Source organism: Cotesia glomerata, linkage group LG3, assembly GCF_020080835.1.
Source record: "Cotesia glomerata isolate CgM1 linkage group LG3, MPM_Cglom_v2.3, whole genome shotgun sequence".
NCBI classification, from domain to species: Eukaryota; Metazoa; Arthropoda; class Insecta; order Hymenoptera; family Braconidae; genus Cotesia; species Cotesia glomerata.
In genome coordinates this window covers 7425597-7497685 of record NC_058160.1, presented here as the reverse complement: position 1 = coordinate 7497685, position 72089 = coordinate 7425597, and the positions used below count along the sequence as shown (strand labels likewise).

Below are 72089 nucleotides of genomic sequence, written 5' to 3'. Positions count from 1 at the left end.
GAATATATATTTATTTTGAAAGATATAATTTGTCAAAGATAAACTGAGGTATAATAAGTTATTTGAGTTTCAATTATATAACTTAAGATATTACACTTCATTTCACTCATATGCAGCGCATAAATCTTATTCATAACTCATAATTGTATGTATATCAAATATAAATAAGATTTTTTTTTATAATTTATTGGACTTATTTTAATGTGTAAATGTTTAATCTACGTGATTAATAATAATGATCATTTAAAATATAAAAATGTTAAAAAAAATTTCAATGTCAAAAATCCAATATTTATTGGATGGAAAATTTACATCGCTATGTATTTTATAATTCACGGATCATCACAATAAATAAACTCTAATCAATCGTTCAAGGTTTCGAAATCAATTTTTTGACTTTAGTTTTATTTTTTACGTTTAGTCACGAAGTCATAATCGATAGATTAATTTTAATTAAAAATTGAAATATTGCTCAATTTCTACAACATTCATATAAGGCTATAGCACTGTCAAATCTACCCAAATAAATAAAACAATTTTCTTCGAGTGAATGGATTACGAATTTTTATCTGTATATAATTAAGACAGTGAAAAAAATTATGTCTCTGGCGCATGAATGTGATAAGATGGGCTTTCCTTAGTTAAATTTAGTATCACTGGGTGTTATCTATGGATGTGTATCATTTTGTTTATTTTTTGGTAATAGTCAATTTTTTATCATAAATTATTGGAAGAGTTTTGAATAGTTTGTTGGTTATATAGTTTGATCCTATCAATAATTTTTTTTATTATTTTTAAAATACCCAAATAATGTTAATTGGAATTAAAAGTATCGAAAAATCATTCATCCTAAGTTCTTTTATTCATAATTCGTCATTCTCGGCAGTCGCTATGTGACTACAGGTTGCTAGTTTTTACTTAAAATAGAAATGAGAAAATTGATAAGTATTACGACATAATATTACATTGAGAAAATATGTACCGTATGACCTAGCCTTGACGAGAGTTTTTAGTAGAATAACTTTTATTAAAGTTTGAGATTGCCGGTCAATTAAAATTCATGTATTCAATATAAATAAACATAATGACCAGGAAAAGTGAGTAACATATACATAATTACTAATATTCATTTAATTAGTATTGATGTTCATAAAAAGTCAGTGAATTTTATTAGTGTTCATCAGTGAGCTAATGGAAGTAATTTTATTTAAAAATAAATATGATAAATTATTGAGCGTAAGGAAGTTAGTAGTGTAGATAGCGACTTTTTTAATAGCATTAAAATGTTATATCTTTGAATTTATATAGTATTCAGAGATATGACATTAAAAAACATTTAGAATTAAAATTTTACGATTCCATGTATTGTAATTTTTAAAATTAATTAAATACAAATTTTAAAAAAATATAAAAAAGTTTTTTTAATCTAGTGATTGTTTTGAAACCATTCAACGGAAAACAAACTTTAGTTTAGGCACCATCCATTATTCACTATCTGTCAAAGATAGTAAATTATGAAGTTTTAACGAATCTATCGCTAATTTTCATTATTAACATAGTGTGATAATAATTATGAGATAAGAATGAAGGTACGACAATGAGACACAAACAAGCAGAGATAAATCTGAGAACTTAATAGGGAGGCTGAAGTAAAATAAGTATGTGTTGATAAAATATTGAAGACAGAGATAAAAGTGACAATTTTATTTATTATACATACATAAAACTAATAAATGATAGATTTTCGTGACATTTATAAAGTTTTGGTGATTTACATCTCAAGCTGTAGCATTATCTTATGTTTAGAAAATTAGAAAAATCATGGAAACGATTGACCCGGTTGGCCATCCCTCAAGCATTTACTGCTTTCAAGTTTAGGACTTACGTACTCAGGGAAAAACCATTTTAAATTTACAACAAAATTTTTTTTAATTTCCGAAAATCATAACCAATCATATCGGTTACTTGGATTTTTTAATTTTTTTATTTTATATCTTTTTGTAAAGAAAAAAACAAATTTTTTTTTTTTAATAGTCTTATGAACGTGGACTTGGCGCGATTTTTTCACAGTGAAACTGTTTTTGTTCAGATTGTAAAGTTCACAAACACATATTGTATAATTTGCTCTATAGTATTCGAATTTTTAAAACTCTTGCTAGTCTTATTTGTTGGATAAAATTTACAATAGTAGATCGTAAAAATTACTAAATGAGAAGTATAGTCCACCGTTACTATTTTATTTACTAAAAATTACAATAGTAAAATAGTAAAAACTCCTTCAATTTTCTTTCCGTGTAGAGGGAGATTTATTTAGTGTTAAGGAAACCCTCGCGGATTTGACTCCATTCTGTAAACACTCTGGAAACAGAGTGGGAATGGGTTTATTCTTTAACCATGTTGATACCAGAGCGTTTCCAGAGTGTGTTAGTTACATTTGTCCACCGCGTTTCCAGACTGTAACCAAAGTGGATATATTCTGATACCAAAATGTATACTAAGTGGATTTATGCTGGAACTATAGTGGATATATAATGAGAACAGAGTTTTTTCAGATTGAATACAAATTGAAACCATATTGTATTTAAAGTGGATGTATACTGAAATCAGAGTATAACTATAATGAATACATGTTGAAAACAGAATGTTTCCAAAATGAGTACATGTTGAAAACAGAGCGTTTTCAAAGTGAATACATGCTGAAAATAGAGTGTTTACAGAGTAAACACATACTGTAACCTATAAGTTTTCAGAGTGGAGGCATACCAAAACCGTAGGATCTCAAAACGTCGAGATCTGATGAAAATTCGATTTTCGAAAAACGGGATAAAACCAATAGATTCCCGATTTTTTTAAATTTTCAATTTTCGTAGCAGGAAGTTAAAAAAGGAGTTTGTTGGCAACTTTTCGACAAAATGGTCCGATTTTGGATTTTTTTTTTTTTAATACTTAGACAAATATTCTGAACATTGGTGTGTAAGTGGGAAGTGTTGTTTTTTTTTTTTTGTATAAAAAATAGCGTTTTATCGTTGAGTTTTAATTAAACTATCTCAGAAACTACGCAAAAGTAGTCGAGACATGCTGCGTATGAAGTTTAGAGAAAATGAAATAAGGAAAAAAATGAGCTAAATCCGATGTCTCTACGACCAATAGTTTACGAGATATTAATTTTTTGATGAAAAAAATGCAGTTCCGCTCAAGCGCTTATAAACAAATAACAGTAACTCCGCGAAAAGTCATTCGATTTACTTTTTTTTTTAAATTATAGCTATTGTTTTCTTCTATGAGCGAAAAAATCAGCTAAGCTCAAAAAAATTTATTTGAATTATTTTCAGTTTTTCGAATTTCTGCATTAGAAAATAGTTAAAATTAGAAAAAAAATATTTTTTTTTCCTGTAAAAATTTTTTTGGCAATAAAAAATCGATATAAAAAAAAAATTTTAAAACAAAATTTTTTTTATGTAAATATACAGTTAACAAGTTTAAAAAAATATGAGCTCTGCGGGGATTCAATGTCCGGATCCGAGGAAGTGCGCGTGCGCCATTCTCCTCAAACCGTTGTCGGAGAATGATGGGGGAAATAATAACAATAGTAAGCGGCCGCTCAGATACTCGGAGTAATTTGTATTTTCATCTTTTTTGTAATTTTTTCTGAGACCGCAACGCTCGGGTTCCGAACCTAGTCCTAACGCTCGCCAGTCTTATACACTATCCGCAATGCTACGCAACCGATTTATATCTGAAGACTTGAGTGAGTTCATATAAACTATACAGTCTAGTCGAAAAGTGAGTTTTCTGCGAAAAATCGTTACAATGCTCTTAAAAATATGGCGATTGGTGCGTTAGATTCAGAATTTAATTCTGAGAAAGTGGTAATTTTTTTTTTTTTTTTTTTTTGTTTAGAGTCGGTTTTAACTGCTGTGGTCATATCGCCACCTGCTGTCGTCATATTTTTGGGTTGTGTAAATCTTAACCTACGCGGCAAGGGCCGAATATCAACCAAGTTGGTTTCCAAGACCAGCTTGGGATTCGAACCCACGCCTGGCCGGTAAGTTAGTCCGAGTTCTCTCTGTATAGGCCATGCGCCTTAGACGACTCGGCTAACGTCACCGGTTGGTAATTTTTAATTTATCCGCCATTAAAAATTTTATTTGTTATAAACAAAAAACGAAGAGACAAAAAGGGAGTCTTCGTTTTGTAGCTATAACTTCAAAAATATTGAAGTTATCTGAAATTTGAAAAAAGATCCTAAAAGAGTAGAAAGTCTCGAAATATTCTATAGAGTCTACTCTATGATTTCCATCAGTTTTTTTCCTTAATCTCCAGTGGACACCGAGGAATGATTTTTGAAACGTCAAATTTCTGTCAATTTAGTCAAAAAACGACTTTTATGGGGCTGTTACTTGGTGTCCATGGGGTGGATCGATCAATTATAGGTCTAGAAATCTTCTTTAGAGTCTCCTTTACGACTCTCATAAGTTTCTTTTCTTAATCTACAGTCCACACCGAGCTTCTAATTTTTTCTCGTCTTTGTATTTTTTTTTGCTTGTTGTTTGTCGATAGAGTCCATGGGATACGTGCGCGCGACAGAGAGGTCCAACCGCTACTCGTCGTTTTTTGCGATATCTCCGAAAATATTCATTTTATCAAAAAATTGATAAGAACATTTTTTATCGGTTTTTTAATTTTAAACATTTTTTTTATAAACATTTTTGGCATGTATTTATTTGGATTATAGTATGTATCCACTCTGGTTACATTCTGGTTCTGATTCACTCAAGTTTTCTTCTGGTTTTAATATGTATTCATTCTGGTTCCAGTATGTATTTACTCAAGGTCAATTCTGGATTTAGAATGATTTTATTGTGGTTTTATTATGTATTCACTCTGGTTTTACTCTGGATTCATGATGGACAAATGTAACAAACACACTCTGGAAACGCTTTGGAATCAGTATGATTACAGGAAGTTTCCTGAATGCTTACATAGTGTTTCCAGAATGAATGTAAGGTCGCGAGGGATTGTTTAAACATGTTTAAACAACAAAAATGTTTAAACATTTTAGAGAGTATATATTTATTTTAATCGTATAGTAGCCGTAATGATATAAAATATGTGGATATAATGGTATCACTAACAAAATCGTATCTTTTACTTTCTATATGAGTAGTTTAAAAATTATCCATAAGCACAGTTTGCCCTTATGTATGCAATGATAATAATCTAGCTATGTCAGCCCGGCAATTTTATAATTTATCAGTTTATGTATTTGCCTCATTTTTTCGGGTCTTAAACGCAGTCATTCATGACATGACATAAGACTTTTTTATTTCCATCGAAAAATTGGCAAATTTCAGAAAAGTAAAGTTATTGATTTGTTATTTTTCTTCTTAATCTTTGTGTTTCAACAGATGTCGACGTTTGATATTCTTGAAAATCATTTTTGACCGTTTCTACAAGTTTACTGAGGCAAACACATATTTATTGTAGTCTTAATGTCAAAAAAATCTATTTATTTATTAAAGGAATAATTATTTTTAACTTTCCGCTAAGAAAATCGAAGATTTTCAAAAATCGGGAAGTTATTGTTTTCACCCCGTTTTGCAAAAATCGAGTTTTCATCAGATCTCGATGTTTTAAGGTCATAGCAAGCTTCCCTGACTATCCCCGCGATGTTGTCACTATGTATGTATGTATGTATGTATACACGCGCGCGCGTGTGTGTGTGTGTATGTGTGTGGATGTATGTAAACCTCTTATAACTTTTGAACGGCTTGACCGATTTGATCGCGGTTGGTGCCATTTGAAAGGGCTTGACCAAACTTAGATTTTGTATATACTTTGAAACGCTTCGGACCGGTAGATTTTGAGAAATCGCAAAAAAACTACAAAAATAAATTTTTTCAAAAGTGGTTTTTTTGGAATTACTTTTAAACAGCTTTACCGATAAATTCCAAAAACTAATCAGCTCTTAACATAAAAAAACCACGTCGATCGCCGCCAGTCCGGTCAAACTCGGTTGATTCGTTCGTGAGTTATCGTTGACGAAAGAAAACCGAAAAAAGTGTTTATTTGCAATTACTCCGAAATTTTTCGTTCTGTCAATTTAAATTTGAAGATTTTTCATGAAGCTTAAAGAACTGCGTTAAATGCCACCAACCGCGTGAAAATCGGTTCATTCATTCAAAAGTTATTGCGATTTAAAAATTTAAAAAATAGTGTTTTATCAAACTTCTATCAAACTTTTGAGCTCAAAGAGCTCAAAAACATACAAAAGCTATTTTTTTGAGCTCGGAGAGCTCAAAATAATATACAAATTGTATTTATGAGCTCGAAGAGCTCTAAAACGTCATAACTGCAATTTCAAGTGTTTAGGTATTGAATTGGCGGGAAGTTGCAGGGATGGCCTTCAGGGTCAACCGTCTTCCTAATTTTTTTTTAATTAAACGACTTATATTTCTTGACTCTTAGGGGTCGGAAAATGTTATAACCACGTTTAACAAAATAAGCAAATATACAAAATAAGTCTGATTGCTTCTGAATGTTTGTCGTAACTGATCTAATATTCGCTACAACAATAAAAAATACGTCAGTTTTTTTACATCAGGAACGAAAGGGTAAAATGAAGTCCTATCCTCACTACACGCAACAGTAGTTAAAAGTGAGCTGTAATCAGAAATAGAATGTGATCAATATAAATTTAAACGAAATAGTAGAAAAAATATACCGGCTGATGCATTGCATTAATTGTTAACTTCCCGCTCAGAAAATTGAAAATTTTCGAAAATCGGGAAGTTATTGGTTTTACCCCGTTTTTCAAAAATCGAGTTTATGGCGGTTTGAGAATTAAAAAAGTTTTTTATCAAACTTCTATCAGTTTTTTGAGCTCTGAGAGCTCAAAAAGACACGAAAATTATATTTTTGAGCTCGAAAAGCTCGAAAACATAATAAGTCTAATTTTGACCGTTTAAGTATGGAATTAGCGGGAAGTTGCAGGGATGGCCTTTAGGGTCAACCGTTTTTCTAATTTTTTTCATTTGTCTTAAATAATCTGAAAGAAACATCAGTTAATTCCGAAATCTAATTAAATAAATCTTTTTAAACCTCAATAAATTTGGTGAGTTGTACGAACTGTATATCACTTGCCATTTAAAGTATATAGACTTTGTTGGTATAACAACCATAAAATGTAAGATTTTTAAAAATAGTTACAAAGAAATAAAAAATTTATAGCCTCAAATATATCTTCTTTTAATAAAATTCAGACCGATTTCTGTAAGTATAAAAATGTTTTTAAATATTCAAAATGTAAACTTTAAAAACTTAAAAAATAGTAAGATTTTTAATTTTGCATGACTTTTGTCTGATTTCTGATCAAAATTTATTTAAACTAAAAGTAACGGTTTTCAACCATTGGTCGATTTGTCACGAAATAATCTATATATCAATCGAATAGATGTATTAGAATCAGATGAAACTTTTAAAAATGTTGGCGATATGAGATAACTACAGTTGACCATGGTTGATCAATTTTACTTGTTGATTCAGAATTGCTTTCTAGGATATTAAAACATCTAAAAATACCGAAAAGTTCATAAAATAATATTATTTGTCAAATTGAAAATAGGAAAATTAATTTTAGTCTTAACCGGTCGTCAAAAAATCAAATTTAATTAAATAAAAAACGTGTATAAGTTAAAATTACATTTTTCAAGGGATATTGAATTATTAAATAATTATATACTGTTTTAATTGACTTTCATGAAGATAGAGTTATCGTAAAAATGTCATTACTTTTTTCTAATAAAAGTTCTAATAAAATTAATAACCCAATCGATTAATCTTTTTTTTACGTATTAATATTTTAGCTCTCGTTATCATGAATCGCTTAATTACAGGATTTGAATAAATTAATTAGAAGATATTCTTTATTGTATGTGTAAAAAATTATATTCATATATTTCTGATATAACTTACAAATGATATAAACTCTTCTTTGTTTTATTTCTACGTGATATGTCATTGCGGTTACTTTATCGCCTACTTAACCGTAAGTACGTAATCGTGCAGCTGAAAGTTCGATCTTGCTGATAAAATCAGTCGACTTTGGCTGCCAATTTTTCTCAAACAAAGCTCTTTTGTCGGCGATAAATAATTTAAGAGCTCTTTTTGTCTCTATTCCGATCGGAAATATTTTATGAAGTTTTGAGATATAATATTGAAATTTTTTAATTGATTGATTTAAATTTTTTTAGTATTATTTTTTCACATCAACGCCCAGATTTTTAAGTGTGATACCAAGCTAAAAAGTTGTGAAAACTATGAAGGGGAAATATAATACACAATGAAATATTAATATATTATTAGAGATATTTATAGGGATGTGGATATTAGGGGAGGGTGGGGCAAGACGGCCCACCTGGGGCAATAAGGCCCACCTCAAAAATTGACCAAAAATTTATTTTTCTAATTTTTTTTTTAATCACCACAAATTCGGGTTATTGATGCATTTTTAGCTCAAAAACGTAATAAGTGCAATTTTAAGCGCTTACATATGGAATTAGCTGGAAGTTGCAGGGATGGCCTTTAGGGTCAACCGTTTTCCTAATTTTTTTGATTTGCACAGATTCCAAATGAGCATTGAAAGTTTAGTTAAAGTCATTGCAAATCTCATAAGTGAAGTTGAAATTTATCTACCTTCAAGTGCGACGAATTTTTCTGTTACTTAAAATTTTCTTAGTAACATTCATTTTTTGTAGAAAACAAATTTAATATGTTTTTTACGAATTCTATTTAAATAAGTAGCCAAATTTATTTTTCACATATCATAAGAACAATTTATCGGTTATGTGATCAGTAGGGCCAGGACTTTCGCAGCAATTCCTGGCCCTAGTGATCAGCAAAAATAACATGTATGTTAAATTCTCAGTCCGGTGACTGAATAACTACATGTATAATGTTAAGTTTTGGAAACCTTACAATGACATTTTACCCGCTGCCAAAGAAACGATTGTTGTAAGGAAATTTTTAGTAAATTTTATTGAAATTTAATAGACATGTCCTAAATTTCATATTTCAAAAAATTCTAATTTATAAACAACAACTTTTTTTCTATTCTACTCATCTCTCTGACACAGCCTGCATATGAAATATATGCATATGAAACTATTGTTTTGAAATAAGAATTGTTCGTTGTTAACGCCCCCACAATTCCTATTGAGGTTGGAATTTAATTAATAAAATCCATTCTTAGTTGAACTTGACACGATTATACACGAAGATTTCTAGCAAATTTGAAGCCTGTAGGAACTATAGCTAGGAAATTTGAAATTTTAATTGTTAATATCTACCCCTGCAATCGTTATTTAGGTCGGGTTGTCGTAAAATCCTTATTTAGATTACTTTTACATCACACATAGAAGACTCCTACCGAATTTTGGAGTCTGTAGGAGCTATAGCTCGGAAATTTACAATTTTCATTGTTAACATCCACCCCCGCTATCCATATTAGGAGTAAATTGTCATAAAATCCGCTTTTAGATCATTTCTCCATCACATACAGAAGATTCTTACCAAATTTAGACCTTATAGGAGCTACAGCTCGGAAATTTTAAATTTTCATTGTTGACATTCACCCCCGCAACCCCCTGTGGGAGTGAGATATATCATTTAGAGTTATTATAAATTAATCCTCACAATATTCACAAATGTAATTATCGATACTGTACTTGGTAATAGGTTTGTATAAAAAATCATTTCACTCAATTTTTTTTCTGTAAAAGTAAGGGAACGATTGGTATTATGTTAACAATAATTTTTCTGAGTAATATAAAAGTGAATGCAGTTGTCCAGGAGAGAAATAAAAATATTTTTGACGTGAAAAACAACTTTGCCATGAAAAAAAAAAATTTTTTTTAGAACTTTGGAAAAATTCCGGTGAATTGAGTCAAAGTTGGACGAGAGTAAATCCACTTGATAGTAGAAAGCCACAAAAAATAAAAACCGGCTTAGGTCGGCCGTCTTGCCCCACCCTCCCCTATGGCGGAATTCCTTCATTAAGTTTTTACTAGCCGTTGTTCACCGCTGTTGTGAGTAAAAATTCAGTTAATAATCGCGTCTTTTCTGATGAAATTTCAAAATTTTCACGGAAAACATGTCAGTCGTATTTATTCAATTTTAAATTAATAGTAGTTAGTTAAATTAGAAATAATAACACCCCGATTATAACGGTCTAATGGGACGAATGATTCAATTAGTTTTATTGAGGTACAGGAATTAAGTGCTTTTTTTTTTCAATCTTAGACTTGTCTAAGACGAAATGTGTTTATAATCACGTCATTACTATAAGAGAAGAAATTCTGTTTGAGGAAACCTGTAATAAAATTGTATGAAATTTAAATTATTTTTTAGAATTGGTATTGTTTAAATTATATTATTATAATTAAGACCGTGAAATTTATTACATTTTTTTCTCTGAAACCTTATTTTTTTCATAAAAACTGCAAGCCGTTACCCATCCGCTTGGCTGGACTCAAATTAAAACTCAGAGATTTTATTCTATTTATTATTAAAATTGTTTTATGACTTAATACCTTTTCGCGTCACTTTTTCTTGTGGAATTTAATGTATATTAGGTTTTTCTTTTACAAAAACATACAAATAGTAATGATAGTATTTAAATGCTATGAAATTGATTGTCAATCAATAAGTATATTCCAATTTATTAAAACTCTTATTTACATCATTACATGTAAGTTATTTTCTCTAAACTTTATTTCAACTAATTTTACGAATTGTAAACGTTGAGGATTTCACATTTGTTTTGAGATGCAAGAGTTTCTTTCATGAAAATTTTTCTTAACGAATGGCTGCAAAAAAAAAAAAACAATCAGTCACAAAAAAAAATGAGCTCAAGAAAATTGCGTTGAATGTTGTGAACCGAATTAAAACCAAATCATTCAAAAGATATTACAGTTTAAAAATGTTGAAAAAAATATTTTGTTTTGAATACTTTCCTGATTTCTAAGTTCGACTCATCGACGACCATCCTGTATGAATCGTGCACAAAAAAAAATAGTATACACACTATGAGCAATAAATAAGAAAGCCTCAAATCACATGTTTATTGACCTCAGCTTCGCCTCGGAAAATAATTAAATGTGATCTGAGACATTTCTTACTTTACTGCTCTAGATGTGTAATATGCTATTTTTGGTTTTCTGCAAAATTTCGACTGATTTATTCGAAATAGACGGAAAATAAACGAATTTGATAGTTAAAAACCCCAAAAAGAAATAACCAACTCAAGGGGGCCATCGTGCCCCACCCTCCTCTGTATTCCATTTATCATGAAAGACAAGTAGAACAATTCAACATCCGCTTGAATACGCCTTTCTAGCCGTAGAATCATTTATTACAGCTCAAAGAAGAAGCACTAACTCCTTCTTGCAAATCATGGCTGGAGTTTCAGTTTTCGCGGTAAGTATAATAAAAAATTACATTGCTCGTAACTCATAAAGTATATATTTTCTGAAACGTTAATTTTTCTGATAACAGATATAAAGATTTACTTTGATTACTTATACTAGAAATATTGATTATAACTTTCAAAAAGTAAATTATTGATGATGAACATGTCAAAAAAAAAAAACCAACAAAGATAGAAGATTTTAAAGTTTCAAATTTAAAATCTCTAAGATATGAAAAAAAGCATATCATTAATCATTACTATCTTGAAAATTGCTATTTTGCCTATGGATTTAGTTTCCTAAAAGAATTGATTTACAGAAGTTTTGTGATAAAAGATAAAACTTATAACAGTCAATTTAATTAAAGTTTTTTAAGACGCTTACAGTTTCAGAGCTTTTCGGATTTGAATTTCATCCAAGCATAACATATCCAAAAGTACTTTATTGGGTTAAAGTTGAATTTCAAATGCATTATATGAAATCTTAAACTCTATGAGTTGTTTCAAAGTTTATAGAGTACCCGAAAACATTATTGCAATTATGTAATTCGACAATATATATAACTTTATGTAAGTTTGCACTGATGTGTCTGAAATATTCGTTACTAATATTAGACCGAAGTAGGGGAAGGGGAGCAAAATGGGATACCCCCAAAATTTCGTTAGAAAATTTTTTTTTTCTTCAAAGCCAAGAAAGAGAATGCAAAAAATTACAAATCTTTTTTTTCGTGCTATTTTTTGAAATTGTGTGAGAACTATAATTCTAAAAAATTTATGACCAGAAGAACCAAAAACTAGAACCTTGTCAAAAGTACTTTTTTTTTTTTTTATTAACTTCGATATTAATTTTTACTTAAGCGAAAACTGTCAAAAATTGTTATAAAATTTTTTAATTTCTTTTACTGCCTTAATTTTTTCTAGGAGTTTATTTTTTCAACTAACAATTTTTCTTCTTTTGGTGATTTGTTCATCTATCTAGGTTTTTCCGTCGACTTGTCGGTAAGAAAATGTTTTTTTTTAATGATTTTTCAATTTGAAATAAATTTTTTTTTTTACTTTTTTAAAGGGTACCTCATTTTGCCCTCAAAAAATAAAAATCATATTTTGGCGGTAGTTGAAAATTTTTGTTCTTTACTATACAAACAACTAAAAAAAATAAGATTCAGCGTATTTTAGTCCCTAAAAACTTAGTATTTCCTTAAGTACACCGTTTTGTCCCTCTCCTCGCTTTTCCTCTGTACTTTGAAATCAGAATATGAGTTCATGTTTTAAGTAATGTATTTACCAAATATATTATGATATTTTAAACTTCAAAAAAATTATTTTATTAAAAAACTTCCATTTACAATAAAAATCATTAAAAACATATTTATATCATAAATATAAGACACCCACTCACGATAAGTGGCACTAACAATGATATACATAGATTTTATTTGTACAATAGATCTACTTATATATTATTTAGCTAAATAGTTTCCAACGGCAACCAGAATACGGTCAACTATTATGTTTTAAGTAACTTTCGGATTTTATATCGATAATGTTATAAAAAAATTTTTTTTTTTCGTAAATTTGGTTTTAGATTGTGCAATAACACGATTAGAATTTAAAAAATTAGAGAAAAGTGTGTTTTTCTATAATATCTATTCAGTGACATTTATAGCAATAAAAATACGCATAAATAGCTTTGAAAAGTGTATAAAAGCATTGAAACAAGAGCAAGATAGCAAATGATAAAACTTTTTATTCTTTTTAAACTATAAACACTATGACTGTATGTACCTACTCTTAAAACTTATGATCTTTGAGCCCTTCGGGGTCGATGAGATAATATTTTTTTGTACAATCACAAGAGAGTAGTATAGATTAGAAACGCATGCGCGTCTCTAAACTTTTTACGTCAAAATAGAATGAGTTCGGTTGCAGAGATCGCAGTACCGCGTGAAACGGCTACTAAACAGTAGGATTTGCTCTTCATGATGATCTTAATTCAGTGCATCGTCCGAAAATTTCGAATCAACGAAAAAGTGAAAGACAAATTTTAATAAAATTTTAGAAAATTTCTTTTAATTAATGCAAAAATAACATTTTTTTCCGCCTCAATATCGAAATTTGAAAATTTTGTTCGATCTAGTGGAGTGAAAATGGTTTTACGGTACACGAATTGTTATTTAATAATATAACTAAAAACTGATAATTTTTATTTTTTTATTAAAATTTGTTGAATAAGTAATGTCAATTTAAATTTAAGTGGATTACTATTTCAAGTGTTAAAAAAATTATTGAACTTGTGCCAAAAGTTCTATTATCGATTGACTTAGGTATTAAAGATACACACTTTAACCGTTTAAACTTAATTACAAAAACACCAAGATGCAAAACATGAAAAGAATAAATGAAAAATTATAAAAACAACTCTCACTTCATTAACAAGATTATTTATAAATAACATTAAGTAAGTTTGTATTAAATTTTCTAATTATACTACGACTATTAAGTTCTTAAAATTTATTGTAGATAGAATTTGGCAGCTGTCGTGGATAATACTCAAAAACACTAACTTAGTTTTTTACATAATAAAGTCAAAACATTATCCAACATCTTTGTATCAAAATTTTTGATTGAAATTAATGTACATATTCATTCATTTATTTGGTTATTTATTTAAGAGTATTACAAAATACATACATAGATATGCACTTTTAGAGATGATAATATCATTTGTACATAGGCCGGGTTAATACAATTTTTTATAATAAAGTATTGCATAGTATCAGTAATCTGTCATCCAAAAAAAAAAAAAAAAAAAAAAAGATATTATTATTTAATATTTTCATCAAGCGGATGAGATTTTAGTAAAAACAATTAGACCAAACAAAAGGAACAAAATAAAAATGATATTTACTCGAGAAAAAATAAAGAATGCTCCATTCTTCAAACATTTGAATTACTTAGTAACTGACTATTTTTCATGCAAACTCACCATAAAAAAAGCTCTACTTCAATAACTATGCGAGAATTAAAATCTATTTAAATTTAAATTCCTTTTAGACTCTTTGAATGTGTTTTCATATAACTTTATGCTTGATAAAAATTAGATTTATGTAATTGTGACATAATTTTAACCGTCGAGGTACTATCTGAATTGATAAGGAATGAAAAGTAATTATCCGTTAACAATATGTTGATAATAAGAATAAAAACTTTGTTTATTTATAATTAAAAAAAAAAAAAAAAAAGAAAACATGATTTTTATACCAAAGCGTAGAATGTACATAAAAATTTAAAAAACATTTTTTTAATTATAAAAATTTTCAAATTAGAAGTAACAGTTGGAACTTTTAGGAGATTTAATACATTTTATAAAAAAGTTTTGAAGTTTAGTAGTTTTTTTCGTCTAGGGAAATTCAATAGCATATTGTGTGACAAGGGATGAAAGAAGAAATTTTAGACAAGGGTAAGACAATGCCTAAAGTCTAGAAATGTCTTGTTTCATCACTCATCGTTTATATTATTTTTTAAATCAAGTATTGATTTTATTGTCAGTTTTTTTTAGAGAACATAAAAAGCACATTTTAATAAAAGTTGCATTTTTTTTTCAGAAAAATATTAAAATACTTGTAAAAAAATAACATAAATTATTTTAAACTGGTAGTTTTATTAATTATCATTTATTAAAAAGCATTAAAATTTAAATTTTTGATTTTTAATTTCTGTATTCAGTCAAACCGAGAAATTCTCAGATCAATAGCGTATATTTCAACTGTCAACTTAGTTTTCTCAAGGCTTAACAGGTGCTATTCTGACGAAACAGGATGGAAATTATAATTCTAATTATATAATTATATAATTATAATTTCTACAGAAATGAAGCGACGGGCAGGGTAGAAACTTGAAACTAGGACATTCCAACCCGTATGTAAAATCTTCTTCATTCAAAAACAACCTAAGTTTTAAATTTCTGTCATTGTTTACGAAAGTTTAGAATATGCAGTAATTTATTAAAGATATCGCACGACGAAAATGACCAAGCGAAAAATTCCAGAGATGGCTTTTAGAGACAACCCGGCTTCATTTTTTTCTTGAGAACAATCTCGTTTGTTGTTGCAACAATATGATTTTTCTTACTGTAACTAAAATAATTTTATTTCGTTGTGTTGGCCAAGATTTTTTTCTTCTCTCTAGCAAATCACTTTTCATTCCTGTCTTTAGTGATAACTTATCACTGATAAGTTATGATAACTAATTTTTTCTGAGAGTAAAATTACAGTGCTTTTGTCATTCCGTAAAAACAGAAAAGGGATGAGAGCTTTTGGTGCTAATGAAGTGATAAATAAATATTTGGGTAATTGTTTAGAATTGAAACTTTACCTCTTTTTTGACTGTAAGAAATCGAAAAAGTAAGTTATCGATCAATTTTTTTTTTTGACCTCTTGAGACTTAAGACCAAGTTACGCATTATTATTAGAAGAAAGCTTACTTTTGCAATAAATTACCAGTAGTTAAATAAAATAGAATAATTTAGGAAGATATTCTTAAAAAAAAAAAACAAAAAAATTTAATTGCGATTTATTTATTGTGCGAAAAAAAATTTTTGGATTGAAAAATTGACTCTTCCAATTTTTTTTCTGAATTCCGTAGATTTTAGACGCGCATATAAAATACTTCACTTTTTATCTGTTAATCGCAGAATGCTGTTACTTTTCATTCCCATTGGAAATAAAACAAATAACTTTTATAAATTGATGATGAAAACGAATGTTTTGATAGGCAATAGTATCAACGTTCCTTATTTAATTTGTAACTTTATACGGACTGAACAGGAATAGATAAAAAAAAGTAATAATCGTCTCAAATACATTAACATATTAGACTCGTTTATGTCCGTCTACATAAACACTTCATGAATGACGAAAGCACTTGTATCCATACGACATTCAAATGTATAACTTTTAATAATAGTTATATTCGTATTTACAATTTCATGTACATTTATATACAAGTACAAACTTGTAACTTACAAAATATTTATTTAAATTCACGTACACATATATAACAAAAGACAATTAAATTGATTGAGTGAGTGAATGACTAAGTCATATTAGTATGAATGCATTATATTATTTTTAAGTTATTTGCCGTTATTTGCATGAAACGTACTTATACATATTTCAAATTACATATTTCTGTTGAGATAAATTTAATCAGTCTCTATGAATGCAACTTCACTATTTTTGTGTTATTACTCTGGAAGTTGATAAGATATTACAAGTAATCATGAACGAATTATATTTATGATAAATACAGTTCACCAGTTATTTGTAACAGAAAATTTAGAATATTTTATTTTATATAAGATCCCGAGTCGAAATTTAAATCGTAGATTCAACGTATTGAACGTTCAAATTGTAGGTTGAGCGTATTAGACGTTGAAAACGTAGGATCAACGTATTGAACGTTGAAATCGTCATTTGAACGTAATGGACGTTAAAAACGTATGTTGAACGTATCCAACTTATTATAAATGTGAAGAGAACCAACAATGAGTGAAAATAAGTAATATTAAAACTACTCAAATAACTACACATGTTGAAACCTAAATAAACAAAAAAAAATTTTTTTTAGTTTTGTTAGGGAGATTTTACATTTCTTAGCTTGAATTTACCATTTTTTTTTTTTGACGGAAATGCTTTATCGAAATTTTTTACCCTCGGAATGGTTTCCAAAATTATGTAAAATTTTATAAAATATCATTCATACGATTTTATACCAAAAATGGCCTCATAAATCTGTATATAAAATGATAACTTTTTATCCAATTTTATAAAATTTTGTACCATTGGATTTTTACAAAAAAAAAAAAAAATAAAATTTTCAACTTCCTGCTAAGAAAATTAAAAATGTGTAGTTATTTGAGTAGTATTAATATTACTATTTTCACCCATTATTGGTTCTCTTCATATTTATAATACGTTGGGTACGTTCAATATACGTTTTTAACGTCCGTTACGTTCAAATGACGATTTCAACGTTCAATACGTTGATCTTACGTTTTCAACGTCTAATACGCTCAACCTACGATTTAAACGTTCAATACGTTGAATCTACGATTTAAATTTCGACCCGGGATATGATTATTATTGTTATTTGATTTTTAATTGGTATAGAAATATATTATTAAGCATAAAGTATATTAAAGGGCTTTCTACCGGCAAAATTTTAAAAGCTTCTTCGTTTATAATAAAAATATTTCCCGTATATCATATTCGATTATCACATAGAATTTATCGATGATAAATAAAAGTGCAGTTTAAAAAAAACGAGAGTGGATTTTTACTCCGGCTTCTATCACTCAGAATTCCAAAGCTTGAGAAAAATCATCCCACACATAAAGTAATAGAGTTTTTTTTTGTAGAATGATTTCAGAGTAAATGTGAATTTTATTTCCACCCTTATCTACTTTAATCACAGTTTTTTAATGCTGGAATCAATTTATATTTAATAGAGATAATTTTTTATGCAGAAATGAATTAATCGTTTATGCTTGTGTATATATTGATAATGTGTTAATTAAATAGAATTTATGTGTTTTAGCTCACATTTTAGTGATTTTCAAAAGGACAGTTGATTGTAATAAAAAATTTATTAGTTCTTGAGTTAACTTGACGAAATTCGACATAGTTTATCGAGTATAGAAAAAATGTGTACAAGGTATTAAATAGAAGGGTTGAAAAATTTTAAAGTCCTACATGGTATTGTATAATGATAAATATAGTTGTTCGTATGTTTATATGGTGGAGAAATATATGATAACATAGGGTTTTGACTTGAGATGGTTTTTTATCCTGAGCTTTCAACTTAATAGAACAATATCACAAATTAGTACATCAGTAAAGTACTAAAAAAGCACTGGAATCTATTAGTTAACTATGCAATTAAAAAACGATAATGAGGTTTATCTTTTCTATCCTATTATTGTAATAAAGTTAGTTCATATTAATTTTCTATTATAGTAAGATCCTATTGATTTACCGTAAGACTCTTAAGCTAGACTTAAGTACAAGCTTTGTAACTTTATATCTTCATTAAGCTTAAAATGCTAATCAATTATTCAGAAAAAATTAACGAGTATTCAAACAAATCGTGATCACAGAAATAAAGTAAAAAATAAATAAAAAAATGTTTTTTTTTCTTTTTCAATAAAAATATTATCAATAATATCCTCTTTATCATTTAAATCATTTCTCTTGAATTTTTATAAATTTACATTGAAATTAAAATATGTATTTATGTGAAAGTTACGATATTCTAAAGTAGAATAATAAAAAAGGTATCAGTTAAACAATACCCGACTCTTAATACTTATTTTATTTGTCTTGTTACTTAAAGTTACTTGATTTTAAATTGTAAATTTTTTTTATTTTAAGAACTGTATTATTTTATATATTTCTGAATTATTTATGAATCAAAAGCTTTGAAAGATTTTACGCATTCATGTCATCATTAAATCTTAATATATTTCTGGGTTTGCATTACTTAGATTCCTCTTCTAACAAGGAGAGTATAAAGTATATTATCTTGGAGCTTCTTTTTCAGCCTTTACGTCTTTTAATCCTAAACTCCCTTGTTGCCGTTGTGCCTAACTTATAATGCTTTGGATTGTTCCGAAACTACCGTAGAAAACCAGAAAACTTCGGTAGATGCTGTTGACATTCTTCTGATACTCTTTGCTCACAGGTGGATTTAAGCTTACTTTTCCCAAGCCAAAGTTCTATTCAATCTTCAGCCCTAACATTACGGGAAAAGTTATTTGTGATTTTAAAATTTCAAAGTACATCTTTCGCAAAGGTAGTAGTCTGGTAACTTATGCCTATTTTCATGACTTCTTTGGAGGGTGGTTTTTTATAGGAAAATAAAAATGAATTATCCTGAATATTTAGAGTGTTCTTATTTACATATTGAAAATATAAAAAAAAATTTAATAGTTTATTACTATTATTATTGTCACTCGAAGTTGGAACCTCAAAAAAAATGCACGTGGGTGGCCCGGGTGATTTTGGCTCTTGATGTTATCTGAAATCAAATATTCTTGATTATTCTTAATCTATAGACATGTCATTCTGGTCGGAACTACTGAAGTTAAATTTCAAGGGTAAATAACAAAATGGCGGACTTTGAAAAAAAAAAGTCCTTTTATTTTAGCAAAGAAAGGGTTGTAAAATAAAAAGTTGGGGGTGAAAAAAATTCTCGTTAGTACCGACGAGAACTATAAGTGTGTATAACAGCCTGTTAAAATTTGAAAGCAATCGGTTCAGTAGAAAAAATGTTAGAACCCGGACCACCCACGTGCATTTTTTTTGAGGTTCCAACTTCGAGTGACAATAATAATAGTAATAAACTATTAAATTTTTTCAAATAAATTTTTTTTATATTTTCAATATGTAAATAAAAACACTCTAAATATTCAAGATAATTCATTTTTATTTTCCTATAAAAAACCACCCTCCAAAGAAGTCATGAAAATAGGCATAAGTTACCAGACTACTACCTTGTTAATAATAACGACATTTAATATATCATAATTAAGTACTTTTTACGAATTATTTTTGAAATCAAAAAAAAATTTTATAAGACGAATTCCTGGCCAACGACCGTTTATAATAGCCTACTTCTACTATCAATACTTGTTTTATAGACTTTCGAATTCTCGTGTCGATAAATTCATAAGTTATAAGTTATAATAGTGGTAGTTTCTAAAGCAGTTACCCTTCTAGATAATATTCGTAGTCAACACTTAACTTTAACGATTATTTAGGCTTTTCAACAGAAAATCTTTCGGATGACATGAAAACCTGAAGTGACATTAATCAAAATATTTTACATATATGTATACACCAGTAAAAAATATTGTGTATTAGTGTCAAAAGCGGGCTATGTTGAAAATTTTTATGTTGAGTTTTTTGTCTGCTATGGTAACACTTTTTTTGTATTACTTAATTTTTAACATAAAAAAATGTTATTTAGTCTTTTTTCATACCCTTTGTGTGTAAGAAAATTTCTTTCAAATTCTAAATAATTACACTACTTATCTCACCAGCTCGACGTTTCTTCATTTTTCTTATTTATTTAAAATTTTTCGTTTCTTATGCATTTGTGGCGATATTTAAATCTAAAATATTTTTTTTTTACGTTAAAAAAATTGAATTGATTTTATACAACATTTTTTACTATATAGATTTTTTAGGTGGATTGAAATAACCTTCAAATTCTTAACTACTGCAATTTCATTATTCTTAGTTATGATTTGTGGTGTCTAAAGTGTCATTTCGGATACTTTATATGTTTGTTTAATTTTATTCACAGAAACCTTGAAATTATTAAATCATGTTATTAGTGTAAAATGGTACTCAAAGTCTTTTCAATTTAATCTCACATACACAATTATGAATAATTAATTAATAGTTAAAACAATTTGACTGCGTATAAATTTTTCAAATTGAAATATTTTAATATGAGATACTACTTCAGATATTTTTGGCTGAGTTGAAAAGAGGAGTAGTAGTAAGTCTTGATTTCCCATACAGGAAAATACGACGGGGCCAGATATGGGCCACGCTTAGCGCAATGCTGTCTATCTCTGGCCCATGCTTGTAAACCCGCTTTGGCCCAGCCTTGGTAGAAGTCTGGAGTGATAACAGGGTGCCAAGCTTGGTTGCCAAGACTGGCCCAAGTATGATAACCAAGACTGGCCCAAGATTGTTAACCGAGACTGGCCCAAGTTTGTTAACTAAGACTGGCCCAAGTTTTTAAGCCAATGCAAGCCCAGACTTATTTACCACTATAGAATTTACTAAAAGAAGTAGATTATAAAATATATTTAGAATCTAATTGTTTAATATTAAACCAAATTAGTATTAAGAACCCAATTTCGAATAAATTAAATTCTCTGAAATAAAATAGTAAAATTCTACGAAACGGTTAAATTATTTTGTATAAAATGAGTAGTTTTTAGTTGAAATGATAAAAAAGGAAATTTTTAATTGTCATTGATTTATTTTAATTTTGATGTAGAGCTAACGCAAGTTTAGACGACTTAACTCTTAATTTAGACCTAACTTTCGCTAATTAGAGAAATAAAGTGAAATTCGCATTTGCCCCAACCGAGATTCGAACCCAAGCCGCGCGCTTGCCAGACCGATAACTAACCCCTATGCCGTACGACCGATAAATTGACATATATCTCATCATTCATATGAACTAAATCTATATGGTGACGGAGTGTGACGGTTTATTATTTATATAATTTATGTTATTTGATATTGTGTTTTGATGAAAATTATCTATTTTTTACAAATGTGTAGTAATTAAAAAAAAGCAAAAGTCAAGTTCTTATATTACTTTAGACTTTGTAAATCATTCTATATATTTTTAATATCATATTATAAATTTTAATGTTTAAAATTATTAATATTAAAAATTCAACTGTAAATTATTATATTTTAATTTTTTTAAGATCATATCAATTTTGACGATACACAATTGTTTTGTTTAAAAAATAAATTTTCAATTTCAGCATTTGCTATCAAATATTGGTTAAGCAATAAATATTTACTGTTCCAAATTCTGTTAGTTAATGATTAATTAAGTTTGGATTTTCTATTAAATGACCAAAGTTAGGTTGCTCAATTCTGGCTCAAGTCTGGGTTTCCATTCGAAAGCCAAGGCTAGGCTTCCCAGTCTTGGCTAACGCTCGGGTGATTATTGCGTCGGCCAAAGATAGGTTTCCCAGTCCTGGCCCAAGTCTGGGTCGCCATATTACAATGTCACGTGAATATAAAGACTTCAAAACCCAAGTTAAGGTGTCTCTAGGTTTGTCCAAAACTGGGTTATTCAGTCGAGGCCCATGTTAGGGTTACTATTCAACGGCCGAGGTTAGGTTATACAATCTTGGCCCAAGTTATGGTTACCATCCAACGGCCAAGGCTAGGTCATTCAGTCTTGGCCCATGTTAGGGTTACCATTCAACAGCCGAGGTTAGGTTACACAAACTTGGCCCAAGTTAGGGTGACTGTAGGCTTGGCCAAGGCTAGGTTATCCAGTCTTGGCCCATGTTAGGGTTACCATCCAACGGCCAAGGTTAGGTTACTCAAACTTGGCCTAAGTTAAGGTGACGCTAGGCTTGGCCAAGGCTAGGTTATTCAGTCTTGGCCCAAACCTGGGTAATGGTCATTGGAATGGCCACGGCTGATTGCCCAGTTATGGCCCGGGCATGGGACAATATAGGTTTGCCAAGATGGGCTTCCCAATAATGTCCCAGGCATGGCCCCGTCGTTCAACTCTGGGGCTTCCTGCATGGGTTGTTGCAATACTATTTCTGTTCACGGATTCGTTTCTCCTGAATATAAAGTATTTTCAGTAACGTGAGCTCTTACATTTTATTTACTTTCGGAGACATTTTTACTAAAATAGTCTCAGACTCCGTAACTTTATTTATAAAAAAAAAAACGGATATTTTTTTGGAATTGAAAATATTTTTGGGTTTTTTCTTAATTCTTTTTGTTCTTCTGTCGTTTATGGCAGTAGTTTTAAAAAAATTTCGCAGTGTAAGGAACGTATAAATTGTTTATTGGAAAACTTTCATAAATTTGAGGTACCTAATTTCTCAATAAAGAGGTGATCAATTCACAACTATTACTATCCCTTTCATAAACTTTTTTACCGTATACATCAGTCATAAATCACGTAGGGGTCAATCAAAGATCGTTAAATGGACTTTCTTGTCTTGTCTCCTTAAAGATTTATCAATCCGTGCTCAACCACTTGTTAATCTTGAATTGATCGGTTAGCAACTATTGAATGATAACTTCATTTTAGATTATGCTTTTTCATTTTACACTTCTTAAAATAATTTAAAGTGACTAAAAAACTTTCACAGATTTAAAATAAGTTAAAGAATAATGAAAGCTTTCGTATGGGAAATGCTCACTGTGATTGTATAAAATTTTATAGTAATGTTAAAATTTTTAGTTTATACGAACCTTTTATTGACAACATTTATAAACTATATGCAATAAAAAAAAACCGCAAGACATGAATTTTATAATTCCTAATTAAAACATTATTTTTTAAAAAAGAAATAACATATAATAATAAATTATATTTTAGATATTTAAGCATGAAGAAGGCACGTCTGTAGTGCTTTCGGTCTTGGGTCGAATGTCTAACTTTCCCATTATCGTCAACGACCGTTGGCGACGATTCATAAACATTCGATCTCGTCTTTGTTGTCAACTTGTCCTCAAACCCATTTTTATGGTTCTCGAGATACGTAGTTCGAATGTAGTGAGGACCTCGAGAGCATTACCCCGCAAACACAGGTTTTCTTGACAGGTTTAAATCTTCTTTCGAGTATTAATTTAGCATACTTGTAGTATGTATGATAATTCCTTTCTTGTTCTTGGCATACGCATCTGGAATATGTTGCCGGTGGAGATTGTTAGGGCCGAAAATTACGAAATGTTTCGTAGTTTGTGCCGTGATTACTTTTTGCACGGTAATGATTAATTAAAATATTAACAGCATTACGTTATTATTATGCTATAAACTAATGTTATATTATTTTATATTAGAACTGCTGAACTTCATCATGATACTGTATTATCATTTACTTTGTATTTACTGTACTTATTATTTTGTACTATTTTGTATTATTTGATGATGGTCCTGAGGGAGCCTAGGCTCCAGGACTAAATAAACATTTATCTATCTATCTATCTATCTTATTTAGTTACCCGTAATAGTATATTACACTATTAGGGCAGAAAGTTTGAGATTTCTGCACTGCGCGCAGTTCAGAGCTCTCAAACTTCTGCCCGTGTAGTGTATACTATTTTTCTTTATAGCTGGTCGAAAGTACATAAAATATTTAATGTACTGCATCGAAAAAAAATTGATGTAAACAAAACATAGTTAGTAACAAATGACTAATGTCAGTCGCGGTAACGAAAGCATTTTATGTTCCCGCTGTTATAGAGGGCGAATGTGTAGCTTTAACAATGCATGAATCTTTAACTTTCTGCCGCGAAATAGGTGCAAAAGATACGTACTTTCGACCGAGGTATAAAGAAAAAAATTTTTCTAATGTGACTCAATATATCATTTATATAACCATATCAGAAAATTTTAAATCGACCACATATATGGTCTCATATAGAAATTGGACTTATGTGACTTGATATGTATTATTATCAATTGATATTGCCATTTCAAGCCTGATACAGCCATATATAATTTTTTTGACCAAAAGTAGTGTTGAAAATTTCCGACGGTGGATACTTAATCGCTGAATCGTCTCTTTACAAGAGAGTTAAGTTTTTAGTGGAATAAAATGGTTGGGAAATAAAGTTACGGAATGAAAAAGTTGGGGAGACTTCACTGTATTTTTATTTTTTTAAGGAAGTTCTCTTTAGGGAGTTATCTTTATTTCGTACATCATTTTATATAATGTAAACATTTTTAGACAAAGTAAAAAATTGAAAAATTATTTTATTAATTTTCATATTTACAGCTTGATATGGCCATATCAGAAATTTTTTCACAGATTTACAAATATGTATGAAAATAACTAAAAAATATCAAAAATCAGATTAGCTTAAAACTGGGTATTCGGAATTTCTTAAATAAACGATTTCGATATTTCACCTAAATCGAAAAAAAAATTCAACATACAGAAAATATTTATTATAAATCACGTAAGTCATACAGCAAAAAAAAAAAAAAAAAAGATTTATTCTTGTAAACCTGTAACTCGATCAATATTTTTTATGATGAGTAGACATGTATTTTCATCCTTTGTGTATAAATCTGTTTTGTGGTTGACATATAGTAATAACACATATTTATCAACAATAACATAATATATTTGACAATTTTTTTTTGTTTTTTCTTTGAAAGCTAACAAGTAATATGATTATTTATTCAGTTGTTAGGTTCTCAGCTGATATACGAAATTTGACAGAAGTATCATATACTATTTATTTTATTTTGTCGGCAGTTTTCATTTGCTCCAATTGTGATTATGATTATTTAATATGGAAGATATTATAAAACATATTTTATTGGGCTTATAAATTTAAAAAATTTCTCAGGTCTGTCGCGTCGCGGTTCTTTTCCATTTGTGGATTTGACATTGATAAAAATATGATAATAGTAATAAATAATATTTTACATTTGCTGGGATTAACTGACATTGGTAGGAAAGGACGTAAATTGTTAAAGTTTATTTTTACCGCAATAAGTTTTTTTTTACATTTAGGTGTAAATACATATGCATTAAGCAACTAAATATTTCAAACTGTGCCATCTGAGCCTCTAATAATCTTTTGAGAAAAAAATTGTATACTTTCAATACAAATTTGTTCACTTAAAAGTTAAAAAGTGAATCTAATAAATCAAGTAAATTACTTAGGACATTTCACTTTATGGCGTTCAGTTAAAAAGAAAAAGAAATGTATTTTTTTTTTATTATAAAAATTATACACGATTGGCAATGAGTAAATTATTGGATAAAACTGAAATTTTATTTATTCATTGAGATTATTCATCAAAAAGCTTTGCTCTTTATAGTCATTTATCTCAAAGTTAGAAGTAGACATTTTAAATATAACTATTATAAGTACACAGTAAAAAATTTTTATTGACGCAATGACGAATAACTTTTTCTTTATATCTCGGTCGAAAGTACGCATCTTTTGCACCTATTTCGTGGCAGAAAGTTAAAGATTCGTGCATTGGTAAAGCTACACATTCGCCTTCTATAACAGCGGGAGCAAATGCTTTCGCTACCGCGACTGACATTAGTCATTTGTTACTAACTATGTTTTGTTTACGCTGATCATTTACGATTGATGGTACAATACAACTTGGTTATATTTCTTTCTTTCTTCTACTTACATGAAATATTTCATATATAGATAGAGATATAGATAAAAATATAACTGTCGTAAGAGTGAGTAGATCATCCGATGTAACTTTATAACCAGGTTGTACTGTACTGAGATTTAGTTTGACAGTGACGTGTGTAAAATAGATCAACTTTATTTAATTAATGAATTATTTAGAAAAATGTATGCAGTAACAACAATTTAATTTGATTTTTATTAATTATTGTTAATTTTCAGATAATAAGCTCGTTTTTTCTATTTTTAACCGAGAATAATCTTTATTATGTTTGTTAAATTTAAGAAATTTCAGTTTTATTTAATCTAAAAATTAAAAAAAAAAAGTTTTTTAATTTTTTTTTATTTGATGCCTGCCCCCCCCCCCCCTGACCAGCAGCACTCGCTTCGCTCGTGCCGCAAATGTCGGGGGCAGGCATCAATTTTTTTTGATACAGTACATGAAATATTTTACGTACTTTCGACCGGCTATAAAGAAAAATAGTATACACTACACGGGCAGAAGTTTGAGAGCTCTGAATGCGCGCCGTGATGCCCTCGGCTACGCCTCGGGCATCATAGCGCGCAGTGCAGAAATCTCAAACTTTCTGCCCTAATAGTGTAATATACTATTTACTATTTAGATTTTATCGTAATTAAAAATTTGTAAAACCACATAAACGAACGAAATAGTTAAATTTCATCAAATATATGGAAAATTTTAATTTTAGAAAACTATACAGGTATGAAAATTGAAGCTTATACCATGAGCTTCCATATGCGTTTTACGTAAATTTTACGAGTTGTTACATGTATAACATCAGTAATATAATGTATATTATTTGAAAAAGAAGTACTGAAAAAATGAATTTTTTAATTTTTGGAAAATTCCAAATTGTTACCGTTTCTAAATAAGCTAATTGATTTATAAATAAAAAAGCTATAGCTCATCTTTGAACTTGACTTTGATAACCATCTGGAGAATATGTATAACGAGGTTCATTCAGATCTGTTAAAAATTGTGGGACCTATTACACTGGTTGCAATATGTTACAACTTATCAGCTGAGTCGGAAAATGACAAAATATTTCCTGAGAATTAATACAATAGTTAAATTTCTCTACAATATCTACTAAAAATGTATCATTTTTTCCTTGGTCACATTTGTGTACACGCTTCGACACACAGTTATTCAATGGCATTCAAAAAACTGTTATAGGAAAATGTAAAAAACACCCTTCGCGAAAATTCAATAAACGTTTCTGACAGTGTGATATTTGATGGTAACGCATTCAAGAGCTTTTATCCAATAATAATATTGTTATTTTCTATAATACCTGAGTGTGAAGTGAGGATTTTCGTATGCTTGAATTTGAGGGAATTTAAGAAGGGAAGTTCAAATGTAAACTTAAAATTATTTTTAATTTATGTACTATTTATTTATATTTCGTGAGTAATCTTATAAGCAGATTTCGAATGTTGAGAATTTACATAAAAAATGAGTACTGTGACATTTACAAAGTATCATTAAGATTGATCGCTTAGTCAAGTGAGATTGTCAGACTTTCTTCAGATAAAAAAAAAATGTCTGTAAAGATAAAAATGTAATCATTTAAATTTAATATTATCTCATTAAAGAAAATATATTTGACTCCCACGTTGTACGGTACTTGATTCCGTAAATACATTGCCTTTGTACAGAAAATGCCATAAATCGATAACCAATACAAATACAATAGTCTACGAGCTTTACGATCAAAAAGTTTCATATTATGAGCCAATTGATGTACATTTATAATATATAAACAATACTTTAAGCTACAAAAAATTTCAAAGCTCACTTTTCAATTTTAAGAGCCAATAAATTTTTTGTTTGTTCCCAAATTGTAACACGATGTTATTGTATTTTATTCTAAACAACTATACCCGTATGAAAAAGCTATATATCCTTCATCATATACAAAAAATTATATTTTACATATATAAAAATATATGTGATTATATAAGGACCCATATGCAAAATTTTGCCGTTTCATATATACAATAATGATATATGTAGTATTATGTATTGATGTTATTTTCATAACATATATTTCAATTATATTTTCAGCTATATATGATTAAATATATCGTACATATTATAATGAACACTATATTATAAATAGTATAAGAAGAATGTATTTTTCAGTATAATTTAAAATATACTTTAAATTATATGTTCAATATAATTTTAATATTGGCATTGGTACCAAAATTACAATAGAATGCTGAGGCCAAATAATTCTCTGAAAAAAAGTTATAAAAAAAAAGAAAATATTTCGTGATGTGTTACTAATTTACTGAAATTCAGATTTTCTTCGACCGTAAACTCGATTGATCAAGTTGCTCTTGAAACTTAAGATATACGACAAACTATTAACTTTTTTTTTTTTATTAATCAGTCTGATAAAAGTTTCAAAGAACACTATTTTTTAAACTTTCGAAGTGCAATAACTCTTGAATGAATTAACGAATAATCGAAACTTTTATCAGACTTTTGACTTGAAGAGCTCAAAAATCTCATAAGTGCAATTTTAAGCGCTTATATATGGAATTAGCGGAAGTTGCAGGGATGGCCTTTAGGGTCAACCGTTTTCCAGATTTTTTTGTGATAAATGAGCGTTATAAGACATGCACTTTTCTGATTTTCCAAACTTATCTTTCCCTCCGTGTAGAGTAATAAATTGATAATTCCGTGAAAATTTTTAAAAATTTAATTCATTAAACTCGAGTCATTATTTTTTTACAGTAAATGAAATAAAGAAGAAAAAAATTTGATACATAAGTAATTTTTTTTTTAGCTTTATAAAAATGTTAGCGCATCAAAACCAATTTTCCATATAAAAATAATTTTTAAGACAGTAATAAATTAATTTCTATTAGTTTAATATTTGAATAATCAAAATTTTATACATTTAGAAGTTTACGTCTGAATAACTTTAGAACGGCTGTCTTTATGATAAAAGTGTAAGAGACCTTTTTTGTATAGCGTCAAATTCTCTACAAGAATATGCTATGGACTTATTTATATGAGGTGCGTATGCCGAGCTAGAAAAATAAACAAAAAAAAGAATTTTTTTTCCTATGTTATTTAAATGGGAAATGAAAAATTAGGGACAGATACCTCTAAATATTAATATTAAGAGCTCCGCTTTGAAAAGTCTTCTGTTCTCACCTTCATGCAGGTTTTCAGCCTGTTTTTTCGTTGAAAAAAAAAAGTCGCCTAAAATTGAAACACCCTAATATTCATACTTGGATGATCTTGAATAACTTGTATCAATATTGCCGAATATATTTTTAGAACGTTAAATTTTTACAAAAAGATCGCCAGATCATTAATTACCATGCTCAAGAGCTGATTCGCTGACGGGTTATAAAATTAAAAAGTTTTCAAATGAAAAGTGGAATAAGAGAAACTTCAATAAAAAGAAATAAAATCATCGTAAAATTATTTTGTTCCTAAGAAAAAAGATGATGCTTCTTTTTCTTTTAGTGTCTAGAAATAATAACGAATCGAGGCGTCAAAACTTATTACGAACTATCATTTTCTTTCACAATAAATGAAAAAAAAATTATTCGATGCCCAATCTTAAATTTATTTTCTACTCACCTAGAATAAAAATACAACAAATTATTTCATAAAAAAATAATAAAAGAAATCAAGTTCGAACAGACGAACGAAGAAATAATCCCTATCTGAAAAAAGCTGAATATAAAAATTATGTTTAAAGAAAAAAAAATTTGATGCTTTTCGTTGATTGAGAACGCTCAGCACGTCTATCTAACAATATCCAGCATACGGACGAGTAAAGTCGAATAATGGAAGGATAGGTAAAGAAAAAAATTGTTCAGTACGCAATCCTAAACTCGGGAGATGTTAAGGTAACAACACTCGGCTATATATGAGTCAACTAAACTAGGTTTGTCTTTGTCTTTGTACAAATATTGTACAGTGAGACGCTCATAGGCACAATAATAACTGAAAAAACTAAATAAAAGTAAATAAAAATGAGAAAAATGACAGCGTAAGAAGTGTGATAATGAAAGCTAGTGGTAAATGATAAGTGAGAACGTAAGAACTACACTGAGAAAACAGTTCATTTAAATGAAATGAGGCTCATTAACTATAAATAAATATCTTATTTAAATATCACAAGAAATATTTATTTGATACAAATAAATTGATTTATTTGAGACAAAGTTACAGTATATTTGAATGAAATCCAGATATGTTTATCGTTAACAAATATTTCTTTGGTGCTAACAATGATATATTTCAACCAAATCAGATTTGTTAACTATAAATAAATGGTATGTTTGAATATACTCAAAACAATGATTTTTAGTTTTAGGTTAGGAAAGTAGTAAAAGTAGACCTATCGAACGTTTGGGGTTAAATGGGCAATTCTTTTGGAATTATTAATTATACTGAAATTAAAAAATAATACTATAAAGTTAGTCGACGTTTTTAATTAAAAATTTTTTTTTTTTTATTTATTAAATTAGATCTAGAAAATATTTTGCACGCCTCATAGCGCGAAGCGCGTGAGGTTGTGCTTTATACTCGACTCGTCAAGGTCAAGCAATTTTGTGATCTTTAAATGTCTCTATCACAACCATATTACACTTATACAATAATATAAGTAGATGTACACGGAGAAAACACTTAAATGAAACCATCTTTTACTTTCTAAAATCATTTCATGTAGCTATTTTGAAAAAAAAAACGTTTTGAAAAAAATTTTACGTGGACGTCCGGATGTCACCCCATTTTGGATGTACCAATGATTACTCCCGAACAAATTGATATTTCAAGACCGGACCTTTTTTATTAGTTTACGAATGCGATGAACTGGGTCCGTATTTCATATCAGTAGCCTAGTTTACGTATTTTTTTTTTAAATTGAATTTTTATTAAAATTTATTACGATATAACCGTACAAAGACAAACGAATTTTTCTTATTTGTCACGTGAAAACTATGGCGCCACTTGATAAAGCTAGATTTTTTTAGACTGCGTACGCATATAACAAGAAAAAAGGGCGCTGATATTTAAAAAAAAAAAAAATACTCTGTAAGAAATTACTTAATTATAATTTTCTTTTTTTTTATCAGTTACACAATTTATTTTTTCTTAAAAAATGAATGAGCGTTATGAGGCGTGCACTTTTGGATTTTCCAAACTTTTTTTAAAATTGCACTTATAATTTTTCAAGTTTTTTACGAATGAAGTTTTTTAAAAAAATTTCTTTTGTAACAATTTTTTCAATAAAAAAAATTCTAAAAATTTTTAGATGACGGCTAACTTAATTTTCATAAATTAACAGCATCTGTCAATTTTTAGGACTTTTATAATAATAAAATTATCACGAAAAAATTTTAATTAAAAAGTTCCACGTCTAAAAATTAAAAAAAAATTACAAGTGCATTAAAATATGTTTTTTATCGTTGATTTGTAATAAAAATTACAAAAAATTGACAGCTGTCTGCTAACTTCAGCATCATAATTATTAATGTCTATCATAGTTAACTATTTCAATACATATTTTTCCAAGCATATATATATATTTTTTTTTTTTTTATTTTATTTATTTCTACAAAAATTAAACAAAATACATTTGTAAACTGAGTTAATTTTCATTATTTATTTTTTACAAATCACGTCGAGAAAAAACAGTGGCGGCCGTAGCGACACCAAGCGTAATTTACTTAAAGTGAGCTTTGTTAATAGTTAACAAATCTTTATTTAAATGAAATAAATGAGTCGATTCAGTTAAATAAACCAAAACGAGGTAGTATTTGATTCAAAGTAATATATATTTGAATAAAAGAAATTTGTTAACATTAAATATATATTTTTAATTTATTTCAAATAAATCTGCGTATTTGAGCCAAACAAACTGTTTTCTCAGTGTAGTAGGAGATATAATTACGTGAGATTCCTATAATAAACTGAGTACCGATATGTAGATTAAACCTTTACGATTCATTATTTCTTCAACAAAAGAAAAAATTCAAACAAAAAAAAAATAAAGGAAATTCTCGGAAAAAAACACCACCCGTTTATTCTAGCAAGAAATGAGATATCTACAAATGTTTATAATACAAGAAGATACTTCGTATGTTTTATCATATTTTTTGTCCAAAGGCTTTTTTATACCCGAGGCTAAATTTCACCTCAATTAGAAGTGAAAATAACGCGCATCATACTTTTGTTCTTAATTTTAAAATTCTACGTTTTATTATTAATAACAAAACTTAATGGGGCTACTATATTCAAAGGTAATACTATCGGTCTTAAAATTATTAGTCAGAGGATAATGAAATTTAAAATAAAAGATTATAAAAAGACGATGATCTTATTTACTTTTCAAAGAGATACAACGAATTGTTATAAAGTACTCTTCAATAATGAATTAAAATCATTGTTTCAAGGGCAACTAAAAAAATTTCGTAAATCCTCACCCCGTGAATGTAAGACCCTTAAATCCACGCTGTGGGAATGTAAGGCCTTGTATTCACGCGGAGTGGATCAGCAGGATATCTTTAATGTATAAGGTATCTTTTCATTTATTTTAAACAGCAATGAATTACCAAGTATAAATAATGTTTTTAATTTATTAAAGTATATTATTACATTGATTCTTAATTTTTCGGATTTAAATCGAAAAAATTTTTTTAGGAAACTTAAAAGACATATTTTTCTCTAACATTTTTTTAAAAGCGTTCGGTAATGTTTAATTTAAGGAGAGAATCGTAGTTCCTTAATAATTCATAAAACTCAATAAATTAATCTAAAAATTTACAAGACTATTAAGAGTACATTGGTTTGTAAAAATGATTGAAAACATTAAAAAGTTTCCCCATCTATATGAGCAAAGATGAAGTCAGGTTACCAAAACTTTTGGCGTTTTATTTATTTTGAATTTTTTCAAATAATGTAGGTGTTATTGAGGCATAAATGGAAAGTTATTGATACTTGAATTATTTATTTAATCTAAATAATAGCGAATATAACTAGACTGGAATCTCAAACCATTCGTAAAAAAATCATTATATATTTGTACCGACAGGAGAATTCTAGCGAAGGATTTTGTTAATGGATTGGATTGGCGATTACAAAGAGTATATAGAGTACAATTTTATAATAGATTAAAGTCAAAATTATAAATTCTATTCATATTAGCTATATTTTTTGTAAGAAAGCTTAGATTGGAAAGTTGTAAAATGTATTAATAATTGCACAAAAAAGAAACTGCGGCGGGGACAACACCAACTTGTAATAAAATTTACCACTACATATTATGAGTATACTTATATATACAGGGAAACTTAAATGGAGATTTTACACGTGTGGTAAATCTACTTCAAGTTAGCGCTGTCACCACCGTAGTTTCTTTTTCGTGTACAAAGTTTAATAAAAAGGTTTCAATCTTTTAAATTTTTTTAAATAATCACAAAATTTTAGTGATTTTTCCGATCACGTAAAATCATCAAATTTGAAATTCTAAAATTTATCGTTACGTAAAGTTTTATCAAAATTGTAAAATCTCAATATACAATACAATTTATTATTATTTATTAGTTATTTTAAGTCGCTATAAACAACAAGGTCATGAGCGACTACATAAAATACAATGTTACAACAAAATTTCGAACAAATGTATCAACTTTATCATAAATTTGGAGAAAAAAGTAAATGTGTTTCAATAAATCAGTAAATATGAAAGTAACAATTTCAAGAAATGCTGAAATAGTTGCAGTTACTAGAGTAATCCCGTCGTGTCAGTTAACCAATATATTCAGTTTTATTCCATAGAAAAGTCTGCTGTTGCCAGTATAGTTCGAATTAATTCTAGCTGGATAAAAAATGCCCTTCGAATGTTTTTGAGGGTGAATAAGTAGGAAAATAATTTTCAAATAAACATAGCTCAACATTTTACTTCTTCAATACCTTTCCGATAATCATTTATAGGGTTAAACAGTTAAAAATTCAATCTGTTTTTTCTCTACTGTTTTTTGTCACTACTGATGGTGCTTCGATTCTAGAACGTTGTACTATCTCTTCCCATCAAGTAGTACCGAGATGAAAAAAAAAATATCTATTGATCTGGGCTCAAATGAAATTTTTACCTAAAAACGATAAAGATTAAACTAATCATTCAAAACGTTTCTAAACATTTCCAAAAAAATCTTAAGCTCACGAAAAAAACAAGTGAAATCATTTAGTCTGGCGATTTTATAACAGCTTATAGAAACTTTGTTACAATCGATTTTTCAGTAAATTTAATAAAAATCAAACTATTTGAAACTATTTTCAAATTTCTATGAAGCGCTTAATTTTATGAGTTTTTTTTTTATCGGAGATAAAAACTTTAAAGATATTTATCGGAGATAGAAACTTTAATGATTCTTGTAGTAGAGTTATAAACATCTTCAGAGTAATATTCTTTATTTATAAGGACATTTTCTCAATTTCGCAACATTGTTACTCTAATAATTCCGATTTGAATAGCACGCAAATAAAAAATACTAATACTATATATTCAGAGATATTTTACTTTCAAAATTAAGTTTGTCAGAAAATTTTCGCCAAGAACTTGTTTGCATTGAAAATTTTCATTAATTAACAGTAGGTAATAGACATTTTTAAAAAACAATTAATGCATTATGAGTTCAATCATGCATCTTGAAGAGAAAAAATATGATTAAACTTTATTAATTAAGTAAATTTGATAAAAGTTTAATTACTAATGTTTAACTTGTTTCATTTATCTTTATTATTATGTAAAATCACAACGAGAGACTGAAGATATAGTTAGTACATGCATGAGTAAATATAACTGACCCGTACATTAAAATCCGTCGGATAAATACATGACATAGTTAATCAGGATAAACTTTACATAATGTTAGAAAAAGTGAGATTTGTTACTTCTAATGCATATCAGGTAAATCCTGATATATGAAATGATAAAATTACTTTATTTATTAGCATAAAATTTATCACCTGTATAAAAAGTCTGAGATATTTAGAAGAAAAGAGAGGATATATTTAAGGATCAATCAGGATTATAAATTTATCGAAAAAGATTCGACTTTTCCATAAATTTTATTTTAACAAATTTACAGGGCTAATCGATGTAAAATTTCTAAAAAATTTAATTTTGAATTCAAAAAAATTAAAAATACATTTTTGGAACCTACACAGTAAAAAAATTTTCGTCAAATTTGACACAAATGTTTGTATTACTGACTGTTTTTACACAAACTAATGTTAATTCCACATTCTAGTGTGTTAAATCAACACATGAGAATGTGAAATTCTACACACTAGAGTGTAATATTCTGCACAAAAATTTTTACACTTTACACAATAACGAAAATTTTTTTACTTTGTAAAAATGTCGGCCTCTGATAAAAGTTAACATCCTTCACGAATTATCGAAAATTTACAATTTTTTCAATAAAAATCAAAAAATTACTGGTAGTCATAAAAGTTTGCTTGAAAACATATTTTCACTGCCGAGGTTGAAGGAGATCGAAAATAATTTTGCTTTAAATATAGAACAAGAAGAACGGTTGTTTGTCATACGATATCTCACTAATGATCCATTCTTTTTAAATGTTCTTAGTTGCTAATGATCGTGTTTTTTCTAGGTAGAACCTAGTGGATTTTCCTAATCTATCTAAAACTAATAGTTACTAAAATACATTTTAAAAATAAGAAAAAATACGACCTATAAGTTTTTCGATTAACGAATTCAATCCTTTATTTGGACGAGTTAAGAGTTGTACGGAATTGGACTTTTGATAATTTTATAAAATACTTGTTAACTCATAACTTGATTCAAAAAGCGTTACAAAGCGGTGTTCGTGAAAAAAAGTAATTGAATCCACTCACCAATTCGAGCTTTGCAATTGACAAAGTTAATCAATATTTAAATCTAATTACAAGTTTAAATCCACGTATTTGTTTATTAAGTTACAAATATAAAGAAAAAAATGAGTATTAACATTTTTTGATTTATAATTTTCAAGATTTTTTTCACATCAATGGGTTTGTCTAAACGAATATGTTTTTAAATGTACGCCGACTCATACAGAAAACAGAAGGCTACTCGAGAATTGACACTATAACGACTGGAAAGTCCTCGAAAGCCCGACATTTATCGAAATCACAAGTCACAAAAGTAGCTTTCCTTTATTTGAAAATTTTCAGTTAAACATGACAGAAAGTCGAAAGAATTTAAACATTATACTTTCTCGGTATAGAGTCAAAAATTGATATTTCTTTAGCATTGTCAAACGCAATAAGGAAATAATGAAAATATTTATTGGTAGAGGGTCTTCTATTGGGACTATTTTGATTGTAACCGAAATTTCATAATGCTAAATTAATTTTCTGAATTTCATGAATATAACGAAAATATTTCTTATATTGAGAGAGAACATAGCAAACATTTGCAGTAAACTTAGAAAGTGATAAAGTATAATATGTTCCTTGATGTATTCAAATGGACTTATGGGGAAAAAATACGTGGAGAAAAATAGCCAATATATAACCGGAAAGGGCCATTTAGAAACCGGAATGGGATTAGACTTACCAAGTAGTACCGACGAGTTGCAAAACCATTGAAACAAATGAGGCTGAATTTCATCAAATAGATTGAAAATATTCATTCTAAAAAAATGTAGCTTAGTTCTTGAGATAATAAACAATAGTTGGAGTATGGGAATAATTTCAGAAATAACTTTCTGCATACTCATGCGGATGTTTGTATTAATACAATTTACATTTGTAATCGATCGACCATACCAAGCATGTGATATTTTCAATTAAAAATTAAATTTTTTTTATAGAATAACAAATTTTTATGACATGGAAGGGACAATTAGATCTCCCGTACAAAAAAAAAATTGACAATAATGAATTACAGATGAAATTCAAATTTAGAACCAAACATAATTTTTTTTATAGACAACATAAATTCATCCTGAATTTTAAATGAGAATTTAGGTCATATTATGACAAATTTAGGTAATATGGAAATTTTTTACAAACAAAACTTTCAAAGAAAAATTTCGAATTAGAACTTTTTAAGAAAATTAGATGAATTTGTATCCAAAATCAATATTATTGATCTTTATCATAAATTTAAAATAAACTTGACCTGAATTTCATGATAAAATTTAACGAGTTGATCATAAAACTAAAATTTTTCTTTACATAGCAATTTTTATCTAACCTTTCAATTTATTTTCATACTACAAAGTTTGACTGTTTAATTTCACCCCGAAAATTATTTAGATTTTAACTCACGCAAGGTAATAATTAATACATTACCAAACCATGTACAACTAATATTTATTTATTCAAACGCCAATCGGCTTTATACATTAAGTACATACAAGTAAATTTTAACATAAGGCGAAAAAAGGAAAAAAACATTTTAGTAGGATTTAATTAAAATTAAATTAATTTCATCTACTTTATAACTTGAACTAAGTAACAGTATATAAACAAAATTTCTAAGAGTAATTATTACAAAAAGAAGAAATTGCACTTTTCAACAAACTAGTGATGGTCTGTTAATATTAAAAGTAATTATAACTATGTTGACGAATCTAATACTGTGGGAGTAAAAAGTTGGTTTTTAATGGAATTTTACAAGAAAGGTCCATACCTGACTTTTTCCGTTACATAACAACTTGTTGAAATTTTCACTGACAGTTACACAATAAAACACCAATCAATAACCAAGTTTTTTCCCCTATAAGAATTCGAGTAAATAGACGGTCATTAACTTATCAAATAAATACAACTTTAATAAAATAATTTAAATAAATAAATAAATAGGTGATCCTCTAATATTACAACATAATTTTCGAGTGCTCTTACGTAACTCGACTAATTTGTGATACTGGTTAACTGAGGATTAAATAAAAAGTAACTCAAATAAATAAATAATAATTAATAATCAACCCTTTTTATTTCATTAAAAAATTGAAGATACTTATATATACTTTTCACATCTATTGTAATTATAATCATCATCTCTATTCAGTGAATGTATTTAAGTCATTTTTAGGTATTTAAAATTTTAAATTATTTTGCGTATGATATAACGTATAAAAAATTTTATTTTACTATGTCCAGAGACCATTTTCAAGGAACAATCCAAACCTGATAGTATCGAAATGATGCGTGATATAGGTAAATTTCACATGAAATGTTTTTGTAGAGTGAAAAGATTTCTTATCTTATGTCAACTTTTAGATTGTCATTTCACATAAATTTGGGGGCTACAAAAGTTAAATCACCAATAAATTTTTAAATTAATCATATTAAATGAAAAATAAAAAATTACGATGTTAGATTTTTAAGAACATTTAATTTATATCTTAAGCGTAAATTTCGAAAACATTTTTTTTATATTTCACTGAATTTTTGAACCTTCTACAAGGAAAAATTTAATGTCTTTTAAGAACCTTTGATATCCCACCCTTACGCTTTAAAGAAACAAATATACTACCCCTCTTTCTTGTTTGCATAGTATAACAAAGAATAAATTTATCTTTCTCATTTACTTTCGTTCTTACTCTAGTTTGATTAATTTAGAGGGGTTGAGAAGGTAAAAAATAGTTTTTTGTTTTTTAAATTGAAGAAAATAAATCGTTCCTCAACTTCTTTGCTCGTATATCATCAATAAAATTTTTGTACAAAATGATTAATGAAGAATGTAATTATCAGTTGACATTATTTTTTAATTCTAGAAGACGTAAGATTTTTGGTCTACTGATTTAGTTAATATAATGTATATGTTTTACAAATCATGTATTTATTAATCAATATCATAATATTAGAATATGTCAAAACATTGTCGGTACTCAATAATTAATGAAATAATTATTATTATGTTATTTCATGTAGAAAATTTGGCACTTCCATGATATATCGACTTTATTCACGTCATATGATAATTGATAATTGGTAATAAATTAACATCCAAATGTGTCCTAGTACTGTGGCCGTCACTGTATATTAAATAAATTACAGTGTTTTTTTTTAATTATTGGAAATACAATTATTATTCATCGATTTTACACTAACTGATATGGATATATATTTTATTAAGGCACAAAATTATCATAGGATGAATAATATTGTCGATATAAATGACTGCGGTAACTTAATGCAAATGTAAGCAACGCTATTCTTATTGCCGAGGCTGAAGGCTGTCGAGTATCGTGAGGCCCGAGATCCGTGACGTAAGGTCTTACCCCCAGCCCGTGACAAGACTCGCCCCCACTCAACGAGGGTTGAGAGGACTACGAGAGAGATTGTTAGGGGCATTCCGACGCCACCCTTCATGAGGACCTCACGCGATGGGTCCTAGTACAACGTCACCCAGTCATTGTCATCCGAACAAAAACAGTTTCACTGTAAAAAATCGCGCCAAGTCCACGTTCATAAGACTATTAAGAAAAAAAAATTTGTTTTTTTCTTTACAAAAATATATAAAATAAAAAAATTAAAAAATCCAAGTAACCGATATGATTGTTTATGATTTTCGGAAATTAAAAATTTTGTTACAAATTTAAAAATTAAACAAAAAATTTAGAACGTATTTAGTGTGCGCGGTTGCAAAATATTTTACTTTTAATGAAATTCGTAAAATCTATTTACTAGGACTTTAAAACAATTGAAATACACAATGACGCACACCAAGTACGTTCCAAAATTTTTTTCTTAATTTTTAAATTTATAACAAAATTTTTTTTAATTTCCGAAAATCATAAACAATCATATCGGTTACTTGGATTTTTTAATTTTTTTATTTTATATATTTTTGTAAAGAAAAAAACAAATTTTTTTTTCTTAATAGTCTTATGAACGTGGACTTGGCGCGATTTTTTACAGTGAAACTGTTTTTGTTCGGATTTTAGTATTTTTTATAATTATAATAAAAATTTACAATTGGTACCAACTTAAATCTCGCGTTGGTTGCATTTTTTATAGCAAACTATCCCCTTGAAACTACAGTTTATGTAAAAATAATTCCAGCGCACCCTGGCGGGTGTAGATGCAAGCTGTGAAATATCTTTTTTTAACTGTAGTTTCCCATCTAATGAAGGATTACTATGCATTCTCAAATTATTTAGTCTGTGGCAGATCACTTAGCCCATCGAAAAAAAGTCAGGATCGAAATTTTTGCGTTGCTATAGTTTGTGCTGATTAAATTTAATAATTTCAATTAGATTAATTGTTATAAGTGAATATAATTAATTAATAACAGTCAAATAAAGTATGAATTACTGTTATAATATACAATTTAAGAAAAAAAAGTACGGTAGAATTAAATAAAATTTTGCAACCTCAAAATACCGTTCTGCTTACAGTAAACATAGTCGGTAGTCTGGCGCTCCGTTTACAGCAGATTTGAACGGAACTTGGCGCCAGATTCTACCGAATCTGTGGATCCCTTAATTATATTGGCTTTTATTAGCTGTCTCATTCCGTAGTCATTGTCGGGTATTACTTGTAGATGTATAAATAAATACGAGTGATATATAAAATATAAACCTCAAGTCTTACACAAATTTTAAAAAAATTACAAATAAAAGGCATAAAAGTGTTTCTCGTACCATAATAAGTATTTCACTAATTTTTAAATAAAAAATATGATCAATTGGGAATCATAGTTTAAAAAAGACACGTATGAATTGTGGTTACAGGTTTGGAATTTATTGCGACATTTTTACGAAACATTACAGAGTACTACTTCATTACTGAAACTATTCTTACTGTTTACTCTAATGCTTATTAGTTTATGAAACCACAATGATTCACACAATTATACACTGTAAAAAATTTCATGGACTCGATTTGGTATAAACGACTTGATGTAAAACTATTAAATTAGACAGTTCTTATATTCAATAAAATATAGAAAAAAGTAGATTACACTGTGTAAAACATATACGAATAAAATTTTCATACCACAAAAATTTTATACCGCCATTTTAGTTATTTAAAAGATGATTGAGTATGAGAAAAATGATTAAGAAAAAAAATTAGTCGGAAAAACTTTTTTTATCAATTATCTTCTACAAAACTTCAAAAATACAAGGGCTTGGATAAAAATCTATTTATTGAATTCATTCTTCTCTAATAGCTCTGAGTTATGAATTGGACCAATATTTTTGTTTTGGAATTCTTAATTATTTACCAAGTTATAAATACGTTTTGATTCTACAATCTTTATAAAAGCAACATTGTTTTGCTCCTTTGCAAAGTAATTCATATTTAGCATAACACAAGATATACTATAAATGCTGATTATGACTGATACTAATTTATTCCAAGTCAGGAAATCTCTATTTAATGAAACAGATGTTTTATTCGATAAATTAGTTTAAATATAACAATGCCATTATATCGAAATTATAATTTATTATGATATGTATGAAGTCCAGATTAATATGACACAATATTCCATTTATCTGAAAATTAACGTACCGCAAATAAACTACTTAACCTTTACTTTGTACATTCATCAATTTATGATTTATTAATATTGATTCTCAAACACGTTACATCTCATTAATTATTTTTATATAAGTTAACATATTTTTGAAATACTGAAAATTCACTCGGTAAAAGTATATTGATAAAGTAATACATGCTCGGTCAAAGTTTGTGTGTCGGAGCATATACATGTTTTAGTTTAGGTTCTAGTAAACGATGGTAAAATATTGTAAAATAACTCATGATATTTTTGCATTATCTTTAACAACCTTTTAAGCTTGTACTACAGTGTAGCACATAGTTTATAAAGTGAAACGGTGTAAATAATATGTCAAGGAAAATTTACAACAACGAAGATAAAGTATAAAAATTATTTTTACTTACTTAAAAAATCGGTTCAATCTTTAAAATATGAATAATTTTCGAAACAAAAGAAAAGTTTAGACAATTCTTTTGAAATCTGTATTCACTATATGACTATTATATCGAGAATTACGAATTGTGAATAAAAAAATTTTAATTTAATGATTTTTCGATATTTTCAATCACAATATACAAAATAGTTTGAATAATTTTAAAATAAAAATTTTCAAATCACTTTGCTATAATGAAATAAAGTACTAATAATTTAATGGACAAGTGTGACAGAACAAATTAATAACTCCTCCAAAAACAATATAAAAATTAACTATATCACCAAAAAAATATATAAAATTGTAAAATATGAAAAATCCTTTTTGAACTAAAAATATGCCAACAAAATTTTCCTGATTCTCTTAAAAAAAAACTCTCTGACGTTCAATAGATCATTTAGAAATCTACTTTCTAACAAAGCACTTTTTTGAAATTTAGATTTGATTACGAGAAATTTGTTTTTTAAGTTTTCATTTATCGTACAAAAAACCATCAAACCATAAAAAAATATAAATTTAAGTTACGAATTTCCTGAAATTATTAGTTACTGAATTTTACTACAGAAAACCATTGTGTAATAATATAAAGTTATACCCATGACAAAATCTTCCTTATTATTTTCATAATATATAGTTTGTGTATTGTGTAATTATGGTATAGAAGTACTTGACGCATACTTTGGTGTAAAACTATCTATGGATGATATTTGCTCTTGTCAGAATTTGAGTCATTTTGGATAGAAGTGATCAGAATCTTCTGTCAGTTCTCTATCAGCTGAGAAATACGATGAAATTGGCTGAAAATTGAATTTTACGATGTTGTCACTCTTACAACTTAAACTGGAAATGAAGTTAGCATAACATCAAATGTGTTTGAATTGATCAACCAGTCGATCGGTCGCAAGGAAGAACTCAATGTCAGTAGAACCTTCTAATAAAATAACACTTCAGTTCTCTGTTGGTTTGCATGAAGATTATCCTGAAACTTTTTTACATATTTTATCGGCTGAATTTGGGTAATCCCCGAATTGAATGAACTCAAAAGGTAGCTAAAGTAGTTACTAATAAATATTTACATTCCTATTATCAACTTTCTGTCTATATAGAAATATTTATTTTGTCATAACTTTTAAAATTATGAGGCATAAAAAAATTTATTGACATTTTGTGTTTGTAGAACATCTATAATAGAGTTTAGAATCAATACCATGTGCCATTTTTAGCTTCCTAACATTTGAATCATTAGGAAAATATCTACTGGCCATAATTCCCATGAAAAAACAGCCACAAAACTAGAAGTAAATATTATAATGATTGTCATCATCATTATCTTCATTATTATTGAAAATTTTTACCCGTTTTTTTGATTTCCTGTTAACATTTAATTTTCTGAATTTTTCTCCACATTATTATAATAATATTCAAAAATAATCACTTAATTTAATTACTTATACAATTAATTTCATGCAATAAAATGTAATATTGTAATATTTATATATTTTAACGATATAATTTTGTTAACAATATTAGCCAAAGAGCAATGAGTATTCGGTTTGTTTTAACCAAGAGTGTTTCCAGGTTAAGTAATTTAATTAATTAATATAGCTTAATTAAAATATTTTTCTGGCAAAATTTTAATACGTAATCCAGATTATTATCATTCCATTGTACATGGAACGGAAAATAAATAAAAATGAAAATCATCGACTAAATTATCATCTAGAATTTTTAAAATTTATTTGTTGACTTATTCAAACCATATTTTCGTGCTATATTATAATCGATACTCATTTTCATAATGAAGGAAATAGAAATAAAAAACTGGTTTTTTGATCATTGATTGTTGTACTCAAATATAATTTTAATACATTTTATCAAGATAGAATTAAATTGGTACATACTAAAATGAAATTAAAATAGATATTGAATAGAGTAATCTACATATTTTCATATATTACTACTAAGAGTCTCAATATTCTGTATAATTTATCATCAAAAGAGATTGACGCTTCATTCAATATTTAATGATAAAAGTGAAATCTTATTATGATTTAAGAAATAATATTAATTAATTTATTGAAAGCTGAGAAGCTTTTATGGCTTACAAAAATTTAAATTTCAATATAAAGTCTATTAAGTATACAAAGCGCTTTTATGAAATCACTTATTTTTTAGTTTTTATACTTCTCGTTTTGAAAATAAATAATCTTCAGAAGTAGGAAGTTATCGATTTCGGTCCGATTTTAAGAATGTGAGTTTTCATCAGATCTCCACATTTAAAGGTCCAAGGAGGCTGTTCCGACTATTTCTGGCTGGACGTCCGTAATACCGGCCATATTTATGTGTGTATGTATGTATGTATGTAAATAAAATTTTACCTTCTATGATTATTTTTAACTTCCCGCTAAGAAAATTCAAAATTTTCGAAAATCGGGAAGTTATTGGTTTTACCCCGTTTTGCGAAAATCGAGTTTTCATCAGATCTCGACGTTTTAAGGTTACAGGAAGCTTCCCTGACATTCCCGCGATGGTGTCCGTGCGGCTGTATGTATGCGCATGTGTGTGTGTGTGTGTATGTAAACCTCTTATAACTTTTGAACGGCTCGGCCAATCGGATCGAAATAGGTGGCGATCCAAAGAGTATTATTACCATTAAATTTCGTAAAAATTTGAATTGATTCGGTTCGCTAGATTTTGAGAAATCTCAAAAATAAAATTTTTAAAAAATCGTTTTTTTGAAATAACTTCTAAACGGCTTTACCGATCAATTCCAAAAACTAATCAGCTCTTAAGTTTAAAAAACCACGTCGATTGCTACCAGTCCCGTCAAATCGGTTGATTCGTTCGAGAGTTATCGAAAACGAAAAATTTCGAAAAAAGTGTTTTTTTCACATAACTTCGACATTTCCTTTTGGATCGTTTTTGACAAAACAAAATAATTATTAGAGCTTAAGAAATCACGTCGATCGCTACCAAGAACGTGAAAATCGCTTGATTGGTTCGTGAGTTATCGTTGTCGAAAAAATTCGGAAAAAGTGAATTTTTTAAATTTCTCTAAAATTTTCGGTTCGATCAGTTTGCGTTCAAAAGTATATCATAGATTTTCAAAAATTGCGTGGAATACTGCCAACCATGTGAAAATCGATTCATTCATTCAGAAATTATTGCAGTTTGAAAATTCAAAAAATACTGTTTTATTAAACTTCTATCAGACTTTTGAGCTCGAAGAGCTCAAAAGCTTAGATCAGCTTACTCTATGAGCTCAGAGATCTCAAAATAACATATAGATTATATTTTTGAGCTCAAAGAGCTCAAAAATCTCATAAGTGCAATTTTAAGAGCTTATTTATGGAATTAGCGGGAAGTTGCAGGGATGGCCTTTGATCTTAAAGATCAACCGTTTTCCAGATTTTTTTTCTTCGATTTTTAAAAATTCGGAAAACTATTTATTTTTCATTTATTATTTTAATTGAAACGAACCAAATGATAAAAATATTTTTGAAAATTACACAATAATAAAAAAATCAGAAACATGAGATTATACTGTTTATATCATTAAAATATTTATAAATGGATTTTAAATAAAATAAAATTTTTGTTCACAAATAAAAAAAAATACATTATTTTAAAATAAATTGTTCCATGAATTTAACAACGCCAATGTAATAAATATGTATTATTTGAAATACATTTATCATATTCGTTAACCAAATACGCACTCAAGCGCACTTATTTCACGACCACAAATACGAAATAAAATAGTTACACTATTTTAATATTTAACATTCTGTTCAAAATAGCGCACACCTGCCAAAATTATTCGAAGCTTTTAGGTAGCCTACTAACATTATATGTGAATATAAATGGGATAACAGAATAACTTCAACGACGCGTTATTATATCTAAATTATAAAATAAGATTAGAATTAATCGGCTCCTACCTAAAGTAAGGTTTCTGAAATAAAGTGTTAAATAATTGCTAAAATAATTATTTTGGTAGTTTAATAAATACTGAGATAGAAGAAGATAATGAAGAAAGTCGTGATAAAATGGCGAATTTAATTATGGGTGTAATCATCGCGGCTATAATTAATAGCATTCAGTTTTCTGCTGCAATGGTCGCAGCAATTATATCCTTAATTAAATATGTCTCCGCACAGCTATTTTAGTTATCATTATATTCACAATTCTCAAAAGATAATCTCTCTTCTATTTATACTAATATACTAATATTATAAAGAGGAAAGATTTAATTGTTTGTTTATTTGCATTGAATAGGCTCCGAAACTACTAAATCGATTTGAAAAATTCTTTCACTGTTGAGAAGCTACATTATCGCTGGGTGACATAGGCTATATTATATTATGAATAATTTGAAAATTTTCGTTAAATATCCGTGCGAAGCCGGGGCGGATAGCTAGTCTAAAATAAAATACAAACAATGAAGATACACTTTTATTAAATTATTTTTACTATAAAGAAGATTTTTTTTGGAGTATTTATTTTAATGTAGTTTTATAAAACACAGAAAAACATAAGAGTATATAAATCATCATATACATTGAATGAAAGTGATTTTTTATTTTAACAGGCTGAACTGCATAGAATTAAAAAAAAAATATATTATTAAAAAAATTTCAACGAAATAACCAAAAAACAGTTAATGATAATAAATCATTTTATTTTGCTTTTAAGGATGTTTCTAGAAGCTGAATTGAGCAGCAATGAAGAAAGTACATTTGTCAACAATGATTCTCTGCAGTACTTCTCGAATGCATCCATCAACGGTGACTATATTTTTGATCGGATCGACATCAAAATTATATTCATCACTCTCTATTCCATCGTCTTTTTCTTTTGTTTTTTCGGTGAGTAGATAAATACAATTTTGAACAATATTTACAATGTAAAATTTTGCTAAAGATGATTCTATAATTGCTCTGCACAAGATTTTAATGCATCATGAAAAATAAATAGTGACAAAATTTTTTAATTTTTACTGACATTTTTATTGTATTATTGTATTAATTTCTCCTTGCTCTTATAGATGATACTTTTCATTAACAATAATTGATTGATTCAGTTGTACTTGCGCAAGCGCTTAAGATTTGTAGATTTAGTAAATACTTTCGCAAATATTTAATTGTACTGTTTGAAAAAACTGATGTAAGTATAGGTATTAGAATTTTCGGCGTTGATATATTTTTTCATGCTTAGAAATTCTTTTTTCGTAATTTTGCTCACTGAATCACGAAAATTATAGTAAATTCATTAATTATTAACTACAAAAACTTGTATACGGCAAAAAGTTTTGGGGATAAAATGCGAAGTGAATAGTTTCTAACTGATACAATCCCTCCGGAGTGAATTTTTTATTTTTTTTTTCATTGGATAAAAATTATAAATTGTTTAAAAATGATAACACGCGCATGTAGATATAAGTGAATAAGAGCGACATCGTCTACACTGGTATTAATCTAATTTAAGAATTTTTTTTATATAAAGCGCCACGTTACTGTATAAAATATAATTTTTATATTTTTATTTTTTCCATGCAGTTGAAAAGAACTTCCAGCTTTCCTTTAATAACTAAAAATATTGCAACGATCATTTTTTATATGATATTAAAAACGTTGGTATTATAATTAAATTATTTATAATAGAACCTTTTTGTTAGTTTTATTGACTTTTATTTACTGAAGATATAAATAAACCTATCAATGTACACTAAATAATAATAGCATTTGATCAATTAATTAATACCCTTTAAATATAGGATAGTACGATGATATTACGTTTGCCAGTCGTTATGACGTTCGAAGTTCGATTCAATTAAAGTTTTAACTTTACATTAAAGTTCAAGACGTGTGTTCAATTTCACATTTACTTTCGACGTGGCTTAAACTTCGACTGACTGTAAGTTCCCATCGTGAGATTAGTGCAATTGTCTTATCTATACACGTGAAAAATTGTGATGAAACTCGGAGAAAATTACAGTTTTCAATGAAAATCTAATTAGATCTAGCTATTGACGACAGTACATATTCTATTTTTTAATTGAACTTCTATAATTCTTTCATTTCATATTAACCTACAATTAAAAAATTTTATTTTTTCACTCACAACATTTTTTGTTGTGAGCAAAATATTTTCTATTGTTCTACTAACAATATATAGTATTCTGCTCAAAAATATATACGTATACTGATTAGAGAATAACTCGGTCGGTAATATTTTGTACACTGATGAGAACAATACTTTTTTTTTTAGTGTAAAATTATGATTTCAAACTATAATTTTTTTAAATATATTTTCAAAGCGCTGCTTAATCTTTAAAAAATTAACTTTAGAGTTTGTTCCATTTTCAGAGTTGTCACTCACAAAAAATTTTATTTTCTACAAAATTATATTCTGTGCTTTTTCTATAGACGAAATTAAGCTTTTACAATAGCCGTTTAGTTATTTTTTTTGCATCAATTTTATTTCTGCTCTGTATACATTGTAGTCAGTTGTTTTTAACACTTGACATGACGATTATCAAGAAAAGAAATTATATTTTTATTTCTATAATGCTATTATAGTTATTTTCTAAAGATATAAAATTGTTACGATCTGTTAATAATATATAAATTTCACAATGAATTGTTTCTTGATAATTATAAAATAAAATAAAATCTGAAAATTTATTAATGCATACATTTCATACTCTCTAAACATGAATTAGTGAAAATTCACTTAAATCAGTGAATATTCACTAATTCAAGTAAATATTCACTAATTCATGTTTAGAGAGTAAATACAAAGAAATCATTGATTTTTCTCAACACCTAAAAACTATTTTTATGTTTGGTTTTTTGATAAACAAATGACGTATGAACATACAATTTAATCATCTTTTACACTTAAAAAAAAAAATATTTTATTTTTGGTTTTATGGTTGGAAACCGACATGACAGACTAGCTCTGAGTTTTATCTCTAAACAACCTTAAATCATGGGCTTTATAACATAAATATACGGCACTAAATCGAGAGTTAATTCGGAGTGAATTCCACTTTCATCGTTCGAAGCCCAAAGAGAAGAAATAAAGCACTTCGCGTATGGAGTAAATCTAAAACTTTTTTACCTGCACAGTGATTCCGAAGTGAATATGAATTTCTATCCGAAAAAATTCCGGGAAAAGAAAAATTTTAATCACCAAAAAAAAATCAAAATTTTCGAAAAAATTCGAATTAAAAAAAAATTTTTTATTTTGATGGAATTTCAAAAAAGTTATATTAATTTAAAAAATCTCTAAGTGCGCATTTTATTATTTTTAAATAATTAAAAACTATTTTTTATTTTATTTAATAAAAATAAAGAGAATTTACTCTGTGCAGTGAATTCGGTTATTAATATAAATTAAATCCATCAATCCCGTAGGAAGTTAAAAAGTAGTAGTCTGGTAACTTATGCCTATTTTCATGACTTCTTTGGAGGGTGGTTTTTTATAGGAAAATAAAAATGAATTATCTTGAATATTTAGAGTGTTTTTATTTACATATTGAAAATATAAAAAAAATTTATTTGAAAAAATTTAATAGTTTATTACTATTATTATTGTCACTCGAAGTTGGAACCTCAAAAAAAATGCACGTGGGTGGCCCGGGTCCTAACTTTTTTTCTACTGAACCGATTGCTTTCAAATTTTAACAGGCTGTTCTACACACTTATAGTTCTCGTCGGTACTAACGAGAATTTTTTTCACCCGTAACTTTTTATTTTACAACCCTTTCTTTGCTAAAATAAAAGGACTTTTTTTTTCAAAGTCCGCCATTTTGTTATTTACCCTTGAAATTTAACTTCAGTAGTTCCGACCAGAATGACGTCTATAGATTAAGAATAATCAAGAATATTTGATTTCAGATAACATCAAGAGCCAAAATCACCCGGGCTTAATTTAAAATCATCCACTACGAATTCACTTCGCAAATTTTTTACGAATAATTGTGTTACATCTACCAATCCCTAGTAAAAATGAAATCAAGTTTTTAGCCAGTAACTGGCCAGTTTTACTAGACTTAAACCAGTAACTGGCCAGTGTAATATCCAGTTTCTGTCTAGTAACTGGCCAGTTTTACTAGAGATCTAACAAAACATTATGGCGGCTTTAGTGAAACTGTCAGTTTCGAATTCTGAGGTTATTAGGCGTTATTAAAATTGTCAAATAAATTCAAAATAATGTTTAATAAACGATATGATATAAAAAAGTTTCATTTATGTGTACATTATAAAATAGATAACATCATTAGTCTGATAGACTAATAATAAATCTAACAATAGAATAAGAAAATAATTATTTTGAATTGGAGATTTGTTTTTAATGCCCACAGTCGCAATTTATATATTGTGTCATTTTTTTTCACTGTATCCATTTTGAAATATATACTGGAAATTATTTACACGTTAATAAACACTAATTTTGATTGATTTATACTGTTTTTTAATAATAATAATTACAATAATGATGCGTACAGGTTAACAAAAAAAATAAACAAACATACACACACTAGTAAAGATACACTGTCGGTGTAACTAATGTTTATGACTTAGTTGTAGGTGGCGCGATTTCAAGTTTTTACTCGATATCACTGGCCAGTTACTGGTTTATATCCAGTGAAAACTCGATTATTTCTACTAGGGATGATATAATTTTTTAACTTTTAGCTTAGCGTAAACGTTTAAAAGTTTGGAAAAATATCTTTTTCAGTTTGATTCCGAAATATACGATTTAAATTTTGATATAATTATAATTCATAGGGCTTTACACGAGACGAGAGTAGGCGAGAGTACTAAAAATCTCGTCTCGGTCTCGTAAATTCCGAAAAAATTAAGTCTCGGTCTCGTCTCGTTACCAGTTGTCTCGTCTTGTCTCGCTTAGTTCTAAATATTAAGAACAAATATCATATTCACTTATTCACTTATTTCATCTTCACTTTCATTAGATCTTTGCCTCTTATTTGGGTTATTATCACTAACAATCACACTTGTTAACATTTTACTATATCTGAAATCGGAAAATTGTAAATCTTCACTGTTCAAAAGTTTTTGTAAAACTGATGAACAACTCTTTAGAGAATTTCTCTGATCTACATAATATTGTCAATATAAACAATTTTTCGTCACGCAGTTTAGCATAAATTTTATCTTTACGGAATACTTGAAACATTTTTTTTGTATCTAACATCTAACATAAGTTTGTAACTAAATACTTGAGTATTTGACCAGTTCTATTATATATACTCCTACAGATGTATACAATAACTGTTCATATCTTTATTACAAGTAGTACAGGAAAAAATAAAAAATTTCTCCAGATGTCCAATAATAGAAACTAAATTTTCAAAACATCGCTATAGAGGCAATAAAAGTTGTCCGTTAAGTACTGAATTTATAATGAGATTAGTTTTTATATTAGTAAATTTTATTTTTCTCGAAAAATAACGTTAATTATCGCAAATTTGTAACAAACATAATAATTAATATTCTTTTGAAATATTATATAGACAAATCACATTGGTGATCATAATGGAAACTCTTTATATTTAATTGTTTTATATAGGTGTTGAAAAAGGACGAGTCAAATATAAGAAAAGTTTACTGTATGTCTGTAGTAAATAAGAGGATCTTCCAGGTAGAAAATTTCGAGTAAAAAAAACCCCTCAACAGTACACACATCTATGACTCTCTCGCTTGTAGACACATACACAAGCGAGAGTATAAGTGAACCCATTGATCTTTTAAAAGGAATCATTCAAATCTAAAATGTAAAAATCTGCAAAAATAAGTGTTTATGAAAAGTGATACTGATAAGTAACTATTAGAAGAGTTAACAAGTTGAAGTAAAAATGTGAAAAAATCATACTCGGCTAAGGATACCATGATGTTTTGAATTGACAAACTACGATATAGAATATAAATATTAATACATATACTCAAAAAATTACAGTTTCAACTTTGAGTTTTCTTTTTAAAGTTACAATAAACTATTTCACAGATGGTCACCAGATTTTATACTTTGTAAAATTTATTGTTATCTTTGTGGATTTTTTCTAATTTTTTTAATAAAAACTTCATAAAAAAAATTTTACGAGACCAAGAACGAGACTCTCGGGTTGCGCTATTTGTGGTCTCGGTATCTCCCATAACATTTTCAAAAACGTCTCGTCTCGTCTCTTCTCGCTTTTCCGAGACGAGAACGAGACGAGACGAGAAAAATCTCGCTCTCGTGTGAAGCCCTAATAATTTAAAATTAATAATAAATTTTAATTATTCTGGAGCTTTAAATTTTGGAAATAGCCATGTATGGATAATTAATTTTTATGATACACAATTATTCAGAAGTTTTATTTTCCTCACAATTCAGAACCTCCATACTTTTTCTGAAATGCGAACAAAAACAATGATTTGCAGTACCGGTAAATACAAATTCAGGTCAACTCCCTTGAGTATTATAGTTAATAAGCTTTTGTGTACAAAACTATAAAATTGTTTCACAAAAAACAGTAGGTAAAAGTTCTTTTTACAGGCGAACATTAAGCAAGTAATTTTCTGACGTAAGGTGTTCAACAACACATGTTAGTCTACTAGTTAATTTGACCACTAAATCGCGCCAGAAACTTGATCGAGGACCTCGACCCAGACTTAGGCGAGGAATTCAAGAGAAACTATATGTTTTTCCTTCGATCTGTTTTTCCTTTGGCAAAAGAGCATAAAGTTTTAGAAGTTCTCACTTTTCAATCATGCACTTGAAGAATCTTTCAGAGGAAGATTGATACCTATAAATCATATTATTCGAAAATAATAGTATTTTAAGATATTAATTTTTTTCTTGTCATAAACTCATAATAACATTAAATGTAATTTTACTTCGTAAGTTAAAATTTTTTCGTTGGAACTAATACGTCTTTCAAATCTAAGCGGATGATTATGATACTTCACAATTTCACATGGATAATTTAAAGCCATAATATCGAATGAGAACCTCTTCAAATGATATAGTTCTTTAGGTTGTGGCGTAAAGAGGCGGCAGGGAGAATCTCGAGGTGTATCTTGTGATATGTGATCTTCTGGCAAAGTCTCGAGCAAGCTTCTGAATAAACTATCTGCAGCAATATATTTTATTCTAGTACAAGTAATCTGTTGAAAGTATCTTGTATTTGCTTCAAGTAAATGTAATGAGCCAAAATTTTAACTATATTATCAACGATATTGATGCAAGAATGGTTTTAAATTACTACTTTTGCAGAAGATAAAAAAGTTTTTGTCAATCAAAAAATAAAACGATTGGAACACATAAAAATTTAAAGTGTTTGTATAAAAAAACTTACGTCAAATTGAAGGAAATTTAATTTTCTAAAAGAGCTTTTGAGTGAAATAATAGAAAAAAAAAATTTAAGGCCCGTAAACCTTTTTTAACTTCCCGCTAAGAAAATTGAAAATTAAAAAAAATCGGGAAGTTATTGGTTTCACCCCGTTTTTTGAAAATCGAGTTTTCATAAGATCTCGAAGTTTTAAGGTCCTAGGAAGCTTCCCTGAATATCGAGAATGTATGGTTTTATTGTGTTAAAACAAACTTCTTTAATTCTACTAATATAAACTAGAAATTGTTACCATCTGAATGTTGAAACTATTAATAAATTTTAATGTTGGTAGGTCATTTTCGCCTGTTTATCTTCTACTCAGAGTTGGTAAAAATTATTATTAAAAAAAAGAATACTTCTGCTTGCTTAGCTATAAAATTGTTTCATGTTACTGTTCATTAATGGTATTAGTAAAAGGATTTGTACAATTAAAAAAAATTACTATTGTTATCTTTTGACGATGAAATAATTGGATTATTTCATTAATCCACAGACGATTATAGTATCTGAATATTGATCTGCTACTCGTTTCCGTTTTAAATAGCTTCGTTATCCGTATACAAAAACGAAAAATGGATAAAATTGACTTAGTGCACAAAAACGATTTTGATTTTTTTTTTCTTTCTTGTTTTCAATTAAGAGGTCACATCCAATTTTCAAAGATTAAAAATTATAAATCTTTCAAGGATGTTTTTGTTCGAACGATAAAACTTTTAAACTTTCCAATTACAGTTGCAATTTTTTAATCTTTAAAATACTCAAAATTTTTCTTTTTTTACGGTTAGATATTTTTTGATGAAGTTATTATATGTATCACTATGAAATGTAAAAAATTTCTCTATGTCAATTCTAAATAATATAATAGTATTCCACATTAATAAAGATCATGTACAATGTATATATGAAGAAGATTAGAGCATATACGAGAACGCAAAAAGAACTATGTTTTTTGACGAGCAAAATTCGAAACCATGCCTCAATTACTTTGAATTTATTAATATAGCGAAGTAATCATATGGCCATGAATACGAACTGCTATAACAATGGTTTATTGTCAAACTGAACAAAGAATCTTTTAAAATTGGTGGTAAGAGTTGAGGAACCGTGTATAAATCCGTGACGATTCCCGACCCGGCTTCTATTCTTATATAATGGTGAATAAAGTATTTATGTTGATGTAATTCCTACGGAGCCGGACAATAAAATTTGTTCGACGGTGAATACACATTTTGCATAAAAATTTAAAAATATTCGAATAAAAAACACCTTTTTTATTTAGGATCATTTGATTATACACCTATTAACAATCAGTAATCAATTAATAAATTTTGACTTTTATTGAACAGATAGACAATAATTTATTTGTAAAGAAAGAAAATAAAGAAAGCATAAGTACAGTAAAAAAGTTAGATAGATTTATAGAGTTGGAAAAAGAAAAAAAAACCCGGACATATTTTTTCCGAGAAAGCTTATTTTTTTAGTACTTCAATTTTTTACTCTTTTATTGCTTCGTAAATATTATAAAAATTATTGCTTGATAAAGTTTAAAAAAATTATTATTTTATATTTAAATTATTTTGCACCATAAATTTTTTAACAGAAGTGAAATCCCGATTAATACTCAAAATAAAAAAACATATTAGGGGCATTCCATGCGAAATGGGAAAATGACTAAGATTTTAAAATTTCTCTAGTTAATTCTAATTTAGTCTTAATTTATTATTAAAAGTCTATATTTTACGAATTTGTAAATGAAATTTTTTTTAATCAATAAGAAAATCGATTTTTCTATTCCTAGTAACTTTTCAGTCGTACTAACTGGTATCCGGGCCAAATGCTGTTTAAGTCGGTAACACGTTTTTTAAATCATCTTATCAATTCCAGCTAGTGATTCATTGTATTTAAGAAGAATAATTAAATAAAGAAAATAATTATGTTTGATTAAAACGAAAAGATACGTTAGTTTTTGTATAATTCGTATTTGAACATAAGCTCATCACATGTCCCACCAGTCACGCAAAAAGATAGAAAAGTGGTTTTCCCAACCTCAAATCTGAATTGTTCAATTTTTTTTCTTTGTAGAAGTAACAATAAACATGTTAAAAATGATTTAAACTTCTGATAATTGTCAAAAAATCCAAAATATAGTTTTGAAGATCATTTAAAATATGTCCCACCAGTCACATGTGAACACTGGCTTCTAGTCAATGCATGATAAAATTTAGTTAAAGTACTGAAATTTACAGCTTTATTTTTCTCGCCGAATTTTCTCGCAAGCTACCCTCCCAATTATCCTGTTACGTGCGAATGTGGAACGCTTCACGTAATACTTGCCGTAACTCTTATTCTTTCCCGCTTCACAACATTATTTAATTTTAAAAATGTGGAATGCTTCACAATTTTGCATGTCATCCTTATTTATGAATCTTCTCCTATCCTCACTTTATTTCTTGTATATTTTTCTGAGTCTATACATATTTACTATTCTCCTAAGATTCATAACCCGACGAAAACAGGATAAAAAACGGACGAATTTTAAGAGCAAATTAACTTTGTGTTTGTTATTATCTAACATATTTATTATTATAGTTTTAGGAACAAATTTTTTTATGTTCGTTATTAATTAACACCTAAGTTTATCAAGAACGTGTGTTGTCAGCATGCTAAATCCTTTATTTGTGTTTTGTAATTATTTTTTTTTTAATTATCCTAAATAATTTTTAATTAAATATATAAACAATAATAAAAAACAATCTTTTCAATTGTTTCTACGTAGATAATCAGTCTAGTTCTTTATAATATTGAATGTTTGTAGGATAAATTTTGTATTGAGAAGGAAATATTTTTTAAAAGTTTAGTGGTCGAACTGAAATTCGACTTTAAGTATACTGCGGTAAGAGAGAAGGATTTCTCGATGTCCCACCAGTCACACTCAGTCAAACGATAATTACGAGAAACTTAAAAAGTAATTGAGGTTTTTGACAAAGGGATGTTGTTAATTAGTTATTCTTCTATATTATAAGATACATTTTACTATAGTATACGTTTCAGTCACATAATTGTAGCTTATAATTGATGGAATTCCAGAGTCAAATGTCCCACCAGTCACTAGGGAGTGCCCCATTATTAGATATTTATTGTGATAACAAAGAATTAAGAATTTCATTTTTGATTTTACATTATTTGTGTAATAAAGTTTTCAATATGATATTACCGATACTATTATTTAAAACTAACATCTAAATCACTCAAAATTTTAAATAGAATAAATTTATTATATCTTGCTTTTTTCAAACAAACACAACTATGTTTGGGTAATGCTGTTTTTTAAGATTTATCACTGTTACAGGAACATAATTAATCAGTTTTGAATTGTTACCCAGATTTACACGTATTTAGAACTATCTAAGTGATATCTCATTCGAAGTAAACGTTAATAAAAGTTAAAAAGCTATTTAGAACGTTTAGTTTAAGAACCTTGATCAACACAGAACTTAAATTAAGGAATTATTGCGGCAAGAAAAAGTCACCAATAGGTTATGGCTATTGGTTTCTTTCTCACGCACTAGTGCTGCCTCTCTTTACAGACTATCGCTCATTTACTTCCACTCACGTAAAATATCAAAAGTCACTAACTTCAAACATTTCTTGTAAAAAAATGAATATCGTTCGTTTGTGTTATTTTTGATAAAAAATACTTGTTATAACTTCAATTGAATATTCTTAGTTTTTCAAAAAAATCATAGGAAAAGAATGATAGTTATTCAATAAAATGTTCACTCTACTACGGTCAGGATAGGAAATACACGTTAGATGTACGACATTTAATTGCTAATATTTCGAAAATTAGCACCGCAAGGACTATTAAAAAAAAATTTATTCGTATAAAAGACACGTATCAAAAGTACGCATATTCAATAATTGAAGAATATTGTAAAAAAAGTGATTTTGCACAGTACCTCCTTAAGAATATTTAGGATAAATTTTATAAATAAAATATTCTTAAGTCTTTATTAAAATTCTGAAGCAGGTTCGAAAGTTCTACAGGCGTGCTAATTTCTATCTACAAATCAATTTTGAATTTGGATTGATCTCAAAACTAATTCATATTTGTGTCAAAATATGAATTTCAATCTTAAATTCATTTTGAATCAGAATTTTTTTTACATGGGTACAGAGATGAAACAAACTTATAGCAAATATTCAAAAAATTTCTGATTTAAAATAAAAATAGTAAAACTTACCTTGCTGTTTAAATGATATCGGCTGAATACAACTTAAACTCGCCAATAGTAGTTCTGTTATAGTAATTATGAACTTTGCTTCTCTGAACTACGAACGTTATGAAATTATTATCGACTACCTCAAACGCGCAGTAAGTCAAATGTCTGCACTCGAATCGTGGGGTCAATCAGGTCAGCCGTTCCTGTCATCTCACGACATTATATTTTTGCCTTAAATATAAACATCCAAAACCTGCGAAACGTCTTATAAAATGCCTATCTTGGAAGGAAGCCGATTTAACTATGGCAGCTGAACTCATTGCCCAAAAAAGTCAGGAAATTGAAGAGGAATTTGGTGGTACTCTGGAATCACTGGATTCATGTCTTCAGAAACTTAATACCGATCAGTTTGTTGCCAAATACCGACCAGCTCCTTGGATTACACAAGAATTGCGCGATGTTTGAAAGGAACGAGATAGATGCTACAGACGACATAAAAGAAATGGTCATCCCCAAGCTTGGCAGAATTATTTAGACTTACGTCGCCGAGCGCAAAAATTATGGAAAAATGAACAGGTAAATTACCTCCAGTCTATCTTCAGTCGAACGGGTCAAACCAAGGATTTTTGGAAGGAAATGGATCGGTTAGGGCTTACAGTAGCATCTAAAAAATCGCGCGATAAACTAAAATTAAAAGTTGAGGACCTAAACAATTACTACGCCACAATTATCGAAGGAAGAAAGCTCCCATCTTTTGACGAGGTTATCGACTCGCTAAGTTACTTACGGACCCATACGCGTTTCACTTTCACTCGTGTCAATGTTAATGATGTCATTAAGCACCTTGCAGTGGGCAATTCGCATGCGTCAGGTGTGGATGGAATCTCTGGGATAGTCCTGAAAACGTTTAAGGACCTACCAGCACCGCTTATTACGGACTTAGTGAATTCATCATTAGACAGCGGTTTATTTCCAACGTTGTGGCGATCTTCATTGATTACACCGATACCCAAAGTTCGTAATCCTAAAATGCTATCTGACATGCAGCCGATCTCGATCTTGTGTGTCATGTCCAAAGCCTGTTAGCGTGTTTCGCTTGATCAAATCGTTGGTTATCTCAATGACTATAATATTTTAGATCCACAGCAAACTGGATTTAGGTCAGGTATGGGTACTCAGACAGCAGTAGTAAGGTTCGCTGATGATGTCCGTGCAGCAATCGATGTACAAATGATCACCATAGCCGTTTTTCTTGATCTTAGTAAAGCCTTTGACTCTGTAGATCATTCGTTGCTATTAATTAAACTATACAAGCAAGGCGCTGATATGAAAGTTATCAGATGGATGTACTCGTATCTGTCTGAAAGGAAACATCCAGTTAGGGATGGGGAAAATTTATCCTCATGGCAGGAGTCCACAATTGGTGTTCCCCAAGGCAGTGTCCTAGGACCGCTGCTGTTCTCTTTATTCATCAATAATCTTCCAAGTTGTCTATATTACTGCAACTACCTGCTCTTCGCTGATGATGGAGCCATCTACCTTACCTGCAAAGTATGCGATCTAGCTGATACGATAGTCAAAGTAAACGAGGACCTAGCTTCGATTGAGGGATGGTGTTGGCAAAATAAACTCAAATTGAACGCGGTAAAAACCAAAGCAATGATCTTCGGCAGTGCCTTTAATGTCAACTCCATTGATGTTTGGACCCTACCTAAACTCTCAGTGAATGGTGAAGACATTGAATATGTTGACAGTTTTAAATATCTTGGTGTGATGCTTGATCCCACGCTTTCATGGGTCAATTAAGTGACTAAAGTGTGCAACTCGTCCTCAAGAACACTCTATCGTCTTCGTCAGTCAACTAATGAAGTGGGTGTTGCTTTAAAGAGACAACTCGTCGTTAGCTTGGTTTTACCGATATTTGACTATTGTACGATAGCACTCACAAATCTGAATCTAGGCTTGGAAAAGAAATTAACCGTCGCACTAAACAATTGTGCGAGATTTGTGTTACGCAGAAGACTTGGTAATCATATAAATAGTCTTCGGCTACAAGTGGGCTGACTCTCATCATCGAATCGCCGCCTATACCTGCTAAAATGCACTTATTATGGTATATTAATGCTGAATAAGAATACTTTGTTGAGAAAGCACATTAGACTAAACCATAATATTGCTAGGCATCGTGACACTGGTAGAACTGACACACTGATGGCACCAATTCCTCATACGACAACCTATCAAAAATCGTTTCTAATCCTTGGATCATTCTTTTGGAACTCATTACCATCGTCGATAACTACTGCAGCAACCCTAGAAGACTTTAAAACCAAGTATTATAATTACTTGCTGGCAATAGAGCAAAATGAAGTCTCCAGAACCTTAAGTTAGCTAATTAACCTAGTGATATTGAAGTGAAAGTTAATTTGACAATTTCTCATAAAAAATTTAACTATAAAAACCTTATAACCTACAGAGGACGTCGGAGAGACTTTGTTGTTGTTATTTAGAAAATTTATATTGTTCCTACTAATTTATATTATTGTTCCTACTTTATTATACTAATCCTATAAAATTATATTATTTTTTTCTTACTAAAAATTTATATGTACTACTCGAATATATCACTCTCTGTATTTATACTAAATTATGTATTCCTTCTGGCTGTTAGGGGACTTTGTCCCACAGTCATTCAATAATTAATAAAATAAAAAAAAAAACTTAACTCTTGTAAGCAATTCACCGTTGGGCAGTACAATATCATCAAGATTGAATGATCATGTTGCATTAAGCACAACAAAGTTCGGGTGATTTTCTCTTGTGAATCTTCGATCATCTTGAATCCACTAAGGCTGTCCGGATCTATTTCGCCGTCTATTAAAATACCACATTCAACTTGAAAGCTGATAATGCCGTCTTTTTCATAAAAACGAGCATTTGTCACAACTCTAGAGTCGGAAAATATTATATCAAGTAAATATAAAATCAATTAAAATTCAGACTAATCGTTAAGAATTTTATTTTTAAAAATATGGATCTTACTCGTTTCGGTCAGTTCGGCATGATTTTAAGATCAAACTCAATTTACAGATGCTCAAAATGGGATCCGAATTCCTGTCCTTTTCACAATAGTTCGAAAATTTGGAAGTCATTGCTTCGAAACGAGGTAAAACCAATAACTTCCCGATTTTCAATTTTCTTAGCGGGAAGTTAAAAAAATGTATTTAGGCGTACATAGAAAAACAAGTAAATTATAATAAAAATGAATTCTGATAAACAAGTGTTTTGAAGAAATTCTGGTCGAAATTTCAAGAAAGTTTCTTTCGTCATTAATTTTTTTATTTTCAGATAAAGATATTTTGAAACTACTATTTTGTTAACAGGTTACATTACTTTCAATAAATTATCCAAAATGAAAAAAAAAGAAGTTACACTAAGATCCTCTCTAAAGACGGTCATTTTTCATTTCCTTGAAAGTATCTTTAGAATACCAAGTAGTACTACTTGAGTTCAAAATTTAATTTTTCCTAACTAAATTCACACAAGTAATTTTTTTTTCATTTTTCAAAAAAAAAAATTATTAATAACTTGGTATTGAGTACCTTTTTTTCTATTTTTTTTAAATTAGAAAAAAATTTAAGTTAACATTAACAAGCAAACGGAGTAAATACTAATATATTAAAATTGTAGAATTTACAATGCCAGTGAAGTAATATTGTTCCTATACAAAAAAAGTAAGAAATAAATTCTGCCGGAAAAAGATTTTATTATTAATGTCAATCAACTAATTTATGTTCATTTGAAAGTAAATTTTATAATAATATATTTTCAAGATAAAAAAAAAATAAGTCTTCTCGTAGACTAAGATGTCAATATTGTAATTTTTAGTATAAATAAATTTTCAACGGTCTCATCATTCAAATAATCAAAATCAAACTTTTATTTCAACCTATTGATTAACAGCAGTAAATACAGATCATAAAAGGTTTGGAAACGTTCCGTAGGTAAATGACAAAAAAACTGTCGAGAAATAGTATGAGAGAATGTATTTATTCACTTGTTTTAAAAGAAGGAATAACTTTTCATAATATAATTAATCAACTAAAAAAACTTGTGAAAAATAAAGAAAACTTTTAATGCAAGATGAAATGAAATAGCCGGGTCAGAAATATCTTCTTCAAGTTATACAATTATATAATTCCAACAAAACATAAAAAGTAGTTTTATATACTAACAACTTGACGTTAAATAAGAAAAATGAAAAACAATGGACTCTATAAATTTTTTCTGCTTTCATTAAAAAATTGATAAATTTAAATGGTTCACTTCAACGAGTTCTTGAACCAAAAATTCCTTTTCTGGGTGATAATTTTTCTTTCTCTCGAAAGTACATTATTTAAAAAACAATGTGAAAATTCATGATAAGTGAAGTATAATCCGATTTAAATCCATAAGAATTTAAGCATAATATGATGAATGTATGAGAATGAGAATGAGTACGTATTTATTCAGTAGCATGTGTCTATGTATACTAATATATATATATACATACAAATGAGATTCACTTGAAAACTATCTGAATACATATGTGTTTACTTGAACATATCTGTCATGGTTCATACTTTTGTGATACAAAGCTAATTTACATATAAATTACCTTCACTGTCAACAATACTACTAAATTGAGAAGAAACATATATATCTAACAAGTAAACAGTTGAAATTAAAATCTTGGATGAATTCCATATTATGTTACTGAAAAGTGATGAGAATAGTTGAAAACAATTATTCCACCGATAAATATGAACCATATTTATGTATTTCGGCATTATAAGTATCGAACTGTTCGACTTTTCAAAAAAAAATTGTAACCAGTCATTGAAAAACTTTAAAAATTTTTGTCGCCGATTTGTCTGCAGTCATAAATTATGTGACGTACGTACGTACTTAATCTTATTATTATCCCAACCAGCATGTAATATTTTCAAGTGCATATTTTTTTCCAAATGTTGGTCGAGAAGTGCTGCAACACTATCGATAAATGTATTATTTATGTACACGAAAAAAAACTGAACTATAATAAATCATTGTGTATTTGTAATAAGTAGTAATCGATTAACAAATGATGAAGTTTATTTACTATTTGAACGTTACAATTCAATAATTACATAGAAAAAAATATCATTTCAAATAGCAATAAAAGCTATGTAGATTACGGTGCATCAAAATTTAATCTCTAAAAGCAACCTTTTAAAATTTGAATTTTGAGTTTCGCTTTTAGCATGAGTTAGGTTTGGGCATTTCCTGAGATATTTTGATGTGTCAGAATTTATTTGATCTTCACATAATTTTTTAACAGGAGTTTTGTTTGAGCATTTTTTCTGGAATTAAAAAATTCAAAATTTGGCCAAACGAAGCTCTTGTTAAAAAATTCTGTGAATATCAAATAAATCGTGACACACCAAAATATATTTGGAAATGCCCAAATACAGCTCCTGTTAAAAGCGATACTCAAAATTCCAATTTTAAAAGGTTGCCTTCGAAGATTAAATTTTGACGCACCCTAATGTAGATGTCGAGAAAGTCTAAGTATAGTGATTAGACAAAAAACAGTTTCACTGCAAAATATGCCACTAAGTACACGTTCAAAATTGAGAGTAATAAAAATCGTAATCTTTACAAAAAATAATGAATTAAGATCTTTAAAAAATTTGAATTCAACAAAAAGTTTTATTGGAAAAAAATTCAAAAAAAAATTTCGTGATGTACTTCTTGTGCATAAAATGGAATATCAATAAAGCATGCGTGCCAACTTGTCTTAACAAATTTTTTCTTGCTTTAAAACAGTTTAGGTCTTCCGAAAAATTTTTTTGATTCAAGAAAATTTTTTTTATATTGTGTAATATTGCTGTGGACAGCATGAATACTGTTTTGAGAGGCATCATAAGTTAAAAAAATTCATAAAGAACAAAAAAAAAACCTAAAAAAAAAAACTATGGTTAAGATTATTTCAATCTGTTTTTGCAATTTCTGACATTATTACTCGTTTTGGCTCCTCAATAATTAGGAAAATTAATCATAAATCAGAAAAATCTAGAAAAAGACTGGTAGGTATGAATTTTTCGACCTGGTATTGCAATTTATCCTTCCGAACTTTTTGAATTAGCATTACAAAAAAGTTAAAATTGATTCGTTATGTATTAAGTGGGGAATTTATAGATTTTACTATTATAAACTTGAGTTGACAACAATGTGTCATAATACTAAGTTTGTAGCGTCGATTCAAACCTATCAAAATCCCTCATAACTACTTTATCAGTGTAGATAAAAAATAACTATTTCACCTTTCTTCCTGATGATGATAGTTTATTAATCAAATATACGTATATTTGATACATATAATTTAAACGTAATATTTGTATTGATATATATACTATAATGCTCGTTATCAAGAACAAATTTAAAAATTAAATTAAATAACTCGAATAAAATATTTAATTTTTACTTTGAATGACTTTTATTTTATTAACTATAATTACATTAAAAACCAAAAATATAATTTTACAAAGAAGGCTTATTATTAATAATGACTTTTAATCATTTTTGTGTTTCAGGAAATCTTCTAGTCATTCTAGTCGTCATGTATTCACGAAGAATGCGCGGCATAACAAACTTCTTCCTGGCAAATTTAGCTGTAGCAGACCTTTGCGTCGGAATATTCTGCGTCTATCAAACCCTGATTAATTATCTTATGAACAGCTGGCTTCTTGGCCTCTTCCTCTGTAAAGTCTACACGTTTGTTCATGCACTCTCATACACAGCAAGTATCATGATCCTAGTATTAGTATGCGTGGAGAGATACCTTGCAATCATTCATCCGATAAAGTGTAGATCTTTGCTGACAAGAAGTCGTCTGAGAGTAATAGTTGTAATTGGATGGATTTTAGCTGCTATTTATGCTTTGCCAAAATTTATATACGCAGAAACAATTGAAAATAAACTTATGAATGGAGCTCTCGATATAATTTGTATTCCAAACATGAAAAAACACAGTAAAAATGCTCTTGACACTGTCAATTTAATTTTACTTTATATTGTACCTTTGTTTTTGATGAGCTATCTGTACACCAGAATTGGAATCAGGCTGTGGAAAAGCGGACGAACTTTAAGCGGCCCTGATCTAATAACCAGACCGAGAAATATAAGACTTCACCATACGAATGAATCTAATAGAAATGTTCTTCGTGCACGTCGAGGTGTCATAAGGTAAATAAACAATATCTTTTCTTTAATTTTGCATGGAAAAAATACTATCTCGCTACAACTGATATAAATCATTTATGTGTTAGTCTTCGGTAACTTAAAATATCATCTTGACGATCATAATTTCAAGTATTTATAAAATAAACTATCAAATCAAATGTAATGAAACAAAAATTAAGTAAAATGAAATGGAAACTAAATATATAAATAATACCCGAAAGTTTAAAGCGATCGATACAATAAGAAAGCGTCTCTTATTTATTGAAAATTTTAAATAAAACTGATCCAGAAAGCTTGAATTGTATTTAAATTATCCTTTTTGAAATAAAAACCCCTACACCACAAACCTCACTTAAATGATAATCTTCAAAAATTCTATAACTCAAACTATTTAAACTTTGACTTGTCAATTACGCTTATAATAAATAATTCATAATGAATGTTTCTATGAAAAGATTTCTTCATAAAACTTTTTACAAGTTCATAATAAAAAAAAAAGTTTGGTAAATCCAAATACGCATGCCTTAAGCGCTCAAGTCATATATAAATTATTCAAATTGTTGATGCTCATATATACAACTTTACATTCAAAATCTGGGTATTATTTTTTATTTCTCAGTGATTTTAAAGTAAACGTTAATTCGAATAAAATTATGTAATCTACAAAAACAAATAATAAATAAAAAACTACTTTTAATGATGAGTTAATTTTAAGTAATTAAATTTCAGTACAATTCACTTTTGATGTTTATTTAAATTTTTCCGTGAATAAGAATTTTCTAGTGAGTTAAATACCCTCATGCATTGTGACAAGTTTATTACTACAAATGCCATAGACATGTATACCCACATAGACTTGATAAAAACTATGTTTACGAAAAATTACATACAGCTGTTTCACAAGTAAAAATTATGTGGAAATAATCATAGAAATGATTTATTTTTGATAATACGAATAATAATTGAGCTAGATTTTCGAATCAGATCTAGGCATTGATTCTACGAATTGAATAGAATAAAAATTAGTCAAATTGATTATGTTCTTTACAAAGAACGAGTTTGAAAGTAAATTTATTAACACAACTATGTTTCTAAAAGAAATTTCATTTGAAATTTGTTAATCAATATATTATCTTTTTTTCGATATGCATTATTTCACTATTTAGCCGTATATAATTAATTTTAAAATGAATTAAATTTTGAAATCAACGAGTTTTCAATTTAAGGGGACAGTTATTCATATCTCAGTGTTTTGCGCTTAATAAATTAGATTTCGAAAAATATTGATTTAAAAAATAATAAAAATATTGAGAATTCGTACTTAAAATTATAACTTTAAGATTAATTTGAAATAATATTGCGTAAATTAATTTACCAATAAAACCAGAATTTTTTGAATCAACAATTGATAAATAATTTTGTTTGAAAATATAAATTTTTCAATGGAAAATGTTTGTTACATAAAATTTTTAATTCGTTTAATGAATAAATTTCATCATGAAATGAGTGTTTAAAGCAGGCACTATGGAGTTTTCCAAAATTTATATACTCATAATTAAATAAATTAAAGAGCAATTTGTTTAACATACTTACAGGATGCTCATTGCAGTGGTAATTATGTTCTCGATGTGCAATCTTCCTCAACAAGTCCGAATCCTGTGGCTTCACTGGGGTTCAAATTACAACCAAAATTCAGATTTCAGCACGATATTAACAGTTTCCACAGCTCTTATATCATACATGAATTCTTGCTTAAATCCTCTCCTTTATGCCTTTTTGTCCCGAAATTTTCGAAAGGCAATGAGGGAGCTTTTTTCTTGCCGCTTTCAAAGGCGAGACAGAGGCTACAATGCCGCAGACGGAGCTCACATGGAAAATGGTAACAACAACGTACCCCGCAGTTCCGTTATACGATTAAATTCAACTTATGACAGCCCTTGCACTACACACACCATTACCAGGCAAAGTACGTACGTCAAAAGTTCGTGAACTTTGTTGTCTGACCCCGTGGCCGATAAACCAAATATTGAGCCACGGAGACCAGTTTGCCATGATATTGCTATAACTCAATTGTAAAATATACATTATTTCTTATGTAAAATTTTTCATGAATATAAATTTACCTCTCGTGAAAATTCAAAATACAAAGGTTTATTATGTAACTGAATTTGCGACCGGTCAGAACGATAATATATACATATAGTTATATAATATACATAGTCAATTTCAAAGCCTCCTAGATAATGCTCGATACATTTCAACCCTCGGAAAAAAAATTAACGACTACCTGGAATCACTCTCCTTCCACATTCTCATCATTCGAACTCCTTGTGATTGTCGGAACTGCTAGAAATTCCAGCTGAAGAATTTATAATAAAGCTCCTAAAAATTTTGAGCACACTTTACCGCGCAAAAAAAAAGTTCAAGCCTGTCTGAAGTCACCTTCAAATTTTATTGTTTTTGTTTTAACCAATTCCGACTGTCGAAGCCTCTGGAGGTTCCAGCTGGAAAATTCTGAGTACACATTAAAAAGTGTATCAGAATTTTTTTGGAGCTTTATAAATTCTCCCGCTAGAATTTCTAGCAGTTCCGACAATTGCAAGGGGTTCAAATGATGAAAATGTGGAAGGAGAGTGACTCCAGATAGTCGTTAATTTTTTTCCGAGGGTTAAAATGTATCGAACATTATCTAGGAAGCTTTGAAATTGACTATGTATATTATATATCTATGTATATTAGCGTTCAGCTGACCGGTCGCAACTTTAGTTACATGGTTTAAGGTTTATTCAAATTCAAAAGTATTTTTTTTATTTTATTACTCCGTATGCCAAAAAATATACTTACTTTGAAAACTATATCATATATAGTTTTCGAGAAAGTAATAAAAATGAGTTTCCAAATATAATTTTAATTTTTATAGATTTATATATTATATTGTACATAGTATATATAGAATAAGATGTCTCAAAAAACCAAATATTTTTTTCTTGCTTATTCCTATGAAAATATATTAGTTTCATTTACCAAGTTTTAAAGGTTGAATGCTTAAATTTTATTATGTATAAAAATATCTTTGAATTTAAATATACTGAGAAAGAATAATTCAACATATTTTTCACATGGATATTTTTTGAGAGCATATCTCCGGCAGGATATTCTTGGACAGATATTTTTACTTTTAAATCGTTGAAAAAGATCGCAAAAAATTAAAACTGGATTGAAGAATTTTTTAAGGTTGCTAAAAATTTTCGAGTATTTAGTATTCTAGTGAAAACATTAATGTCACTGTAATATCACGTCTAAGGAACAGTGACATCTTAAAAGTTGATGTAAATTTTACATAAATGCGATCAAAATTGCAATATTACAGTCAGTGGCATTTGTTATCTTATATTTACGTAACATAATTTACCTTTCTTGTGCACAGTAAATTTAGCATATTATTTATACCACGACATGAATTTAAAACAATATCACGAGTAGTAATGTTTTCTTACATCACATTTACGTCATATAATAAAGATTATGTCCCGGTTATATTAAGGTTTTTACGATTTATCAACATAATACTGTTCTGTTACTTTACGTAAAAAATATGTTTCAGTATAATTTTAATTCTGGTAAAAATAATTAATTAGTAATTACTAATGAATAACTAATGACAATACTTCTCTGCCAAATCAATCATTACTTTCAACTTTGGTGAAAACTTTTTGGCTATTTTCGTTTTTTATTTTACTTTGTATGGATAAATTACAAAAATTTCCAAATATCGTGTTTTATGAACTTATGAGAAAAAAAAATTAGTTTTTGAATTTCTTTTAATTCAAAAATAAAAATTTTTTTTCTCAAAAAAATAAAAGATTCATTATCACAAGAAATATAATAGATAAGATGATGTGCAATGAAATTATTTTAAGCAACTCCTCAAAACTTTCTAATCGAGCTGATTTTGAACTCTTAGCACATAATGAACTGACATATATTTATAGGATAGTAAAAAAAAGAGCACTTATTTTTTTTGTGCCATCCTATTTTAAAAGCAACGAAATATAATTATTAATTACCAAATTGTATTAATATTGTAATTATTATTGAAATATTTTTATTGTTATTATAAAATATTTTGTAATATGATAAATTGTAACTTGTAAATAAATGTAAGTATCGTAAAAAATTATTGTTATAGTTTATAATTAATATTTTAATTTACCATTGTCTAACTTAAATAAATCCATTGTTTTTTATAATCCCCAACTAACATAAAAAAATATTTGATATTTTAAGTAATGTTTGTTTAAAATATTGTAATTGTAAAAAGTTAAATATAAAACGAAAATTTTATGATTAATCATTTAAGCTGCAATTTTTTACCCTATCAATTTTTTTACAAAACTATCTAAGATAAGATTAATGTAGAAAAAAAAGAAAGGTATTCAAAAAACTCAAACTGTTCTATCGTAGATAAACTTTAGCTTCAGTTACTAACTGGATTGAAACTTTTTACATTTATTCAATTATCGATCAATATTCAAATTTCGACGAAAGCTTATGCAAATAAAATCTTTAAACTAAATATTACCGACCTAGAATTAATTGCGCTGCAATTAGTTAGAGGTTATTTTTAAATTTGTAGTTGGCATACCAATTGACTATCAAGTGCTATTAAACGATTGAAACGTGAGAAGACTTAATTTTTACAAATGTGAAAAACGATGCTCTAATTCATTACTTTGTAAAATTATAGCAATGAAGCATTAAATATACGACTTAACAAAGATATACTATTTAACTACTATGACATCACAGTCATTGTTAAGTGACTAAATTTAAGTATGTAGAGATTTATGGAATTTTAATTAATTATACGGGACACAATAATGTCCCTTTGGAATACTCTAAGTTATTTGCAGCACTGTGCCGACTTACCACAAAATCGCATAAGTGAACATACTATATTTCAAAGGAATTTAGTGTCATCATTTCAACTATATTCTCACACCAACTAGTATATAAGCGCGCATACTAAGCTAGTGATTATTGAAATTCTTAATAACTGAAAAATATTTGTAGCAATTATTATTTGTTATGCAATTATCAAATGTTATTTTTTAAATAAAAATAAATAAGTGAGTACACAGGAAAAAAAAAGGAAAGTATATAATAAATTTCGATCGTAAAGCACTCTCTGATGCTTCGCATCATGAGTCGTGCAATAATAACACATAAAAGTTTATAATTAATCTCTCAAAATAATTTTTAAATTTACAAGTATAAAAATAATATACGCAATAGATATTACTGCAAACTGAAACAAACAACGCCGGAGAACCAACACCACCAAACATATAATCGAACATAAAGGAAAATCAACTCATAACTCATCACTTATGAGTATTATTTGTATAATTCCTGGCCATAGTTTCTATAATGATAGAAGATGAAATTTCATAAAATTTTGGGAATATTTTTGTATTGAGAAAATCGTATTTGTGTAAAAGTTAAATTGTCTTTCCGAGCACGTAAATTGTTTAATTTCTCCCGAGAAGTTACTACGTATACATATACATATGGTAGATTAAAGTGCAAAAATATTCCCCGATGAACATTCTATTTGCAGTATCAAAATAATTAAAAAATAAAACTCTGAAAGATTAAGATTTTTATCGTAATTGGTTTTCAAGAAAAAGAAGTAGTCAGATATTCTTCGGTGTTGGATAATGAAATTCCAGTAAATTTCGACGTTTATAGAATTTTTATTATTTTTTTATAATAGAAAAAAATTTTTTTTTTATTAAAAAAAATAGTAATTATCGTAATTCTATGATCAGCCCGGGCTTAACGTTTTAAGAGTGGATAGAAGCTTAAAGGAAATAAATTTGAAAATTTTGATTAAAATGAAAATTTTGAAAAATCGTTTGGGGGATCAAATTTCGATAGTACTTAATTAAAAAATATATATCTTAATTTTTATGATCAAGAAGAAAATGGGGAGTCCACTTGGCGTGATCTTGCTCACTAGCATTTCATTCGTATTATAGATCACGAAAAAAATCTAAAAATAAACTGAAAAATTACTTTCAGTTTTCAGTTAAAAGGAAACGGAAATGTCAGGAGATTATTTGCTCAATTTCTTCAACTTTTTTATCATTTTGTTCTCCTTTAGATTTTATTCTTTTTATTTTCATGCGCTATTAGTTTTCGACTATGAGAACGAATAAATTCATGTTTTATTCTATGTCGTCTGCTTAATATAAGAGTTTAAAACTACTTCAGATCTTGCATACAATATATTCAGATCCGCGACATTGATAAATTTTATTTTATTCTTTCCTAAACTATTCACAGACTATAGAATTTCGAACTCGAAGCTCAAAAAAGAATAAAAGTTGTGTTTTTGAGCTTGAAGAGCTCAAAACCGAAATAAATCATTTCTCAAGCGTTTTTTACGTAGCGGGAAATTTCGAGGATGATCTGCGAGGTAAACCGTTTTCCAGATTTTTTTTTTTCAGTGTATGAGCAGATTTCACCGCGGAACATATTATTGAGTACAATAAGAGTATCTATAGTTTTTGATCTATTACTAGTCTGTCTATCAGTTTATTAATATTATCCGAGTGTCAAAATAGTGTTTAACGTTTCACAGCCGGTAGTTTTACTCACTGATAGAAGGATTTCTTAACATTTAAGAAGATTTCTTTGTATTTAAGAAATCATTTCTTAAACATCATTTCTTAGTATTAAAAAAATATTTTTTTGTATTTAAGAAATCTTTCTTAAATACTAAGAAATATATATATTTTTAAATACTACGA

The 72089-nt window shown here is 28.2% G+C and overlaps 1 protein-coding gene across 3 annotated transcripts; it reads left to right on the top strand.

Annotated features, from left to right (window-relative positions):
- The first annotated feature begins 13413 nt into the window (after positions 1-13413).
- On the top strand, positions 13414-68046 carry LOC123261025 (trissin receptor-like). Of its 3 annotated transcripts, none has more exons than XM_044722493.1 (5): positions 13414-13622; positions 13719-13922; positions 47083-47255; positions 64626-65277; positions 66870-68046. In XM_044722493.1, exons 3-5 carry the CDS (start codon positions 47084-47086, stop codon positions 67261-67263), a joined length of 1218 nt encoding a protein of 405 aa, XP_044578428.1. In that variant the 5' UTR covers positions 13414-13622; positions 13719-13922; position 47083; the 3' UTR covers positions 67264-68046. The 3 variants fall into 3 exon arrangements, with proteins under 3 accessions (XP_044578428.1, XP_044578427.1, XP_044578429.1); XM_044722494.1 differs by lacking the exons at positions 13414-13622; positions 13719-13922 and adding exons at positions 42052-42067; positions 46484-46489; XM_044722492.1 differs by having other exon boundaries at positions 13414-13922.
- The last annotated feature ends 4043 nt before the right edge of the window (positions 68047-72089 follow it).

Bases quoted from the DNA above. Each gene is read 5' to 3' on its own strand.
- LOC123261025 (XM_044722493.1), top strand. From the start codon at position 47,084: ATGTTTCTAGAAGCTGAATTGAGCAGCAATGAAGAAAGTACATTTGTC. The intron at 47,256-64,625 runs GTGAGTAGATAA...TTTGTGTTTCAG, and splicing joins CTTTTTCTTTTGTTTTTTCG to GAAATCTTCTAGTCATTCTA. The intron at 65,278-66,869 runs GTAAATAAACAA...ACATACTTACAG, and splicing joins GCACGTCGAGGTGTCATAAG to GATGCTCATTGCAGTGGTAA.